At 43.7% G+C, this 69,240-nt stretch overlaps 4 protein-coding genes across 8 annotated transcripts in view; 2 read left to right on the forward strand and 2 right to left on the reverse strand.

The window, feature by feature from the left end:
- wnk3 (WNK lysine deficient protein kinase 3) overlaps positions 1-14,255 on the reverse strand; it is a 60,713-nt gene extending 46,458 nt beyond the window's left edge. For both annotated transcript variants that reach the window (XM_070448074.1, XM_070448073.1), the window contains exon 1: positions 13,002-14,255. In XM_070448074.1, coding sequence (XP_070304175.1) covers positions 13,002-13,754 — 753 coding nt within the window. In that variant the 5' untranslated portion in view covers positions 13,755-14,255. The remainder of the gene's footprint in view (positions 1-13,001) is intronic.
- A 21,324-nt stretch (positions 14,256-35,579) lies between these two features.
- Positions 35,580-40,917, reverse strand: fam3a (FAM3 metabolism regulating signaling molecule A). 4 transcript variants are annotated; one of them, XM_070448072.1, is made up of 10 exons: positions 40,546-40,917; positions 39,740-39,794; positions 39,489-39,596; positions 39,057-39,080; positions 38,744-38,867; positions 38,093-38,151; positions 37,895-37,945; positions 37,555-37,639; positions 36,958-37,084; positions 35,580-36,359 (listed from the first exon to the last, which is right to left on the reverse strand). In XM_070448072.1, the coding sequence occupies exons 2-10, from the start codon at positions 39,750-39,752 to the stop codon at positions 36,261-36,263; spliced, it is 690 nt and encodes a 229-aa protein (XP_070304173.1). In that variant the 5' UTR covers positions 39,753-39,794; positions 40,546-40,917; the 3' UTR covers positions 35,580-36,260. The 4 variants fall into 4 exon arrangements, with proteins under 4 accessions (XP_070304173.1, XP_023861646.1, XP_023861647.1 ...); XM_024005878.2 differs by having other exon boundaries at positions 39,045-39,080; positions 40,546-40,636; XM_024005879.3 differs by having other exon boundaries at positions 40,063-40,591.
- Positions 40,918-41,331: 414 nt separating this feature from the next.
- On the forward strand, positions 41,332-54,323 carry LOC111976766 (isocitrate dehydrogenase [NAD] subunit gamma, mitochondrial). The gene is made up of 12 exons (XM_024005876.2): positions 41,332-41,444; positions 47,170-47,214; positions 48,247-48,344; positions 49,950-50,059; positions 50,228-50,288; positions 50,754-50,886; positions 51,035-51,168; positions 51,495-51,597; positions 51,770-51,916; positions 52,181-52,275; positions 52,415-52,475; positions 53,501-54,323. Exons 1-12 carry the CDS (start codon positions 41,364-41,366, stop codon positions 53,600-53,602), a joined length of 1,170 nt encoding a protein of 389 aa, XP_023861644.1. The 5' UTR covers positions 41,332-41,363; the 3' UTR covers positions 53,603-54,323.
- A 1,166-nt stretch (positions 54,324-55,489) lies between these two features.
- Positions 55,490-59,796, forward strand: LOC111976768 (translocon-associated protein subunit delta). Its single transcript, XM_024005880.2, has 6 exons — positions 55,490-55,645; positions 57,471-57,589; positions 57,664-57,738; positions 57,881-57,970; positions 58,551-58,616; positions 59,081-59,796. The coding sequence occupies exons 1-6, from the start codon at positions 55,600-55,602 to the stop codon at positions 59,183-59,185; spliced, it is 501 nt and encodes a 166-aa protein (XP_023861648.1). The 5' UTR covers positions 55,490-55,599; the 3' UTR covers positions 59,186-59,796.
- The last annotated feature ends 9,444 nt before the right edge of the window (positions 59,797-69,240 follow it).

Here is a 69,240-nt window from a genome sequence, read left to right on the forward strand (position 1 = left end):
GTGTCTCCTTTGACAAGCCTGTAACACTTTGGCATCCTGAGTGGCGCAGCGGTCTAAGGCACTGCATTGCAGTGCTAGAAGCATCACCACAGACCCGGGTTAGGTCCCGGGCTGTATCACAACCGACCGTGATCGAGAGTCCCATAGCGCGGCTCACAATTGGCCCAGCGTCGTCTGGGTTAGGGGAGGGTTTGGCCGGGGTAGGCTGTCATTCTAGTTAAATAAAAGGTAAAAAAATACATTAAGACAGCCTGTTTGATAATGTGTTTTGGTAATATGCTGTGGCACTGCCTCTCCAGTCCCAGTTCCTGGCCCGTTACTCACAGGCCACAGTCACAAGCCAAAGGCTTGTAAACAGATTAAGACGTGACCCCAACCAAACCAGGAGACTGTTTTTGCCCAGACACCTGTTAAGCAGAAGGTCAGCCAATGAGGCTACGAGTCACAGTCAGTCAAACAGTGCTTGACTTGGACTGAAATAGGTTCCGGTACTCATTTTGTGTGCCGGTACGGTTTATATTTAGGTGCAGGAGCGCCACAATGCTTTTGAGCTATTATTTTATAAGAGGAACAGATGCTCAAGCAGTAGGACATTTGATGTGCAGGTACTCAGCTTCGGTGAGCTCCTGCCAAAGTCAAGCACAGCAGTCAGACAGTAAAACAAAAATCACCCACGTAATATACAGACGGCAAAACATTTAGCTAACATACAGCATTGCCTAGTCGGTAAAGTGGAAACAAATCGGCTATGTTACCAGTGAGGGGCCACAATCACATATGGTGCCTCCCCTTCTTACAATTTTTATTTTTTATTTTACCTTTATTTAACTAGGCAAGTCAGTTAAGAACAAATTCTTATTTACAATGACGGCCTAGGAACAGTGGGTTTACTGCCTTGTTCAGGGGCAGAACGACAGATGTTTACCTTGACATCTTGGGGATTCGATCTAGCAAACTTTCGGTTACCGGCCCAATCCTCTAACCACTAGGCTACCTGCCGCCCCAGGTATCCCTGCTTGCCTGACAGAAAATTATATTTCCCATATAACTCGTATTGATGGGCTTAAAAACTGTAACACCTCAGGTCTATGCAGGAGATTGAGGAGATTGTGACCTACTTTTTGTCTAGTTTTGGGGGAAAAAACAGGGGGGGGGGGTTAGAGGTACAAAATCAATCAAAGAAATGCATACAAAGATAACCCCAAGCCATTCTCCCTCTCAGTCCCCATCCACCTCAGCCCACATCTTCCCTCTCCACCAGGAAACCATGTTTCCCACTCCCACATCATATGAAGGAATGCGCCTACCTTATTCAGGGGACAATTTCATCGTCAAACATTTCCTTGGTGTTAAATACAGTCTGAACAAACTTAAAATGTATAAATTGATGGTTCAGATTACGGTACGCAAAGGTAACATTTTTCCATATTCTGTTCCAGTTAAAGGGTTGTTCAGATTCAATTAGATCTGTAGACAATACTTTTTTAATAGCTAGCTCGGAATATGAGCTTTACAAAAGTTGTTTATATATAATAGAGATCAGTCCTTTCGGGAGCCCAGATAATTTATTTATAAATCCCAAAAATTGGATGGTTAGGTTTCCCAAGGGACTCCATATGCCAGCATAGCTGACCTAAATTGTACATACAGAAAAAAGGAGTTGTCTGGTAATGTGTATCTTTCAAATCTTGGAATGTTGTCAATGAAAATATCTATACACACCATATACACCACCGTTCAAAAGTTTTTGAAAGAAAAGCAAATTTTTTGTCCATTAAAATAACATAAATTTGATCAGAAATACAGTGCAGACATTGTTAATTTTGTAAATGACTATTGTAGCTGGAAACGGCTGATTTTTTATGGAATATCTACATAGGCGCACAGAGGCCCATTATCAGCAACCATCACTCCTGTGTTCCAATGGCATGTTGTGTTAGCTAATCCAAGTTGATCATTTTAAAAGGAAAACCCCTTTGCAATTATGTTAGCACAGCTGAAAACTGTTGTTCTGATTAAAGAAGCAATACAACTGGACTTCTTTAGTCTAGTTGAATATCTGGAGCATCAGCATTTGTGGGTTCGATTACAGGCTCAAAATGGCCAGAAAATAACTTTCTTCTGAAACTCGTCAGTCTATTCTTGTTCTGAGAAATTAAGGTTATTCCATGTGAGCAATTGACAAGAAACGTAAGATCTGGTATAACGCTGTGTACTACTCCCTTCACAGAACAGCACAAACGGTCTCTAACCAGAATAGAAAGAGGAGTGGGAGGCCCCGGTGCACAACTGAGCAAGAGGACAAGTACATTAGAGTGTCTAGTTTGAGAAACAAAGGTCTCACAAGTCCTGAACTGGCAGCTTCATTAAATAGTAACTCAACAGTGAAGAGGCGACTCCGGGATGCTGGCCTTCTAGGCAGAGTTCCTCTGTCCAGTGTCTGTTCTTTTGCCCGTCTTAATCTTTTCTTTTTATTGGCCAGTCTGAGATATGTATTTTTCTTGCAACTCTGCCTAGAAGTCCAGCATCCCGGAGTCGCCTCTTCACTGTTGAGTTACTATTTAATGAAGCTGCCAGACTGGTGTTTTGCGTGTACTATTTTAAAAAACACCACTGTAGCTTGGTCACCTTCCACCGCAGATGCGGAAGGCCAACATAGGCGGATGCGCTGAATTGCCCAAGCAAAAAAATAAATAAAAACAGATCACATACATTTCGTTATGTAGTGTGACAGTACACCTGCTCGTCGAACATCTCATTCCAAAATTATGGGCATTAATATGCTGCTATAACAGCCTCTTCCCGGAAGGCTTTCCACTAGGTGTTGGAACATTCCTGTGGAGACTTGCTTCCATTCAGCCACAAGAGCATTAGTGAGGTCGGGCACTGATGTTGGGTGATAAGGCCTGGCTCGCAGTCGGCGTTTCAATTCATCCCAAAGGTGTCTGATGGGGTTGAGGTCCGGGCTCTGTGCAGGCCAGTCAAGTTCTTCCACACCGATCTCGACAGACCATTTCTGTATGGACCTTGCTTTGTGCACGGAGGCATTGTCATGCTGAAACAGGAAAGGGCCTTCCCCAAACTGTTGCCACAAAGTTGGAAGCACAGAATCGTCTAGAATGTCATTGTATGCTGTAGCGTTAAGATTTCCCTTCACTGGAACTAAGAGGCCTAGCCCGAAGCATGAAAAACATCCACAGAACATTATTCCTCCTCCACCAAACTTTACAGTTCGCTCTATGAATCGGGGTAGGTAGTGTTCTCCTGGCATTTGGCAAACCAAGATTAGTCCGTTGGACTGCCAGATGGTGAAGCGTGGTGCGGCTGCTCGGCAATGGAAACGCATTTCATGAAGCTCCAGACAAACAGTTATTGTGCTGACGTTGCTTCCAGCGGCAGTTTGGAACTCGGTAGTGAGTGTTGCAACCGAGGACAGACGATTTTTACGGGCTACGCACTTCAGCACAAGGCAGGCCCGTTCTGTGAGCTTGTGTGGCCTACCACTTCGCGGCTGAGCCGCTGTTGCTCCTAGATGTTTCCATTTCACAATAATGGCACTTACAGTTGATCGGGCCAGCTCTAACAAGGCAGAAATTTGAAATAGCCAAATCCACTAATTTGAAGGGGTGTCCACATACTCTATACATACACAAAAGTATCTCTAGCTTAAACTGATGAATTTTGATGATGATTTTATTATTATGTTACTTATATTGATTATTATGTTACTTATATTGGGTGAGTCAATAGACTTAAGGATTAATGACAAGGAGAGGTGATTCCCGTCTGAAGAGTTCAGAGTGCCTCTATGATCAATACTTAATTAACATCTAAAATCACACCCTGGGGTTTCGTTTCCAATTAACCAGCACCAGAAGATATTACGAGAGGACGTTGGATGCATATCAAGTTGATGTTGAGTCTATAGGCTAAGCAATGGTGATTCACGAAGGGTGTTAGGCCAAATATAGACATTTAGATATTGCTCTGGTGTTAGCTGAGAGAAAGTTCTTTACCATAATGATCCTTATATGTGCTGTAACTTCTATGCTTGGAGACATGTATTTTGCCCTCAGAACAGCCTCAATTTGTCTTGGCATGGACTCCACAAGATGTCGAAAGCGTTCCACAGGGATGCTGGCCTATGTTGACTCCAATGCTTCCCACAGTTGTGTCAAGTTGACTGGATGTCCCCTGGGTGGTGAACCATTCTTGATGCACACGGGAAGCTGATGAGTGTGAAAACCCCAGCAATGTGCCTGGCACCTACCTTCATACACCGTTCAAAGGCACTTAAATATTTTGTCTTGCCCATTCACCCTCTGAATGACACACAGACAATCCATGTCTCAATTGTCTCAAGGCTTAAAAATCCGTCTCCTCCCCTTCATCTACACTGATTGAAGTGGCTTTAACAAGTGAAACCAATAATGGATCTTTGCTTTCAGCTGGATTAACCTGGGTGAGTCTATGTCATGGAAAGAGAGTGTGGTTCTTAATGTTTTGTACAGTCCGTCTATGGCTGTCCAAGGAACGCTAGTTTACAAAGAGTGTTCTGTACAGGCCAGGGAGAAGACTGTCATTTATGATGATGAAGATCTATGTTGGTGACGTTTACATTTAACAAAAATAACCACAGATCCAGTTATTGCAAGTAGACTCCATCTTTGAAATAGCTGCTCTCAGCATAATCACTGCCAGAAAGAAAACAATAAGCGCAGGTGTGAGGGTGGCTACTTTGAAGAATCTCAAATATAATATATGTTGATTTGTTTTAACACCTTTTTGGTTACTACATGATTCCACATGTGTTATTTCATAGTTTTGATGTCTTCACTATTATTGTACAATGTAGAAAATAGTAAAAATAAAGACAAACCTTTGAAGGAGTAGGTGTGTCCAAACTTTTGACTGGCACTGTATATATATATATATGTTTTCTTGCACTCACACTTGCTCCTTATAACGCACGCTCTTGGTAGCATTAGCTAGCTGTACCGGAGCCAAAACGCCGGTATTTTTAATCCTATAGCTTGTTCTCCATTTTCTTTGAGTCATGAATCAACATGTTTTCTGCACTTTTATTCCCATGACTGATAAAAAAAATATTCTCATGAGCAATCAAATTGCTATACATAGAATCTTGAGAATCGCAATACATATTGTATTGGTACCTAAGTATCGCAATAATATCAAATTGTGAGGTCCCTGGCAATTCCCAGTCCAACCAACCATACGTCATAACAATCAATGATTCGTATAACATCATGCTTTGCTGTGAGCTCACAGTTCGATGAAAGGGGCCAAATGTCCATCGGGTCATGGTGCACCAGATATGGCCCCTGGGCCACAGTTTGACTATCACTAGCCTAGTTGAAAACGTCTGGCCAATCTGGTCAGATCGATTCTAATCTGGACAGATCGATTCTAATCTGGACTAATAAATAATTGCAGGCTGGTCTAATCAATTCCATTTGTACTATTTTAGTCATGAATCAATAGTATGGCTTGTACTTTTGCTGGTTCATTTCCTATCAACATAAATCTGAACTCTACTGGTGTGTAAACGTTGGACGGTTTTCCATCAGGCTTCAGACTGAGATGTAAAGTTGAAGACAAAGAGCCAGCCACTCCCTCACAACTGGCCTCTTCTTCTTGCAATACTGAAACACTATCAACCTACTCAACTACTGCACCACTAACAACAACAATTCATGTTTTTTTGTCAAAGATGAACAAAATTGACTGTATGTCTCTTTAGTGTAAACTACCAATGGTATCTGAACCAGTCGACACAATGAAATGGTAGTGCTATGGGATTATCATGATTATGACCTTTGACTCCTACAGCGTAATCCAGTATAATCCAATCGAGGGGCTGAGCTGACTGAAAACGCATGATACCACATGTAACTAACTGGTTCTCCATACTGTTTCTCCCCACTGGATTATAAAGAACACATTTATTTATTTTATCTTTATTTAATTAGGCAAGTCAGTTAAGAACAAATTCTTATTTACAATGATGGCCTACCCTGGCCAAACCCTGATACCACAAGGTCTCCAGACCTTGTTTCTCCCCACTGGACTATAAGGGCCCTTTAAGATCTGCCTTTCCTAAACTTTTCTGTGCTACGAGATTATCGTTGTGTGGTTGTTTGACCTTTGATCTTTGGCAGTAATCCAATAATAGAGGGTCTCCTCTTCCCTTCACAGGTTCTGAGCTGAGTAAACAAACACACATATACACACACACGAAAAAAACTGTATTAATTTGTATCTAACGAAGATTAAAGCACCCAGAACAAAATCTCGCTTCACTCAGGCTCCAAATGGTTGTTTGACCCCTCCTCTAGAAGGAAACAACAACTGTGTTTGAGGTGCTTTTGATATATAAGCATTAACTCTGTGAAAGTGTGTGTGTCTGTGTGCATGCGTTCATTAGTCAGTATGTTTGTGCGCGCGCGCGTGTGTGTGTGTGTGTGTGTGTGTGTGTGTGTGTGTGTGTGTGTGTGGTGTGTGTGTGTGTGTGTGAGCATTAGTCCCTCTGTCTGTGTCTGAGCAGGACATAAATACTAAGGAGAATCCCCAGGGGTCCAGTGCCTGCTGTTCTAAGAAGACACTTTAAATCACTCCGACATCCCTAACAATTGTCACATAGCAACCTTTTACTGCGGTAAAGTGGCCCTAAGCAACCTTTCACTGCTGTAAAGCGGACCTCAATGCGGTTCCATCCACTGACTGGTCGGAACCGGTCATTCCTGGACAGGTTACTTCTGCTACACTAGACTCTGTAGGCTAGACTAGCTCCATCCAGCCATCCCTCCCCTGGCTGGCTGGCTTATTCCAAACACGCATGCAACGCGCACACACACACACACACGCACAGATACCAACCAACTGCACACAGACACTCTCTGACACAAATACATTCCCAAAACACACACCGGGTGGATTTGGGCTGAGCTGATGTTGGTTAGGCCGGTCTGGGCTCAGTGGGCTGACAGGACTGGAGGAGGTTGGGGTGGGTTTGTGTGGGTTGCTGCCCCAGCCCAGACCACCCCAGACCAGTTAGTTGTGCTGTCGGTGCAGGATTTTTGTTCCCGCCTGACAGGCACCCACTGGAATTAACTCCTGGATCACTCTGTATACTCACTCTGACAGACAACGGAGAGAGACAAAGAGGTGGGGGGGGGGGGGGGGAGTGGCATACCACACACACACAATTGCACGCACACAGACACACCGAGACGTTCTTAGCTAATGAATGTGGTAAATTAGAGCTGAAAGCTGAAATGTTAGCCTGGGGGATATATAGAGTTGCCCTTTTAGCAGGGAATTTGTGAGGTGAAGGGAGAGGAAGGAGGAGTGAAATGAGGGAGAGGAAAGAAGAGACGCTGTGACTGAGACAGTGTCCGCACTGTGAACTTCCCTCACCCATTCTCTCTTTCAAGGTGCATTAGCAGAGCTAATCCCTGTTTCTGGAGTGATTCTCTGTGTGGGTGTGAGGACAGGTACTCACTTAGTGTGTGTCTCACGTACAACATGCATAATGTGTGTGTGTTTGCTGCTGTGTATACATGTTATTGTGTCAACTACCTCACAATTATCTTCATCATCAACACCTGTCCTTTACGTAACAGAGTTAACAGGACTAGGGAGCAGCAGGGAGGAAATGCAGGCCATGAGATATAGTGACTGTATTATCTGTGCCAGTGGATCCATCTGTGTGTGTGTGACCAGACAAGGATGTGTGTTTGTGCGTGTGTTAGGTTAGTATTAGCCACACGGCCACTCTCTGGGAGTGATGCCATGTTAATCCTCTTTTTGGCTCATCAGTCTCTAACTCCGTCATTCTACCTCTTATTATCCCTCTATCTCCAATGCTTTCTCCTTCCATACCCTTCTCCATCCCTCCCTCCCTCCCTCCCACCCATGCTCTCCTTCCATCCTGCTCTCCCTCTCTCTCCCTCCCTCTCTCAACAGTTTTCATAAATTGGAATAGGCCTACAGTGGGATTAAAAAAAACACTGCTTTCATTACTTGAGATAAGGGACAAAGCAGAATACGTACAATACTAGTTCCTTCTCTGGTGGTACAATAAACACGACCAGAGGACTTGCTGCGGGGACGTACTGCGTTCCAATTCATCCCAAAGGTGTCCGATGGGGTTGAGGTCAGGGGTCTGTGCAGGCCAGTCAAGTTCTTCCACACCGATCTCAACAAACCATTTCTGTATGGACCTTGCTTTGTGCACAGGGACATTGTCATGCTGAAACAGGAAAGGGCCTTCCCCAAACTCCATTGAATGCGTTTCCACTTCTCCAGAGTCCAATTGCAGCAAGCTTCACAACACTCCAGCCAACACTTGGCATTGCGCATGATGATCTTAGGCTTGTGTGCAGATGCTCGGAAATGGAAACCCATTTCATGAAGCTCCCGACGAACAGTTCTTGTGCTGACGTTGCTTTCAGAGGCCGTTTGGAACTCGGTAGTGAGTGTTGCAACTGAGGACAGACGGTTTTTACCCGCTACGCGCTTCAGCACTCGGCAGTCCCGCTCTGTGAGCTTGTGTGGCCTACCACTTCGCGGCTGAGCCGTTGTTGCTCCTAGACGTTTCCACTTCACAATAACAGCACTTAAAGTTGACTGGGGCAGCTCAAGCAGGGCAGAAATTTGACAAACTGACTTGTTGGAAAGATGGCATCCTATGATGGTGACACGTTGAAAGTTGCTGAGCTCTTCAGTAAGGGCATTCTACTTCCAATGTTTGTCTATGGCGACTGCATGGCTGTGTGCATGTCTTTATACACCTGCCAAATCCACTAATTTGAAGGGGTGTCCACAGAAGTTAGGGGCGATTTCATAACAATCGGTAATCTGCCTTTTTGGACTTCGATTATGACCGATTACATTGCAATCTACGAGAAAACAGCGTGGCAGCCACGAGTGCAGCGTCAAAAGGAGCCAAGGTAAGTTGCTAGCATTAAACTTATCTTGTAAAAAAAATAAAAAATACATCTTTACATAATCACTAGTTAACTACACATGGTTGATGATATTACTAGGTTAACTAGCTTGTCCTGAGCTGCATATAATCAATGCAGTGCCTGTTAATTTATCATCGAATCACAGCCTACTTCAACTTTGCCAAACGGGTGATGTTTTTACATAAGCGCATTCGTGAAAAAAAGCAAATTCGTTGCACAAATGTACCTAACCATAAACATCAATGCATTTAAAAAAAAATCAATACACAGAAGTATATATTTTTTAAACCTGCATATTTAGTTAAAATAAATGCATGTTAGCAGGCAATATTAACTAGGGAAATTGTGTCACTTCTCTTGCGTTCAGTGCAAGCAGAGTCATGGTATATGCAACAGTTTGGGCCGCCTGGCTCATTGCGAACTGCGTTTCTTCCTAAGAATGACCGTAATTAATTTGCCAGAATTTTACATAATTATGACATAACATTGAAGGTTGTGTAATGTAACAGCAATATTTAGACTTAGGGTTGCCGCCCATTCGATAAAATACGGAATGGTTCCGTATTTCATTGAAAGAACAAACGTTTTGTTTTGTAAATGATAGTTTCCGGATTTGACCATATTAATGACCAAAGGCTCATATTTCTGTGTGTTTATTATAATTAAGTCTATGATTTGATATTTGATAGAGCAGTCTGACTGAGCTGTGGTAGGCAGCAGCAGGCTCGTAAGCATTCATTCAAACAGCACTTTGCCATTAATACAGGTAACGAGTGGAGGACAGAGGAGCCTCTTAAAGAAGAAGTTACAGGTCTGTGAGAGACAGAAATGTTGCTTGTTTGTAGGTGACCAAATACTTATTTTCCACCATAATTTGCAAATAAATTCATAAAAAATCCTACAATGTGATTTTCTGGAGAAAAAAAATCTCATTTTGTCTGTCATAGTTGAAGTGTACCTATGATGAAAATTACAGGCCTCTCTCATCTTTTTAAGTGGGAGAACTTGCACAATTGGTGGCTGACTAAATACTTTTTTGCCCCACTGTATATAAAAATCGGCCGATTAATCGGTATCGTCTTTTTTTGGTCCTCCAATAAATCGGTATTGGCGTTGAAAAATCATAATCAGTCAACCTCTAGTCCACATACCATGTCGTGTGTAGGCTATGCCATATGTATTAGCTAATATGCATATTCAGCTGTCGTTTTTAAACCTCCATTCTAGCATACATGACACACAAAAATCTTTCTAACTACATGCTTTGATTTGTGTTTCTATGCAAATAATATAATTTAACATTTCTTTAAGCCTGCAGCTAGTTACTTGAAATGAGACAATCATGCCAAAACATGATTCAGAATTGCAGGGGCACAACATTGGTTATAGAATTTGATGGGACATAATATTATTCTAATATTTTTTTATATAAAAGGACCAGGTGTCCGCTTGGTCCTAAAGCACGTTTTGTATCACCTTCCAATGATAATACTGGAGGAGACATGTCCACCCCATCCCCAGGGAAAGTTGCACCCCTGCAAAATTGAATTCGCTGAGACACAGCTAATGAAACATGTACAGTATTAGCTGGCTAGGATAGTCAACTAACATTTGCTAGCTTTCAATAAATTGGCTAAATGGTCAACGAAGTTACCTCTTCATATGATCAAGACCATTCGTATTGCATGCTGCATAATTCAAGTTCACTCAAAAACAGATATTTATCTTATTTCAGTCTTTGGGAGCTAATGTTATTTCCTCTTAACACACAGACAGCAGATCAGAGGCTGTTTACATCTTAGAAGCAGGCCATTGGCTGCCTTTATCACGAGGGGTATGTACGGAAGTTCTGATTGGTTCCAAGTTCAGCAGTTTGCAAATTTGCTTGAGCTAGACAGTGTTGAAATATACTTTTTCTGAAGGTGAATTAAAGGTGCCAACATATTTTACAGCAGAATATTTCAATGTCAATTTTAAATCAGCTCCTCGCTCGACATCGATCGATCCACTTCACTGTCTTCGGCGTCAGCCCACCACCTTATGGTAACACAACCAGCTAACACATATAATATGTGTATATTTTGCCCACGGAGACGGGAGATCTTACTTGTGCCCAACCTTCCTACTGTGTCTCCCCTTCTCATCTATCTTCATGTTAATTTCAAAACTGTCTGAATGAAGAAAAAAAAAATACGATTTTAAAAAGCGATGCTCTAAAACAGGGGGGCAGAGCTAAAAAGTAAAGGAGAACAATTGAGGTGGTTAGGCCTACAAGCAGTGCTCTAACACAGGGTTAGGGTCAATTCCATTTCAATTCAGGAAGTAAACAAAAAATGCCAATTCCAGCCAATTTGCCTCATTGCTTTTCAATGAAGAAAATGGAAATGGAATTGACCCCACCTACACCCTGGCTCTAAGACAGTGTATCCCAAATGACACCCTATCCCCTATGGACCCTGGTCAAAAGTAGTGCCCTACACAGGGAGCCATTTGGGATACACACTGGGATACATTTGGCAAGCAGACACAGAGATTGGACACGGCTGCTGTTTAGCATTAGCTACAAAAGATTAGCTCCAAAGCCAACACATGTCTGACCAGGGTAAACTAGCCTACTAGCCTTTTCACACAAAGACACCAAACAAGTCAGCTGCCGAATCACACAGCTTCTCTTTTGTGTCTGAGAACAGTAAGTAGTGAGACAAGTTTATTTTCTTGTGTCTCCCGCCAGTTGAGCCCACGACGTTTGACGTCGTTGGTTGTTGCTCCCTGTTGCTTGACAGCGTCATTAAATCACAAGCCACCCCGCCGTGTAAAGGGTTCAGCCTTGCTCAGGTGAGAGTATAATCCCACTTTTAGCTTGTCACGCCTTCACCCCTTCAGTGCCACTAAACGACAGTTAACAGAGTCTGAGTCCCCTACGGCAATGGTAATTCTCAAGGCTACAGTTCCTCTTTCGCTACATAGGCCTACTGTTACACATTCTTTCTATGTTCACCTTATCCTTCATCTCAATCTCTTGGTGAGGTTTGTTCTCATTAGGGCCACTGTTCCTCTTTCCCTACCTGTACACACACACACCTACTGTCAGTAAGTTACCGTGACAACAGGATTTCTTTTTACAGTGTAGGGCCCTGTTCAAAAGTAGTGCACTGTGTAGGGAATAGGGTGCCATTTTGGGATGTAGAGTGTACCTACTCTACTTAACCATTATTTATATGTTTCCTGGGTACACTTGCCCCATTTTTTCTCCCATTGCTTCTGTCATTCAAACCAACCTGAGTGCAACAAAAAGTTAATATTCTTTCTCTCTTGTATTTCCTTTCCCTCTTCACCCCTATCTTTGTCTATGTCTCCAGTGTGCTGCAGTGAGTCTCAAGCTTCATCCCAAATTGCACTCTATTCCCCATTTCACCAGGGCACACAGAGCTCTGCTCAAAAATAGGGCCCTAGTCAAAAGGAGTGGACTATGTAGGGAAAAGGGTGCCATTGGGGATGAACCGGTCTCCAATGTGCTGTAGTGAGTCAGTCTCACAGTCTGAATAGCAAACAGACAACAGGCTGAGATTTTCCCAGGGAGGAGAGAGAAGAGAAGCTCCAGGGAAGACTTCAAATGACTGTTGCATTATGTGAGTCAAGCAACTCTGTGTCAGTGTGTAACTCGATGCAAAACTAATAACTATATATTTTTCCAATAGCCCAGGGAAAACAACACAATATATTGTTACCATTATCGTCCCCAGGATGTTTGGCAAGGTGGGGGGATATGTCCCCCTTGGGAAGCTGGATCATTTTGTCTTTTTAAAACACCTGTAACAGCCATTTTCTGCAATCAAGAACCTATGATACAACTATAGAGATCCTATATATTATTATAATGGTTCTATATGTAATTCTATGGATAGAACTAGAGAATATGGCTTGTAAATTGTTCTCACCTGTACTGTAGTTCGCACCAGGCTACTACATACAGTACCATGACCTGCATAGAGTAATGCACAGTATTCTCACCTGTAGTTCGCACCAGGCCACCTCCACCCAGGTCTCAGTGTCCAGGCCTTTGTAAACGGTCTTGAAGGCACCTCTCCCCAGCTCAATGTCAAACTTCAGAAACCTCCCCGACGGCGAGGTGGCCACGGCCTTCATCTCTGCCTCCTCCTCCTGCTCCCTGTCTCTCTCCTTCCCCGTCTGGGGTGGGGCGGAAGAGGGGGGGTCCTTGGCCCCGGGGTCCTGGGTGGAGCTGAGGTTGGATGGGTCGTGGTCGGCCGTGTCATGTCCCAGGGCTGCAGAGGCGGCGGTAGCGACCTGGGTGCCACCGAGGGTGATGACTGAGTCCAGGTGGGGGGCGGAGTGCGAGACAACTGGGGGATCCGCTACCACATCGTCCTCCTCACAGATCTCCACACTCTTCCTGAAGAAACGCTTCTCTCTCCTCAGCCTCGGCCCGTGACCCCCTGACCTTGAAGCCGCCGCAGTCGCAGCTGGGGACGAGGGTGTGGAGAGAGACATGGGTCTAACCGCCAGGGGCTCCACTTCCTTACTGTCCCTGGTCTCTCCGGGCCCTCCACCCCTTCCGCCGCCTCCTCCTGTCTCCCCTCCCTCTGCGGTTCTCCTCTCCTGGGTCTGGGAGGAGGGGAAGTCTGAGGGGGTGCTGTGCGTCCTCTCCCTCCTGCTGCCCTCCTGGTCCGTCTCCTCCTCCCGTGCGCCAACAGGTTTCTCCGAAGAGTCCTCCGTCCCTGTGGGTTCCCCAGGGTCCGTCGCCATGGGGATGCGCCGCCTCCTCCTCCCCGTCCTCTCCTCCGACCTTTTGGTTCTCCTTCAGTCCCAGTCTCTCCTCTCTTTTTGTGGTCCTCTTCTTACCCACCTTCTAGGTTCTCTGGCTGCTGTTCTTCCAGTGTTGCTGGTGACTACGAGACTGGGCCCTGCCACTAGATTAGACTCCCTCCTTCTCTCTTCTCCTCCTCTCTCCTTTCTTTAGAGTCTTTACAGAGGTAACAGATAAGCAGTACAGTGCTTCTTTTCTCCACCCGACCGACAATAACTTTCGATCCTTACTTTCCTTCTCTCCATCTCCTAAAGTACATAGCCTTTCCCCTGCACCTTCTGAGGGTACCTCAATAAAGCTTCACCTCGGCCAACCTATATACACACAAACACACACAGGCCAAGGAAAGTCTTTCAATCTCTGGGAGAGAGGGAAGCGGGTGTCCCTTTCCTCCTTTTCTGGATAAATCCCTCCTTCAAAGTGTAAAAGGTGAATCTCAGGTAAATTCTGTGAAGAAAACAAACAAATAAAAACGCATTAATATTCAGCAGGCTAGTATAGTGAGATGCGAATAACTTTCCACTGTAAAAGTAATATTCGTGCATATTTAAAGCATTCCAAGAAGAACAACAGTTTGACGTTGACGTTTGAGAATGTTTTAGTTTGATGTTCTGGTCATTGGGGGAACAGAACAGTTTCAGAGGCACAGAGAGGGCAGGCCTGAGAGGATTCTGAAGAATCAAACATTGATTGGATTTTTTTTACTGGGACTCTATACTCATTTCCACAGTCAATACTGACAAAGGATGCTTGCTCGCAGTGTCTAAAATCATACCAAATCCGATGTTCTTCATTAAAAATGGGGAAATGTTCATACAATCCTCGGAGGAAATGGTTCCATCATTTTGAATGTAACCGATTCCTAATAGCACACTTTAAATACTGCCAGGCTAACACCAATTCATGGTGTTATTCCCAGGCATTTCCCCAGTGTCTATTCCACCTCAAGTGTTGATTGCCTTTTTTGCAAGGGACTGGAACAGGGCATTTTTTTTATTCCTGCAGTTTGTGTTGTATCCAGCCAAACTTGATCTTTTAAAATCACAGAAAGCCTTTATTTCGCAGCCAGCCGAAACCGACATAAAGGTCCACTCAGTTTCAACCATCATAAGCCTGCTGAAGAAATTCTCTAGTAATTGGATACTGGCTAATACTTCATGTTGGACGAAATAGTCAAAGATGGCATTATTCCCAGTGTTTGTGGGTAAATGATGAAGACCGTAAGGTGATTAATTGTGCTAATTAGATGGCGTAAGCACAGGCCATGCCACAAGTTTCCCAAGTATGGTCAGACTTGAGATGATTATGGCCTACTCTGAGAAAAACAACAAATCAAAAACCTTAATGACAGCCTAACCTTCGTTAAGGGCTAGAGTAGCATTGATGATTCAACTAAGGAAATGATTGCAGTTTCCTACAGCCCAGCACCACCTATAAAGTGTTGCGCATGACTCCGTAAACTATTTCAACTAAGGAATCTTTAATTGAAGACTATCTTGCCCAGCTTCGCTTTGAGTTTATCAGCTTGTCATCAATCAGAAGTTTATGAGTGTGTTGCAACTGTAGTTGTGTTCAGTGAAGACCATTAATCAATACAGTGGTGCTAGATCCTATTGTGATGATAAAAAAACAAATGGACGAGGCGGTATTATGGACCATTTCTGCATGATTCATTCATGAGCAGAGGGGGATAAACTGCATCACAAATGGCACCCTATTCCCTATATACAACCCTGGTCAAATGAGCTCTGGTCAAATGCAGTGCACTATTAAGGGAATAGGGTGCTACTTCAGACGCAGGCCTAGTCAAATTGAACTGGAGTGAACGCCACAGACCGGCACAATGGGGGTAATATATGTAGAGTACACACAGTCATCATAATCATTATCGTCAGCACAGCAACACTGCCCAGGCAGTTAGTAAGGCATGTCATTTGATGCCCGCCAATATACTTCATTCATTTATTCAATGACAGTCAGTAGGGCTGGCTAAGTGAATTTGAGTCGCCCATCAATGGTGTCCACTTCCACCAGACAGACAGTGAGTGAAACTGATCAGACAGAATCTCCACTACTAACACACAACCTTCTATAGAGGGGTAATAGATTACCATACACACACAGATGGAGGATCAGAATTTGATCTCTTTTATTGCTGAGAATTTTCCTGCAAAGCAAGAAATACAGATTCACTTTGTGATTTACATAAATTCACTTAAAACCCACCCTAACACAAATTATATTAACATGAATGCACTTTTCATGTAGCCTACTTTTGGCCAGCTAATAGCCTAACCACCAATCAAGCAACATTATGTACTAAATGTTCAAATGCTGTAGGATTTTATTTTGCTGTGACAATATAGGTCGAATTAAGATTAGGGTTGCACATTTTGGGGAATATTCAGAGGTGGGAACTTTCCGCGGGAATATATGGGAATTAACAGGAATATATGGGAATTAATGGAAATATATGCAAATTAATATTAATACCATTTAAATGTAGATGTTTTTGGCATTGGATATATTTACCATATCATATGGAGAAGGAAACATAAACCTTTTACCTTATCATAAGTAGACATAATTGCAAATTATTAAATCCTTCCAATAGAAATGTAAAAAAATTGTTACGAATTGAACTTTAATTAAATGAGTTCTCTTCACATGGGATGATTTCACTGAACAACAAAATAAAGGGAATATTGAATGATCCATCGCATCTCCCAAAAATGTTTTCAACATACATCTGTAAAATGATAGTCTAGAAACTAAAGCTTTGGTTGTCTTCCTCTCAGGCTTCCATGTCTTCTCCTTGGACCTCCTCAATGTCCACCTCTTGAACATAAGACTCTGAGGCCTCATCTTCACTGTCACTTTCCAACCTTGTTGAGGATGGCTCGTTGTCAGGCTCAAAAAGCCTCAAATTTGCCCAGATGGCCACCAATTTTTAAACCCTTGTATTGGTCAGCCTGTTGCGTGCTTTGATGTATGTGTTCCCAAACAAGGACCAGTTGCTCTGAGGCGGCGGCTGTTGGTGGGATTTGGAGGATGGAGGCAACAGGGGAAAGAGCCTCAGATCCACAAAGTCCCTTCCACCAGGTGGCTGATGAGATATGTTTGCACGACTGCCATATTGCATCTCCATCCCAAAGCCCTTGCTTGGAAGAGTACTTTGCCAGACTGCCAAGAACCTTTCCCTCATCCAGGCCAACGTGGCGAGACACTGTAGTGATGAGACTATAGGCCTTGTTGATCTCTGCACCAGACAGGATGCTCTTGCCAGCATACTTGGGGTCCAACATGTACGCCGCAGCGTGTATGGGCTTCAGGCAGAAGTCTTCATGCTTTTGATGTATTTCAGAACTGCAGTTTCCTCTGCTTGGAGCAACAGTGAAGTGGGCAGGGCAGTACAGATTTCTTCTCTTACATCTGCAAGCAGAGTCTGAACATCAGACAGGATAGCATTCTCTCCCTCAATCCGTGCAATGGCTACTGCTATAGGTTTCAGGAGTTTCAGGCTCCTGACGGGTGTTGCTGGGCAGCTTCAATGTGGTGCTCTTATTCTTCTAATTTTGCTTGGTGAGGTAGATTGCTGCTATAACTTTATGACCCTTCACATACCTAACCATTTCCTTGGCTCTCTTGTAGAGTGTATCCATTGTTTTCAGTGCCATGATGTCCTTGGGGAACAGATTCAGTGCATGAGCAGCACAGCCAATGGGTGTGATGTGAGGGTAGGACTCCTCCACTTTAGACCAAGCAGCCTTCATGTTCACAGCATTGTCTGCCACCAGTGCAAATACCTTCTGTGGTCAAAGGTCATTGATGACTGCCTTCAGCTCATCTGCAATGTAGAGACCGGTGTGTCTGTTGTCCCTTGTGTCTGTGCTCTTGTAGAATACTGGTTGAGATGATGTAGTTAATTATTCCTTGCCCACGAACATTCGACCACCCATCAGAGATGATTGCAATACAGTCTGCTTTCTCTATGATTTGCTTGACCTTCACTTGAACTCTGTTGAACTCTGCATCCCGCAAATGAGTAGATAAAGCATGTCTGGTTGGAGGGGTGTATGCTGGGTGAAGAACATTCAGAAATCACTTCCAATACACATTGCCTGTGAGCATTAGAGGAGAACCAGTTGCATACACAGATCGAGCAAGACATTCATCAGCATTTCTCTGACTACGTTGCTCCATTGATTCAAAACACTTGACCATGAGCTGTTTCTATCGATAAGGTGTCTGATTCATCATTTTCACCTTGAATAGAAGTAGAGGGACTTTTGTCAGAGGTTGCTTGTTGTGAGCGCTGAGGGAACTTTATGCACTTGGCCAGATGACTCTGCATCTTTGTTGCATTCTTCACATATGATTTGGCACAGTATTTACACAGCTTTTCCTTCTACATTAGTTGCAGTGAAATGTCTCCACACATCAGATAGTGCCCGTGTCATCTTCCTATAAAGATTAGGAAAACATTTGTAAAAAAACAAACAAATACAATTCCATGTACAGATAAATAGTTAAGCAGTTATCTCATTAGTGTGCAAGATCTTGAGAATCAGCTGTACATGTGATTGAAGAATGCACTGTGCATGCAGAGGGTTGCAATTCCATTGAATTGGGGATAGTTTAACCAAAATATGCCACAAGACCTAGAATTGCCTTATGTGTATCCCACAAAAAAAGGTTCACTGTTATGAGCTAACTTTTTTGATTAATTTAAGAAAAATTCCCCAAATTCCGGAAATGTAAAGGTAAGTTTCCGACCCTTTGTAACCCTAATTTAAGATCCTACATCTGTACGCACACACACACACATACATACAGTACACACCCACAACCATTTGAACGCTGTAATAATTCCCTCTGTGTGTGTGGGTGTGTGGTTTCCCCTGCAGTAAAATCTCTGTCACTCTCCGCCTGTCTCTAGGTGTCAGGTATTTTCCGACCCTGTCACAGCAGCCAATAATCTGTAAACTCTTAACGGTGTCTGTCAACTTGTTTTTGTAGATCCTCTATTACACAGTAATAGCCTAATACATTTCACAAATATACAGTACTGTACATAAAGAAAATTGTCAGGGCAAAACCTCAACTTTTTACATGATAAAAGGGCACTGTGCTAAGTAAGCCTAGTTATTGATCACTCGAGCTCTAAAATGTAGCTGAAATATCCTCAAAGAAAACAATAGACTTCCAGAATTTACACAGTTTGAAACTGAATTGAGCCCAACCCTGACACTAAAGAAGCGATCCAGTTAAATGAAGTTATCAATAACTAAAGAAATGTTCAGAGAAGTGAGGAAGTGAAGAGGTTTAAGACCTGTAGTAAATGAATGAGTCTGTCCAGGAGAGTGTGCAGGTGTCGGTACATGTAGGGAGGTAAGCGCTTCAGGACTACAGTTAGCCTACGATGATATTCATGCGCAACGGGACACCCAGTTACAGTATGGTGCTAAAGACTCTTGTCAACCACTATCCTTGTATAGTGTTACGTAACAGCTAGTTCAGAACAGTCAGTTGTGATGACTTGTTCATTTGAATAGCCTACATATGGCATTGGAAGGCTATCTATCTTGTTCAGAAAGAAAAGTATTTTAACAAGGTATCTAAGTAGTCACATCCACCCTGCAATTTGCCAGGGGACGAGGTTACAAAGTAAGTAAATAAAAACGTAATTGTAACGTTGTTATACCCCAACATTTAAAATGTCAACGTTTACTCTCCACAGGGGGACTAACAGAAGCTCATTACAACCATATGTCTCCTTCATATCCTATCACAATTACTCAACATCCAGTCAAGCATGTCCTCTCTGAGAATCAGAATCTCAGACCCACAATATCAATACCTGTCACTCAAATGAGTGATACAATAGTACAAAGGTGGGAGGAGATACTAGACTAACTGCTAGGATCATCATGAAGGGAGGGGAGACCCTAGACCAACTGCTAGGGACACCATGAAGGGAGGAGACCCTAGACTAACTGCTAGGGACACCATGAAGGGAAGGGAGACCCTAGACTAACTGCTAGGGACACCATGAAGGGAAGGGAGACCCTAGACTAACTGCTAGGGACACCATGAAGGGAGGGGAGACCCTAGACTAACTGCTAGGGACACCATGAAGGGAAGGAGACCCCTAGACTAACTGCTAGGGACACCATGAAGGGAGGAGACCCTAGACTAACTGCTAGGGACACCATGAAGGGAGGAGACGCCTAGACTAACTGCTAGGGACACCATGAGGGAGGAGACCCTAGACTAACTGCTAGGGACACCATGAAGGGAGGAGACCCTAGACTAACTGCTAGGACACCATGAAGGGAGGAGAGACCCTAGACTAACTGCTAGGGACACCATGAAGGGAGAGATACCTAGACTAACTGCTAGGGACACCAAATGAAGGAGGAGGACCTAGACTAACTGCTAGGGACACCATGAAGGGAGGAGAGACCCTAGACTAACTGCTAGGGAACCATGAAGGGAGGAGACCTAGACTAACTGCTAGGGACACCATGAAGGGAGGAGACCAGACTAACTGCTAGGGACACCATGAAGGGAGAAGATACTAGACTAACTGCTAGGGACACCATGAAGGGAGGAGAGACCCTAGACTAACTGCTAGGGACACCATGAAGGGAGGAGATACTAGACTAACTGCTAGGGACACAATGAAGGGAGGAGATACTAGACTAACTGCTAGGGACACCATGAAGGGAGGAGATCGAGAAAGAATTCCAGTTCAGTTACATTCCAGAAGCAGACATAAAGACATGTAGTAAGACCTATACGGTACAGTAATAAACACTACTGCAAGGCAAGAACCTCCATCTGACTAAAGAATATAACTCCAGTGTGCAGCATGAGGATTGAGACAAAGATGAAAGGTATATGCCCTTTTTCTATATACGGCACAAAAGCTATTATGGTTGTGGAAACATGCCATAGGACTACTCTGGGTCTAGTGGCTGTCTAGTCGAGTAAGTATCTACTAGCCTAATGGGAGCGAGACAGTAATATTCTTCCAAACCTCTCAGCTGACGTATTCCCCTTACATTACCGTTCTTACCCAAGCCGTATCGTCCTGGCTCTCATATGTCCTTTTCACATTGTCCTTATCAATTGACGTGACCACAAACTAGGGAAATGAACCACTGTGGTGAACACCAATGGGGATTCGGGGAAAGACATTTCTATAAGTCTGTGGGATAGACATACCAAGAGTCTTGCTGGCTGGAAAGGTAAGTCCAACATCTGATTGTGGTCTTCGTCTTTATCAATAGATATAAATATGACCATAAACTAGGAAACGGAACCAATGTGGTTGTGGTGAACCCCAGACATATTATGTAAGTCTACGGGACATACATTAGCCTTGTCCTAGTTCTGTTTGTTCTCTCCTGCCAACTGCTATGGTAATTTGCAAGACAGCACAAACAGAACTAGGACCAGGTTAGACAGACATACCAAGAGACCACAGACAGTGGGGACAAACATACTATATAAAGTGAGTCTATGAATCAGACAGACATGGATAAATAGGTAAGGCCTCAGCATGAAATGGGCGGCGCAGGAGACAAAACAACAGAAAGGGAAGTTCTCCTTTAAGCAGCTTCTTTCCCAGTGTCCCGTAAGGCAAGGAGTTCCTATGTAATGACCACCACATCCACATACCAGACAGTTATCACAGTGCATCAAACACATTCACACAGCCCATCCCTCTTTCTCTCACACACACACGCAAACACACACACCCACAAATATGCACGTACACATACAGATGTGTGTAACGTACACTCACGCACACACAAACATGTCCCCTTAAAAAAATGTTTTTTAAAAATAATGCCAAAAGGAATTTCCTGACACCAGGCAAATGACCGCCCATGTAGGCAGAAAATATGTTAAACCACCACGGTACTGTCCCCAAAATCACCCTATTCCCTATATAGTGTACTACTTTTGACCAGAGCCCTGACAAGAACTAGTGTTTGGCACCCTAATCCCTATAAAGTGCAAAAGTTTTGACCAGATCCCTGGTCAAAATTATTGAACTATATAGGGAATAGTGTGCCTAGGCATCTGGTCAAAAGTAGTGCACTATATAGGGAATAGGTGCCATTTGAGACGCAACTCCTGTGCTTTTGTGTGAAGGCACATGTTCACAATCACATGTCAATACTGGTCTGAATCCCATCCATTCAGCCTTGCAGTAATGCAGTTACATCAAGTAGGCTTACGTGTAATGAGATGTGAACATTCAATACATGCTGTATTCTGCCTCCCTGTCCCTCCAGGCCCTTTACGGAGCATATCGGTATGTACACCTGCAGTCGGGCTAATAACAAGGCCTAATAGTTTTTTGAAATGCACAGCAAATATCACCATGGCACATTCAGTTGGTTATTGCTTCCTTTCATTTAACCCGCAACTCCTCTAAAGAAACTGGAACTCAAAGTTTGAACATTTTACAGGCCAATTCAAACATGGGAAACTAAATCACACAATTTAGGCTACCACACTATCAATCACATAGTTAGATATGGAGAATAGACTGAGGGTCTCTCTCTCACTCTCTCCCGTCAGACTAAACTGCAAACAAACACTGTGGTATATCGCTCCCTCCCTCTCTCTTTTCATCCCTCCCTCCCTGGCTCTTTTCATCCCTCCCTCCCTGCCTCTTTTCATCCCTCCCTTCGTGGGCATACACACATTAATCCCCTAGGACTGAACGGCCTCTGTAGATTTAGTCAGGCAGACAAAGGAGGAGCCAGGGGAATGGGGGTGCATGCCAGTGTGTGTGTGTGTGTGTGTGTGTGTGTGTTGGATTGTTGTGAGTGTGTTTGTGTAAATGTTTATTGGACTTGCGCACGATTTCTACAAATCGAGTCGATCTTTTGTTTGAACACTCTTTTTTACTGACTCGAGAGTCATGATTTGTTTCTGAGTGACTCGTTAATTTTAGTCGTTGTTTTTACCTGCTAGTCCTACACAGGATAATACACCGCACCGCCGACTCAGTGGCTTCAGAGACGTGCTACGACAACAACCGTCTATCATATGTTCACAGGAAAATAGATCACACTGCAGGCAGCACAAGAGAAGAAAAAATGTTAAGAACTGATAATTGATCGCATGGTGCAATATTCAATTAATGATTATTGAATGCTATGATGGACACAGCTTTATAGAACCAAAGCATACACAGACTCCACTTAAACTCGAACTTGAGAACAGATTGTTTGGCAGGGCTGCAGTTCGCAAAACAATTGTGCTTATCACCCCACAGCAGTCAAGCAGATACATTCCGCAAAGTTGTTCACAATCTAGTCCGGTTGCGGCCACAACTAGACCTCGTTTCAAATGTATCAAGAAAGAATCTTATTTATGCCTAGAAATCAACAAACATGTAATTATTAAAGAGCACACTTTACAAGTCTCAGTCACACAATGACAGCTCCAATAAGTCCCTATGTGAATACATATGATCGAGAGGCTTGTAGAATCATGACTCATGAGTTTTAGTTAATCGTTCGCTGTACGGGGCCCTGCGTGCCCCTTGGTAAACGAGAGGCTTATAGAATCATGACTCTTGAGTTTTAGTTCAGCGCCTTGGGCATTACTGATAAAATGAATGAAATGAGTCGAAAGAGTTGTTCTTTTGACTGAACGAGTCAAAGAATCTGAGTCAGCAAAAAGAGCCGAACTCCCATTACTAGTGCGTGTTCCTGCATGTAATTGGGGGGGGGGGGGGGGGGGCTGTGTGTGTTGTGAGTGGGAGGCAGACAGATGTTTGGGGGGGGGGGGTAAGTTGGGACATGAGTTTGATGAAAGTGTGAATAAAGGGGGACAAGAGAGAGAGAGGAGGAGAGAGGATGCTACCCTCTACACATAACCTTCACTTCAAATCAAAACTCAAAACCTACAACCTGATTTTGGACGGAATTACGGAATCACCTGAAAAGTTCACAACAACCAAGGTTTATAATTCTTTACAGCATATTCTCTGGAAAAACAACAAGAACCTACAAACACCACCAACCTGGAACTGTACATAGTCAATGGTAGGCTTCGAGGGGACTCCTATGGTAGGTACACCTATAGCTATCTCTTGGCAGTAGCACTGTAGACTACTTTATCACTGACCTCAACCCAGAGTCTCTCAGAGCGTTCACAGTCAGCCCACTGACACCCCTATCAGACCACAGCAAAATCACAGTCTACTTGAACAGAGCAATACTCAATCATGAGGCATCAAAGCCAAAGAACTGATAACATTAAGAAATGCTATAGATGGAAGGAATGCAGTTTGGAAACCTACCAAAAAACAATTAGGCAACGCAAATTAAACCCTTTTAGAAAAACTTCCTGGGTAAAACGTTCCACTGCATATAGTGAAGGTGTAAACTTGGCAGTAGAAAATCTTAACAGTATATTTGACCTCTCAGCTTCCCTATCAAATCTAAAAATCTCAAATAGAAAACCGAAGAAAATGAACAACAATGACAAATGGTTTGATAAAGAATGCAAAAATCTAAGAAAGAAATTGAGAAACCTGTCCAACCAAAAACATAGAGACCCGGAAAACCTGAGTCTACGCTTCACTATGGTAATCACTAAACATACAGAAATACACTACGGAAAAGAAGGAACAGCACGTCAGAAATCAGCTCAATGTAATTGAAGAATCCATAGACTTCTAACCAATTCTGGGAAATTGGAAAACACTAAACAAACAACACACACGAAGAATTATCTATCCAAAATGGAGATGTATGGGTAAACCACTTCTCCAATCGTTTTGGCTCCATAATAAAAATGAAAAGAGCAAAAACATATACATGATCAAATACAAATCCTAGAATCAACTATTAAAGACTACCAGAACCACTTGGATTTCTCAATTACCTTGAATAGGTTACAGGACAAAATAAAACCCTCCAACCCAAAAGGCCTGTGGTGTTGATGGTATCCTTATTGAAATGATCAAATAACTACGACAACAAATTCCAATTGGCTATATTAAAACTCTTTAACATCGTCCTTAGCTCTGGCATCTTCCCCAATATTTGGAACCAAGGACTGATCACCCCAATCCACAAAATTGGAGACAAATTTGACCCCAATAACTACCGTGGAATATGCGTCAACAGTAACCTTGGGAAAAATACTCTGCATTATCATTAACAGCAGACTCGTACATTTCCTCAATGAAACAATGTACTGAGCAAATGTCAAATTGGCTTTTTACCAAATTACCGTACAACAGACCATGTATTCACCCTACACACCCTAATTGACAACAAACAAACCAAAACAAAGGCAAAGTCTTCTCATGCTTTGTTGATTTCAAAAAAGCCTTCGACTCAATTTGGCATGAGGGTCTGCTATACAAATTGATGGAAAGTGTGTTGGGGTAAAACATACGACATTATAAAATCCATGTACACAAACAACAAGTGTGCGGTTAAAATTGGCAAAAAACACACACATTTCTTCTCACAGGGTCGTGGGGTGAGACAGGGATGCAGCTTAAGCCCCACCCTCTCAACATATATATCAACGAATTGGCGCGGGCACTAGAACAGTCTGCAGCACCCGGTCTCACCCTACTAGAATCCGAAGTCAAATGTCTACTGTTTGCTGATGATCTGGTGCTTCTGTCACCAACACAAGGAGGCCTACAACAGCACCTAGATCTTCTGCACAGATTCTGTCAGACCTGGGCCCTGACAGTAAATCTCAGTAAGACCAAAATAATGGTGTTAGGTCGCCAGGACCACAAATTCCATCTAGACACCGTTGCCTAGAGCACACAAAAACTATACATACCTCGGCCTAAACATCAGCACCAACTCTTCCACAGAGCTGTGAACGATCTGAGAGACAAGGCAAGAAGGGCATTCTATGCCATCAAAAGGTAAATCAATTTCAACATACCAATTAGATCGCTAAAAATACTTGAATCAGCATAGAGCCCATTGCCCTTATGGTTGTGAGGTCTGGGGTCCGCTCACCAACCAAGATTTCACAAAATGGGACAAACACCAAATTGAGACTCTGCATGCAGAATTCTGCAAATATCCTCCGTGTACAACGTAGAACACCAAATAATGCATGCAGAGCAGAATTAGGCCGATACCCACCTAATTATCAAAATCCAGAAAAGAGACGTTAAATTCTACAACCACCTAAAGGAAGCGATTCCCAAACCTTCCATAACAAAGCCATCACCTACAGAGAGATGAACCTGGAGAAGAGTCCCCTAAGCAAGCTGGTCCTAGGGCTCTGTTCACAACACAAACACACCCCACAGAGCCCCAGGACAACAGCCACAATTAGACCCAACCAATCATGAGAAAACAAAAAGATAATTACTTGACACATTGGAAGAATTAACAAAAAAGAGCAAACTAGAATGCTATTTGGCCCTAAACAGAGAGTACACAGTGGCAGAATACCTGACCACTGTGACTGACCCAAACTTAAGGAAAGCTTTGACTATGTACAGACTCAGTGAGCATAGCCTTGCTATTGAGAAAGGCCGCCGTAGGCAGACATGCCTTCAAGAGAAGACAGGCTATGTGCTCACTGCCACAAAATGAGGTGGAAACTGAGCTGCACTTCCTAACCTCCTGCCCAATGTATGACCATAGAGAGAACATATTTCCCTCAGATTACACAGATCCACAAAGAATTTGAAAACAAATCCAATTTTGATAAACTCCCATATCTACTGGGTGAAATTCACAGTGTGCCATCACAGCAGCAAGATTTGTGACCTGTTGCCACAAGAAAAGGGCAACCAGTGAAGAACACCATTGTAAATACAACAACCCAATTTATGCTTATTTATTTTAACTTGTGTGCTTTAACCATTTGTACATTGTTACAACACTGTATATATATATATATAATATGACATTTGTAATGTCTTTCTTGTTTTGAAACTTCTGTATGTGTAATGTTTACTGTTAATTTGTATTGTTTATTTCACTTTTGTGTATTATCTACCTCACTTGCTTTGGCAATGTTAACACATGTTTCCCATGCCAATAAAGCCCCTTGAATTGAATTGAGAGAAACTGCAGGCAGGAGGGGGGCTGGATGGTTTGAAGGGGTGGGAAAAATGTGTGTGTGTGAAAGAGAACAAGAGCAAGAGAAAGAGAGGGGGGTGACAGACAAAAAGGGGGTTGGAGGGGATTTTCCCTGATAAAATATGTACCAGTGTGTGTGAATGAAAGCAGTGACTATAGCTACATTTCTGCTTGAACAAAAACAACCACAGTTTGCGCAGGGAGGAGTGGGACAGAGAAAAATACAATTACAAAGACAAATGAGAGTCAGATAGGAATGAGAGAGGTTGGAATGGGCGTAGAGAAAAATGAGTGGAGAGATTGGAATCCATTAACATAGAAATATTACTACAGGCTGAGTGACTTGACTGTGTGACTGGGAGCATAAGGAGTAGAAGCTCTGCAAGTTTTGCCCTGAGATGATTTGCTCTGTCCAGGGCACAGCAGTCATAGAAATAGAATCACTGCACAAAATCAATGCCGGTCCACCCATTATGGCATCATTGACTTGAATGGAGATGCCGTTCTAGTGGTTGTATTTCTTTGCGTTTGGTGCCCAGATGCCACCGCCACGCTGCCCTATCACTCCTTGCTATTGGTGGGTTCAAACCCTTCTGGGGGGCACGGCGGACAGACAGGGATGGATGGGGACATGGGGAGTGGGGGACACGGATAGAGGAACCCTCATAAGTTTGCTATTGGTTCAAACCCTTCTGGGTTGGAGGGGAGACATGCATGGAGCATGGATATGAATGGAGGGGGAAGACAGGGGACAAGGCACGGGTGAGGGCGGGGGCGGGGGGGACACGGGTGATTATGGGGACAGGGGGGAGACACGGACAGAGGAATTCTCATAAGCTCGTTTAGGGCTCATGACATTTTGTCGGCCGGTGATTGTCAAGCAAATAACTGCCGGTCATACTGTAATTGACCGTTAATTAGCATAAACACGTTTAGCATAGGGCATAGCCTACAAGCCACTGATGCAGACCTTTGGAACATCTACATTTTTAAAAGTCTAATAAATCCATGTAATATAGCCTACACCATCACAATAAATCCATTATTTATTCTAAAGTAACATGATAAAGAAAATGTAGTCCATTTCAGAAGAACAGAATAGCACACTCTTAACTTGTCCTTATGTTAGGCCCTGATCTGGCTATGCCATATGGCTGTGGGCTACACTAGTTCATTTAGCAGACAATATTTGCTTTTGAATTCCATGCCATTATTTTATAGTATGAAGAATAAAATTGAGCACAGCTGAAAATGGCAAGGATATTTTCTCCAAACTATTTCAAAGGAAGTGCGCACATGCAGCTATTCTGTGTTGAGCGGTTAACAAAGAAACAGGTCCTCTTATATGCTTAATTTAGAGTTATTTATGCCACTTTAGTAGTGATACAAATGTTGGGTTATATGTTTTGATGTTTAATACATTCTAAGGCAGCATGAAGGGACTAATGATCTGAAAAAAAGTCACAAGCTGCACACACTTCATCAGTCTCTCATTCCCAATTTGACAAACACTTGATAATTTCCCGGCAGCATGTGGCTGTAATGCCCCCTAAAAATCCATGCCTTATGTGGCCGTCGTGCCCTTGGGCTGAATATAATAGGCTAATTATACATTTCCATCTCCCGGCTGCCGTGTTCCGAAGCACCTCTCACTCACATGGTTCTCTCAGATGTAGCCAATGACCGTCACATGATCAGGTCCTTCTCACAGGAATTTCAGCTAAGAAATAGGCTACAAGTGAATGAAGACAGACACATCCGGGATGCAACTCCCCGAATCACTCTAAAACGAATTCTGAGGCACATACTTAAGATGTTAGAACTGTGCAAGAAATATATATTCCAAACATACTCTGAGACAGTTGTGGGATGCGATAGATCCCAAATTAATACAAACACTCACATCAAAAAACATTTTAAAAGCAATGAGGCTGATCGTTTAGTTTACATTTTTTAAATAAACTATTAGGCTATTTTTTCACATTATAAGCCCAGCAATGTGCACATTGTAGGCTATAAGAGCGAATGTTCCAAAATGCAATGAATTAGCAGGAAAAGTTACGGCCAATGTGATTATGCATGTAATGCTTTATTATAAAGATGCATTTTTATGGTGGAAAATTAAGCGCTGCTTATGTATGCCAGTTAGGCTCTACACAAGTTATAAAGCGGATTAATGTGCTTAATTATAAGAAGTTATTTGTCCACTTTAGTTGTGATACAAACCTTATCAAAACATATAGGCCTATGGGCTAGGATACATGAGGTGTGCGACTATGATTTGGAAAAGTATGGGATGTTTCTTGCCTTAATGCACAAGCAGGGCATCATTCACAAGTGATAAGCTAATATTGTCACCCATCAGACTATTCTTAATTTAATGTTTATTAAATTAAATTCTTAATTAAAATTATATATGTGTGTGATTTTAGTTTTGATTTAGTCTATAGAAATGTTGCGCAACATGAGCCCTCATGAAGTGTTTGATTAGATTTTTGATTACATTTGCAATGATGTCAGAGTGATTAGAGGGACAATAGAGTGCTGAGTACCAGGCAGTTAGCAAGTTTGGTAGGCTACTAAATGACCACCAGCAGCATCAGAGCTTGGAGAAACCTAATTACCGTGGTCACGTGGAATTTGACTGTGGTCATAACTCGTGACCGCCGGTATGGCGGTAATATGGCCACCGACCGCTAGGGAGGTGTGCGTTTTGGAAAGAAAAGTTTAAATAAGAGTCGTTGCTACATTGTACTCTGACAGCAGGCAAAATAAGGCCATAAAATGTATCTCAGCCTGACGAAGACCTTGGGGTGGAAACTTTGCACAATAAAACTGCAGGAGCATTTCTACAGTGTCAGGGTATCTTTCATACATCTGAATTCACATTTCAATCTTTATTTTTTATTTATTTAACTAGGCAAGTCAGTTAAGAACAAATTCTTATATACAATGACGGCCTACCCCGGCCAAATCCGGACGACGCTGGGCCAATTGTGCGCCGCCCTATGGGAAATCCCAATCATGGCCGGTTGTGATACAGCCTGGAATCGAACCAGGGCCTGTTGTGACGCCTCTAGCACCGAGATGCAGTGCCTTAGACCGCTGCGCCACTCGGGAGCTAATCTAAGGAGGACCAGTAAGAATATAGTACTTTGATGATGAGATGAAAGCATGTGTTCTATTGGTCAAAGTAACAAGTACCAGGAATCTGGTATTCAATCACAGGCTACTGGTCAAATCCTAACTTGAAAGGCATGCACGTAAACTGGAACTGTCCTGATATCAATACATGATTAACGTAACAGCGTCATTAATTTCACTGGTTAGACTTTGGCCCAGAGGTGGGATGGATACTGCGATGAACAGAGAGACACTGGTAAATAGCCCACCTGAGACAGTTAGGCTAACTTACAGTATATCAAAGACCAAAACACTGATCTTCAGCTAACAGGTCTACACTAGAGCAACTTACCATGAAGTGAAACATTTTGTATTTAAATAGAAGCTGAATGAAAATGTGCACTTGTACACAAACAGACTGTCCAACAACCACCACCACCACGGTATACAAAAATCATCTTTCTTGAGAAGAGAGGATCAAACGGACATAAAACACCTTATCTGACTTTGAAAATATAAAACCATGAAAGTTAAACTTCCTTCCTCTCATAATAAATCGACATCACAGTATCCGACTCTTTGACATGTTGCTCCTGTCCTGCATCTACAGATAGACTGGGAGTTGGAAATGTGTTGAAAAACAAAAAACTGAACTTTGATTCTTGTATCGAACACAATGATTGTTCTCTACCCATTAGGGAAAGCCAGGGCTGAAAAACACAGCAACTACTTTAGTCAAATCCAGGTCAAGCATGTGAGACGGAGAGTAGTGAAGGTATCAAGCACACAGTGGACCGTTCACTACCAGATCCCTCAGAGAGAGAGAGAGAGAGAGCAGAATAATAGATGGTTCGATAATTCTGACTCTTTCACACCCTCTCCTGTCCTCTCTCCTTCCCCACTGAACAGTCTAATCCAGGTGAGAGGGCCATAATCAGCAGATGGCTACATGATGAGTCAGGATTACAACATGTTACTAAAGTGGCTTAGGCCGACTACTGGAGTGGAGCTCTCATCACAATGGATGGATCAACTGGTTTTATTGTATTACTACGCATCAAACTCTTATCTACTCAAGCTTCAATCACAATGGATGAATGAGCCCTTTTATTACTATTACTAGGCCCACTACACATGACTAGTGGCTTGCTATTCCTGGAGCTTCTTCCTATCCATGGATGAAATCAGCCCTTTGTCTTATTACACATCATTACAACTGACCGAGGATAAGCTGATCACGTTTGAACTGAATTGTTTCAGACAAACAAAAAGAGTACTAAAGTGGCTTAAAGGACACAACTATTGGAGCGCTCTCCCATGCGTGGATGGATGAGCCTGATAGCGTACTGCAGATAGAAATAGAATGATTAGAATGGCCAAAGCCTCTCAGATCATAGCAATTTGATAGGGTACCTATTATATTTCTATGCTACAGAGAGCATCACGTCTGAAGCAAACGGTTTCACTGGAGTTCATTTTGGTATTGCGATTTATTAAGAATATGGATGCTGTACTCATTATGGCTTTCAGTGGTTGTGTTCAGGGGTTTAACATGAAGTCGTCAGCATTTCTACTAAGGAGGAATGGTCTGATAATGAATTGAGTACATCACTATTATAGACCATGGCAGCATCCAAAATGGCACCCCATTCCTAGTGGACTACAAATAGGGAATAGGGTACCATTTCAGACACAACCCATGTGCTTTACTCCCTGTGGGCTAATCCAGTTCCAACTCATAACCAGTGCTTTGACTCTACCGTTTTACAAAAAATGAAATATATTTTCATTAAATGCATTATATGAAGGTCCACTATCCCAAGTGATTATTATTCATTTTCATCAAACCTCAAAAAGTTGTTTGCTCATCAAATAGTCTACCTAAAGCGAATAACCAAAAATAGGTGTCAGGAAAGAATATTGCTCTTTGTTTAAAAAGCAAAAAAAGGACAATAATTTTGCATAGCCAATTTTGACTTACAAATGCACAAGTCATTTACAGCCAATAATTTTTATAGACAGTCACTTCTATAGACCGTCTGTGGTATAGGGGTTGGTGTGGCAATCGTCAGACAATAAACACACTGACTGATTGATCATAACCTAGAAAGCAAATGGCAATGTTAGAGCGTTTGCAGCCGATAGCCGGACATTGTTTACAATAAACACAGCAAGGGCAAGTCCATCCTCAAAAGGCTTCTTTCTTGCTTTTCACTGGCTGCTGCAACTGAATGTTTCGAAGCAGTAGCAGGAAAAACGCTGTAGTCTAAAATAGGCTCCAGCGAGCGAGGGTTTGATATAATTTATAATTATAGCAAAGTTATTTAATCCCCCCCAAAAAAACATAAATGGATACGTTATAATGACAAAATATATTCGTTGTTTAAGCAGGGGATACTAAGCTACCGTATAAATCAATTGGCAAATAATACATTTGATGGCATTATACTAGGCTATCCCCGCCCGCGCTACTAAATGTAAGAATGGCAGAATGTAAACAACGTACCGGTAGCCTTGGAAATAATTTATGAACATTTGTAGCCTACCATGTGCTGAATGTAAAATATGACAATTTGACGCGATATCACCGGCTGCAAGAATGTTAAACCCCAATCAGATATCACGGTAGTTTGCGTACAAATGACACATTGTAACAGCTAAACTACCCCGGTGAATAGAAATATACACTATATTCGAAGCGGTCAAGTAGGGTTGGAAATGTGTTACATTGCAATAGAAATGTCGAAAGCAAACTGCACTTACCTAAATGTATCATCTCGTTGACGTCCGTTCGGATTTATTATAGGCAAGCTGGTACCAGACAGCTAGCAAGCTAGCTAAAGCCCTATAATGTATATTCCTGTTATGTAGCTCTATAGCTAACCAACATATTTCAAACGTTGCTCAAGCGACCTTTAAATTGCACTTCGTTGCCATTAATTGTTTAAAAACAATATTCCCTCAAAATAGGCAAGATACACGTTTTCAAATTATTTCCTTTTAAAAATTGTAGCTGCCTGTTGGTAAATCCAAACTTGAAAATCCACACTCGAGTCGTCGAGTCTCAGTCTATACCGGAGCAGGCGGTTTGGTATGTCTACGTGCTGCCATAAAGATGCTTGTCTTTCGTTGGTTTGATTACATATTTCCCCGTCAGCTTTCGTTGTGGCGAGATATTCAAGTACACCTACCTATACGTGCAAATACCTTCAGACGTTCCTTTATGTACGTATTAGACAAGATACGAGTCACACGGCCATCTCTGTACAAGGTGTAACTGCATACGCTTGCTGGCTTCTCCTTTCCTCACTACAATCCGTGGAGGCACTTGCCACAGGCTCGTCCGATGTGCGCACGCCACCGCTACCCAACAGGGCCACAAGAGGGCGGCACGCAGCTCGACGGTGGCAGAAGTCCGCGAGTTGTTGTGATTCTGGATGGACAGATAGCTATCAACAAATGCAAGAAATTGCCATGTGTTGAATCGTAAGTGACTCGTTTCATTTTGTTGTTGATAGCATGTCTTGTTTTGACTGATTTCATGTCAATGCTAATATGGCAAAGAAAATCGCCAGCTATTCAACCAACTGTAACGATTTATCTGAGAGACAAGTGCAAATTAATTTCAAACATTGGAGACGAAATATAGTTTACATATATATCTAAGCCAACCGTCCTTTGTCCCATAGTTGCGCACGCGTTGGTTTTGTTGCTAAACAACCAACCCATGTATAAAGAGGCTCAAGTGCAAAATTAACACGTATTTTGGCGCCCCCTGGTGGATTAGTGAAATTACCGCTGTCGCTGCACAGTGCATGACTGAAGCATGATGCGGCATTATACATGAACAATTTCCCACAGGTCTAGGGCTGCTGCATGCATTAAGCGTCTGAGTCCTGACTCCTGATCGATTTATTTTTTAATCATAATTCATAAGATTACATGGACAGGAGGGACCAGGGGCTGTACTGTATGTGTTATGTGTCCAAAGAGTATGAGTGCTGCTCTAGGATCAGTTTTACCCAACATAGACCAGGGGAACCTGATCCTAGATCAGCACTCCTACTCGGCAACACTTGATACATACGATCTGATCTTCTTTAAGTTCAGTTGACATGAGCTTATTCAATCTTTCACATCGTCTTACATCAACCCATAAGGCATGACAATAATTGCCAAATACATACTTTACATGCACTCATACTTCACAAAAGGATAGCCTATAAAATACACCCAAGGTAGTATTTTCATTTACTGACCCACACCTAACCTGGTCCCAGATCTGTATGTGCTCTTGCCAACTCCATTGGCAAGCCATGACAATCATTGACAAGGATTTGGCATGATAGCACAAACAGACTGGCACTCAGGCTAAACCACACAGCACACAGAGAATATTGAGATCTTTTAATAACTTACAAAATAGTTTGTCACAAAAATTAATATTAAGAATTCTACAGTACACTTGGTTTCATAGCACTGTGTCTATTTCTGGACCAAAACATTATGCTATGCTTGTTTTCAGTGTATTCTAAATGCAACAAATCATGTATATTTTACTATCAAATTCAAAGTGGAGGAAACTGAGATAAATATCTAACTTTTTCCACAGGGAAAGAGATTCTGTCTTTGAAAATGCAAATAAAGTTACACAAATAACCAAATAAAGACAAGGCCTGAGACACATGGATAGTGTTGTTACCTAACAGTACAATTTCAAAAGATAATGTTTATCTTAGGCACTAACGTCGTCACTCTAGTGTACAATTCATGAATATAGCCTACGAGGTGTAAAAATAAGTTTCTCTAGGATTCTAGACTAGGCTAGTTCTATTCCACGTCAAATACACAAGATTACTCAAAGTCACCGTATACATTTGCCAAACAAACAATGATTGCTACACAGCAAGTTATCTATAAAAGGTGGGAATTTTCAGCACTTTAGCCTGGTCCCAGATATGTTTGTGCTCCTTGCAACTCAATTGCACTTGCCCATTGTCAAGCCAAATGTTTGACATGACAATGAATGACAAGGAGTTGGCACTATAGCAGACAGCCACAACTTAATTGAAATCGTTAATTTTCTATATTAAACCTAGGGTACAAAATATGAATTAATCTTAATTTAGCACAAAACAGATCTTAGATCAGCCAGCAATAACATATTGCTCATGAACTACTTACTTTCTATTATACCTAAATTGTATTCTGGGCAATGTCCATTCAGATAGGCAGTGTTCTCTGGCCTCTTCTTTTTTATTTATTTTTAAAACAGACATTACTTGTTTCAGTTATTAATTTCTATCAAGCATTTACATAAAAATAAAAAAAACGTTTTTCCACTTCTATGCATTTGGTCATCAAACATTTGGTCTCTGAAATATCCCTTTCCTCTACTTGTGGTCGGTCACCTGTTAATTCTTTCAGCAAAGTTATTAGGCCTCAAATGATTAAATAAATGCCAAGTTCAGATGTCAAGTGCAAATGTTTGCTTCAACCATCAGTCAAGCTAGCCTATTGAGCTCCAGCATTGTCACAGTGAGATTCCAATCAATCAAGGGATGTCCTTTGCAGCATGTGTTACTTGACCAAAAACAAAAAAGTATTGTAGGAGCCTCTAGTTCCATGATTTTGTAACAGAGCATTATTTGTCCAACTTAACTGTCGTCTTACATTACCAATACCATACTCCTAAGTCTCATCAGGGACAGAGGGCAGTTCTGACAAATGCCAGATGGGCTGGTCCATCTTAAGATCAGTTGGCCTGTTTTAAATTGTTTTTGCACAAAATGATCATTGTTTGGCTAATAACAGGGGCCTCAATGGAAAAAAAAGATTTCTGGTCCCAGTCCATCCCAAGTCTCACTAATCAGAATGAACGTGACGAAGCCTGGAAATCGAGGAAGTCAAACGATCATAGTCCATGCTTCTGCTGCAACAGTTTCTCAAATAGATATGTGCTGCTAACCTTAGAACCAGAGAAAAATTGGGTCTCAAAAGGTGCTACTCCTTAGAAACTGTCTGCATTCCAACACTCCACCCGTCTCCCAAAATGTGCACTTGTCTTGCACACTCCCCGTTATTAAAAGCATTGGATCGGTGTAGGGCCTAAGCATTGGCTGGAGGGGTCCCACCATCGTTAAATCCATGATGATGAGTGTGCACTCATTAGGAGAGAGTGGAGGAAGGGATACATGTACCTGCAGAGAGTGTTTAATTCTCTAAGGGGGCACGGAGGGGGATACAGCCGTCCATTTCGAGAGACTCAGGCCAGCCTTCATACTTGTTACTGCTCTTACTGTTCTTCATACGCTGGGGGAGATGGAGAGCATGAACATTAGGCTTTACAGCAGGTGTTCTCAAAGTGCGTCCGTGCAAAAGTATATAATTGGGGGAAAAATGTAAACATAAATGCACTGTAATGTAGGCTTTAAAACTGCCAAGTTCCCTCTGCCTAGTGGCAAACTGTGTAGAATTGCAGGAAATTAGCTTAAACTGCAAAATCTCTCCGATGCCTTGTAAATTCTCTTTCCCCGGGCCCAAGACTCGTCCAGCCATGTACTGCAGACGTCATAGTAAAACTTCTTGTAATCGTTTTTTAAAATCACAAACAAGTTGAGTTCTCATTATGAATTCTGATGAATTTGCAAACACAAAAGGGGTCCCCGAACCCACAAAGATTGAGAACCCCTGCTTTACAGAACAAACACACTGACAGAGACATACATATATTACCTATGGACAGAGCTACAAGGAAGAGAACGGTGAGTGTACAGGTGCCTCATGTGTCAGAGGTCATGTCTCCTCATCTCACGCATACACATGTTCAAGCACACCCAATTCTAAGTATGCAGGATCACCGTTTGAGTTGCGTACTGTATAAATTTGGCTTAAGGTAAAGATAGTCTACCTGTTCGAAAGGACTCTTGTTCTCGATTCCCTTGGCTCCTACAAACACCCAGCTGTCTCTGAAGGTGAGCTCCTTCACTGCTGTGCTACCCAGCTCCTCAAACAGACGACGTGCCTCATCATTCAACCTGACAGAGACACATTAGGTTACAGTCAAGTAGGCTATAATGTCCATAATATCCATTAAGAGACAGTTTCCTGGACAAATATTAAGCCTGGTCTTGGAAACTTTCAGTGGAGATTCTCCATTAAGTGTGCTTTTTAGTCAGAGTAGTGTTAATCTGTGTCCCTTAGTGTTGTGTTTTTCGTGACATGCAGAAATGCATTAAAAGTTGTCAGGATGCAAATGTACATTTTTAGATGTAGTTGTACTGTAATGGTGTACTTCATTGTTAATCTGGTTTTGCTAAGCAAAACTAAACAACTCGCCCCTCCAGAATTATGTCTGTGTGCCACAGGGCGTAATAACCAGTGTTAAAAGCTTTGCATGTGACTGGAACTCACTTAGCAGTGCCAGGGGGGCAGAAACTACACTATAACAACTCTCTGGGGGGAGGGCTTCATGTGTGTGTGTGGAGAGAATATTCTGGACTCTTACTTTGTGGCAGGATCATCAAAGGAAGCTACAAACACAAGTGTTCCCTCATGTAGGGGCCGGAGATACTTCAACAGGTCAGTTACATCTGAGAATGTAGTACAGAGACGATGTCTTAAAGGGGAACGGTTAAACACCTGGATTTATCAGAACAACATGGGTTGGTTTCCTGCACACAGATTGATTCTAGTTCTGGATTTAACAGCATGTTCAATGGAGATTCTCTACTGATAGTGCTTCTTAGTCCAGGACTAGACTTAATCTCTGTCCGGGAAACCGGCCCCATTTGTACCCCTTATTTCACAGAACAGCACATTAATATTAGCTAGTTTAATCCTCTCACCTCCTGCCCACATATCAAAAGATTTAGTTTCTAAGAGCTCTCCCGATACCCCTGAAGAGTAGAAACATGAAGTAGTGGTGTAAGTAATTAGTACACACATAATTCAACAGTTAATCAAGCATCACTATTCGGAAATCAATTGGAAAATGTTACTTTATCAAGATTTGTAGGAGTATGAGTGAGATTCTAATTTCTTACCATTTACTAAAGCAATGTTTAGTCCTCTGCCAACATTGTTCTTGACACTGCTCACAAGGCTGAGGGGGATAAATAGGAGAGGTTGGGAGGCGAGAAGGGTACGAGAGCACAATTATTGTCTGGAGGGGTTAACATACTGTTCAGGGGCCGGTTTTCCCAAAAGCTTTGTAGCACTAAGACCATCCTAAACCCACTGTAGGCAATAGACAAAAGATGAGAGATGAGCTTAGAGCTACTAAGCTTTCAGGAAACTCGCCACAAACAGAATGAAAGGCAGAAAGAAGGGATGATGCTACAGACAAAACCACCAGATTGATGGACTAGCCTGGTCCCAGATCTGTTTGTGTTGTCTTGCTAACTCATATGGTCATTGATCATAGGAGTTGGCAAGACTGCACAAAGATCTGGGACAAGGCTAGAAGGACAGCAAGACAGACAAAGAAATAAAATGGCATTTATTATTATTAAATACTTGCATTCAGCTCTTCAGGCAAATTTGAAGGCCTGGTTGAAATGGGATTATGGCAGAGAGAGAGATGGGAGAAATAACAAGAACAAAGAGGGGGTAGAGAGAGTGAGATGGATGGAGAGAGAGATGGATGGAGAGAGAGTTGGCGAGAGAGAGTGTGATTGATAGACAAAAATTCTCACATCTTATCCTCCAGGCAGATTTTGGGCCCAATGACGTTGGCGGCTCCAGAGACAAGACGGAAGGCCAGATGTTTCTGAGGACATGGAGCCGACAGACCACACTTGTACCTGCGTGGTTTGGTCTCTGGAAGAGGGCAAGAGAGGAGACATGAATTAGCACAATAGAATGAAAGTGTACCCAGGGGGGGGAATATGGTTTTCTACTAAGGGACATAAATTAGCACTGTCCCACTGACATTGAAAGGTTCCAAAATACAACACTTCAAACTAAGTGATTGCCACTGTAAATAATGGTCTTAACCTTGCCACATACCAGCTGTTGGCGCCTCGTTTGTCCCTGTAGAAAAGATAAACATAAACGTTGACCCAGTCTGTATACTCCAATGGATTCTGCTTACGTTTTCTTATGATGTGTCTAATGGTTAACTCTTTGTTTATCCAGCTCTGTCCATTCACCTGAGCTCAGCCTTTATTCTGCCTACACATGTCTATTAATTAACCCTATGTTTTATGTCTCAATACTTCTGGGAGAACAGTCTAGATACTGAAAAAAAATCAACCATTGTCATGAAATTTCACCTACACTGTTTGATCAAAGTTCAGTTTAGTTCAATATTATTTCAGCACACAGAACCAAATCTCACATGCACACTGGTCAGCTATGTTTCATCAAGACTGGGTTCAATCCAAAACATGTAGATTATACTACACACATACAGAGAACAGTAGTGGGGTTGTCTCTTACCACTGAAGAAGTGTTTGACCAAAGATCTGCTGTCCCCTCCGAGTATGGAGCTGGCTAACACCCATGTGAGGCCCAGCAATAGCAGCACAGCCACAACTCGCATTGGCCCTGGCACACAAACACAAACCATTACATTAGAATGATCAACAACAATACATTACATTCATTAGATAGATGGGCACACACACACACACACACACACACACACACTTTCTGACACAGACAGTTTTGGTAAGCATATCAATTCTTACCTGCCAATCTCATTATTGATTTCTTTCAGAAGCAAGGGCAGACAGGCAAGTAGTCCTAGGGATAGAAAAACAAACAATGAGACAGAGACGAGACTAATAGTAACGTCAGTAAGCATATGGGCTTTTCACTGGAGAACAATGATGTTTGAAATCTTACAATTATACATTTTAATCAAATTACAGTAATCTCTACCAACGACATGGATTCGATAAGACATGGGGGTGAAGAGAAGGTGCCCACTGCAAGAAGGGCAAAGTGGCAACACCCACCCACCGTACAATATATATAAACTTTCATTAAAATGTGCATATCGAGTTCCTACCTATTGTCTAAAAGAGGATGAATAATCGATTGTCCCAGCTGGTAAATCACCAGCTCGTCGCCTGGGACTTTTATTTTTTCCAAGGAAACCTCAATACTTTCCCCTCGTGAAAATACACCTTTGCTGGGAAACCACACTTGGAAGCAAAAAAAGGAAGCCAATGAAATATGATTTGGACGACTTAGTTGACCATCTGTAAGGTTTGATTCGTTCCAGTTTTGACAAGTACGCAGGATTTATGTTTATTTCATCAAGCTTGCGATTTTCCGGATTCGTTTTTGAGCCTTGAATTTTTCGGTGACGTCGGTCACGGGTATGCGCAATATGGGCTCGCTTATCATCCGCGCGTTCATTTTTCTACGCTACATAAAAACATGTTGACGATATGATGGAATATCATCACCCAAATGCATTACATAAACTAATACGAAGCGAGAATGGATTAGAAAAACTCAATAAAAGTATGACTTGAAATACACTTACCCCTTAGTCTAAACCGGTCTAAAAACGGACTTTAGAAGAGCATCAGCTCTAACGTAAATTCTGGCAACATTGATCGAGTTCGTTTTGCATGGCCCGGTGCCCCGGGTAAGCAGAGTTTGATTTGTTAGATCATGCCATCACAGAGTTTCTAAACACAGAGATGCAATATCGCGAGACTTTCGGGAACGCTTGCTCGACCGAACAAGCTGAACAGGCCGGGTTTGGGTTTTCAGAAGGCAATGAGAGAAGTAAAAAGTTATTCCTTAGTTGTTAATTTTCTCAAAATCGAAAGGCATAACCTAGATTCGAGGCAACGTCTTAAATAGTTGAACATGGTATTACTCCAACCTCCTGAAAGTGACAGACTGACACGTTTTCATTTTTGTCAAAAACAACTTTATATCGAAGGAGTGCCTTTGAATTGAAGGACTGCTCATGCGCAGTTCTGTGCGATACGACGGTTAGACCCGATGACGTGTTTCTCCGTATAGATGCGGTCTCCTCAACCGCCCTTTCACCCACGTGTTTCCATGGCAATTCCATTGTTTTGGTCAAGTTCATTAACCTTTTTACGGCATCTATGAGCTTAGCTAGCCAACGTCGCCATGACATCGCCTACAAGCGTTATCGGAAATTTCTATTGGAGAAGCAGTTCCTGCCTATCTTCATACTGAATTGTCTTTGATTCCATTGGTCCTTAAGAGAAAACTCTACTCACCCGGTGCAACGGGCCATGCAAAACGAACTCCCCCAATATTCTCTCTGCTGTGTGGGCACGAGCAAATGTGCGTGCACGCTGTCAGTCAAATTGCATCAAGATGGCCGCCTCCAGTGCAGTGCTCTCAATGTCCAAAATCATCAAACCCATTTGGGGTGGACGGTTGGCAGCGACGGCAAAAGTAAGACCGTTTTTATGATTCACAGTTATGATGATAAAGGAACTACATAAAACTAGGCTTGAAAGAAATAGTGTTTCTAGACTAAAACACAAGGTCATATCTGGTTAGCTTGCTAGCTTCCTGGGGTGCAGTCAATACTCCAAACAGTTATAAAACGTTTTTTTTTCAACAGAATGTAGCGTTTCTATTGGACATATTCAGGTAGGTCCCGCCCTCTTTGCCGTACCTGGACAATAAATCGAAGGTTAGGTATGTAACCAAGATTATGTGAGCTATATGGATCACTCCAATATATTTTATCACTCTGTGGTGGAGAGATACATCCGAGGTGAAGATTTACTCCCGTGTACACCTGTGTCACGGCTGGGGTCCGCCCCTATATATAGACCCCATGTCCGCGACACGTTCTCTCATCCTTTTTGAGACACCTCTAGCACTGTAGAGGATTGGATTGATCCATATAGCTCACATAACTGAGGTTACATACATAACCTTCATTATGTTTCACTATATTGGATCACTCCAATATATTGGTATACCCATACCAGATTTAGTCAGTGCTAGAGGGACCTGGTGCAGGTGCTGTCAATGTGGAAGGGGGGTCCCGGCACAGTCCCCGGAAGGGGAGGCGATGCCCAGGATGGCTGAACCAACCGCAGAGGGAGGTGGCATATTTACCCGATAGTACCTAGCAAAGGTGCAAGATGAAGCCCAGCTGGCCGCAGCACAGATATCAGCGAGGGGCACTCTTCTCAGTAGAGCTCAGGACACAGCCACACCTCGTGTTGAATGTGCCACCACAGATCCCAGCACTGGCCTGCCAGCCAGGCGGTATTCTGTCATAATCGTGTCTACTATCCAGTGAGAGAGCCTCTGCTTTGATAACCCAGCCCCCAGGACCCTCTAACCATAGCAGACAAAGAGCTAGTCTGTTGTTCTCACTGACCATGTACGCTCCACATAGGCAGCCAGTGCCCTCACAGGGCACAGCATGCTGGAGGGAGGCCCATCACTCCCCAGCCACTGCCGGGGGGTCGTAAGCAGACAGGATAAAAGGGATGTTCACATGCCTGTCTGACAGAACCGGCTTTGCCAAAGCTGCCAAGACCAGATCCCAGCTCGCCATTGAGCGGATCCTAGTTGGACGCAGGCGACGAACTCCCTTCATAAACCTGGAGACCAAGGGATGGCGCCCCACTGGCCTGTCCATCCACCCCACATGGCAGGCAGATATAGCGTGCCAAATTCCCTCTCAGTGTAGAGGCTGCCAAGCCCTCATCCAAGCGAGTCTGCAGGTATTGGAGGACATACTGCACCCAGCATGACTCGGGCACAATCTCAATACCAGTGCACCAAGAGCAGAACAACCGCCAGCACAACTGGTATGCTGCGATTGTTGCCGGTGACCTTGCGCTCTGCATGGTGTACATTACACCCTCCTGTAGTCCTAACATGGACCATTGGTGCCGTTCAGAGGCCAAGCCCACAGACTGAGGCAGTGCGACCTCAGATTCCACAGAGTTCCCCCGGTTTGAGACAGCAGGTCTGGTCTCATGGGAAGTTGCCAAGGTGTCCCAGACAACAGGGACAGGAGAAGGCTGAACCAGGGTCGACTGGGTCATTATTTGGCCACCAGAAGCAGACAATGCTCTGCCATCCTGGTCCTGTCCAGCACAGCCTGGATCAGGGGAAAAGGGAGGAATGCGTAAAGCTTCATCCCTGGCCAGTCGTAAGCCAGAGCATCCAAGCCCAGAGGCCCTGGTGGCTCCGACATGCAGTACCACAGGGGGTAGTGTGCGTTGTCCAGGGAGGCAAACAAGTCCACTTGCGCCCTCCCAAACTTGTCCCACAGGTGCTGCACCACCTGGGGATGTAGGCTCCAGTCCCAAGGTGGCTGGCCCTCTCGCGAGAGCATATTTGCTGCCACATTCAGGATGCCAGGTACGTGCGCGTAGAGATAATAGACGTCCCTGAGCCCAGAGAAGGAGCTCCCGTGCCATAAGATGGAGGCGGTGGGACCTCAGTCCACCCTGATGGTTGATGTAAGCCACCACTGTGGTGTTGTCCGTTTTCACCAGGACATGTCTTCCTTTCAGATGTGGAAGGAAAGACTGCAGGGCCAGCAGTACAGCTCGGCGCTCTAGTGTGTTGATGTGCCTGCCACTCCAAGGGGGTAGCCAACAGCCGCTGGCCGACCTGCCCTTGGTTCAACCCCCCCCTAGCCGATCTGGGAGGCGTCTGTGCTGACCAGCTCCCGGCAGCACATCCTCAGCATCTCCACCCCATCCGAGAGAAAGGAGTGACAGCGCCACCTCAACAATGCCCTGATGCACTGTGCGGTCACCCGCAGCTGACGGTGGCGCTTCAGGTGCAGCCGGTGGGAGTTGAACCACCGTTGAAGAGGCCGGAGATGGAGCAGGCCCAGGGGAATCAACAATGAGGCCGCCATCAGCAAGCCCGACGGGCGTTGGCAGGTTAGGGCGGATACCACCTGCACCTGCCGAAAGTGGTCGAGGCAAGATAAGATCGTCGGAATCCTTATGGTGGGCAGGCGTGCTCTCATGAGGACTGAGTCCAGTTCCATGCCAATGAAGGCCACCCTCTGGGTGGGCGTCAGATGACTCTTCTTGTCGTTTACAGTAATGCTCAGCCCGCCGATGTGGGTCAGGAGCATGTCTCTGTCTGACAGGACCTGGGTCCTGGTCGGGGCACAAATCAGCCAATCCAGGTAATTGAGGATCAACAACCCTAGGGACGTGAGAGGTGCCAGGACAGCATCCATGCACTTTGTGAAAGTGCGAGGTGTCAAGGAGAGGCCGAAGGAAAGAACCATGAATTCGTAAGCCCTCGCATCGAAAGCGAATTGGAGGTACTTTTAATGAGCTGGGTGAACAGGAACATGGAAGTATGCATCCCTCAGGTCCAGCGTCACAAACCACTGGTCCGTGGACACACCCTGCAAGATGCAGGCTGGGGACAGCATGTGGAACCTCAGTACCTTCAAGTACCCATTGAGGTTGCGGAGGTCCAGAATCAGTCTAAACCCTCCTTCTCTTTTTGGGACCACAAAATAAGTGGCGTAGAACCCACCTAGCTGTTCTGATGTCTCGATCCTGCGGATGGCACCCTTGTCCAGGAGCACCGGAATTGGAGTCGGTACCGCTTGAGCATTGTGGACAACACCCATGGGGACTCCACACACTCCTCCTACTTTGCCCTTTGAGACCGGGAGAATTGGCCGGGGAAGGTTGTGTCAGGGGTCCTTCCGGGGCCCGCCTCTCCTCTGGCGCCCCGAGCTCCTGGGTCCCCCAGGCACGTCCCTACGGCGGTGAGGTTGAGAGGTTGTAGCTCCACCGCACGCTGTGCCCCTCCCCGATGTCGTCCCTCAGCACGAGGCAATGGGGCAGAAGATGGACCCCACCGTAGTTCGGGTGCAGGTGGGTGGTGACGGTCCGTCTGCCTTAACCCTAACCCTAACCCGGGGACTGAGGAGGCGGCATGAACTGTCTCAGGGTCTCCCAGTTCCTACGAACCTTATCGGTCTGCTCCAGAATGTCATTAACCCCTGGGCCAAACGTCAGCCCTGGGGTGATGGGGAGAGTGGCAAATGTGTTCTGGAGAGCAGCTGGCAGACGGGATTAGGCCAGCCAGAAATGGCGCCGGGAGGTAACCACCTGCGCCATGTTCCATCCGTTGGAGCGGGCCACATCCCTCTGGAGCAGGGAAAGCAGGCGAGACAACTCCATCGCAGCATGGCCGCGTTGGAGGCCACGAGAGCAGAGGGAGAGCGTATGTGGCTTTCAAGTCCCAGCTTCAGTGGCGGGTTCCACCCTATAATCTCCCAGTCCGGGAAGACCATGGCAGCTATCATGGTGTCCGTGGTCGGGCACTCCCAGAGGCCGAGTGACTCTGCGCCTGCAACACAACTCCGTGGTCAAGTCTCTGCACGACCACTCTGCCTGGGCAGCTCTCCTGCAAGGCCTTGCAGAACTCAGCAGAGATGGGAACAGATGGAGAGTCATCACTGTCCACCAGTTTGATGTCCAGTGCAGTGGCTACCCGAGTGAGTAGGCCTCTCGAGCTGCTGGGGGGCGATGAAGCCCCACTGCCGGCTTCTGATGGCCTGTCAGCCTGGTAGCCCCGCTCACGGTGGCGAACAGTGCCAGCATCGTCCCCCAGGAACAGCCTATCACTGGCCAACAGGGATCAGCTGTCGTCGCCATCGACGCTATCAACCTCCTGACGCAGGGCATGCGCCCTCCGTTCAAGGTGGTCCCAGCGGTCCGACTCCTGCCCCCGTCCAGGACTGGCAGTAGATTGGCTCTGCCTGCGGTGGCTCTTGCCATGCTTCCTGGGAGGGGTACTTGGCCCAGTACAGGGAATAACTGCTCGCTGGCGCACCACTCCTGAGGGAGGGAGCTTGTCCTCAGTCCGAGTCTGGCCAACCCACTCGCGAATGGCCTCCAGGCGCAGGCGTTCTGAGAACACCACACAAAACAGGCATCCAGTAGGGCGCTCCACCGCCCTCTCCGCGTGGCTCAAACCCAGGCAGTGCATACACGAGGTATACGGATCTCCAGGGGGATGCCACCATCACACCTGTCCCAAAGGGATGCCATAAGCTCAGCCAAGCCAGCGAGGCCACGGAGCAGGGGTCCGGCATGACCCGCTTGGAGGAAAAGGAACCCGGTGAGGAATACCTCTGCAAAACACAGGGGTAGACCCATGTGGGAAAAACCGTCAGACAAAAAAAAACAGCAACCAGGTAATGGATTTGATTTGTTTTTTTTGTTTTTCTCCAACTGCAATATTACCTAGCCGGTTTAATATCCAAGCAGGAAACAAAAAACAGAACCATATGATGGAGTAACTCCGTTTTAAGGAACTCCAAAGTTAATGTCTCAACGTAGTGGAAGCCCACCACGATACTCTTACATTCTGCAGGGGAAAGAACAAGAAAAAAAACCCTGCAGGGTAATTAAAGCGATTCACAACACACAGAACAAGCCAGTCCGCAAGTTGTGTAAAGTAAATACATTCTGTGGCAGCAAGAGCCACCAATATATTAATGGATGCACACGGAGTCGTAGTGTAACGCTAACGAAACACAAGCACGACAAACCACGGGCGGAAGATACAGATCAACCGCGCGCAGCGAGTGGAGCAGATGATGGGCTGGCCATGTGGCCAGGTGCTCCAGGCTGCAAACAGCCAGTGAGTATACTTCCACGCAAGGTATTACACTCACCAGTGACTTACCAAGCGAACTTCAGAAAGTTTGTACCTCAAACCATACGGACATCCGCCGAGAAAATAAAAGAGAACGCGTGTCGCGGCCATGGGGTCTATATATATATATAAGGGCGGACCCCAGCCGTGACACAGGTGTACACAGGAGTAAATCCTCACCTCGGATGTATCCCTCCGCCGCGGAGTGATCCAATATAGTGAAACATAAACGCTAGTTTTTGTTGCAAAACGTTTGGAGTAATGATTACACCCCTGGTTAGCATCAGTAATGATTACACCCCTGCTATCTCCTCATCATTTTTGTTTCCAGAATTTGTTCTTAACTGGCTTGCCTAGTTAAATAAAGGTAAAATAAATTAAAATACATTCATACTGTACTGTTGAATGTGTATCACTACTAGAAAGCCTCACAGGTCCTTAATAACCCACATAATCCACAAATTGAGTTAGCTAACGCCCTGTTCTGTTTCCTCAGGTTTTTGGAGCCACAGTGAGCAGTCGCAGAGAGAAGTCAACAGTAGTGAGTGCCTATCTCGGAATCAGTATCAAATAGATTATCTGTGGTGTTATGAGTAGGCCTGAATCTTGTGAATGCTGGCTGGTAGAGTTTGACTTCTTCTAGCCAAGTTTTTCCTTAACTCCACAATGTACATCACATCACTGGAGTTGAGCGGAGACCACTGTTGGCGTACTGAACCTCCGACTTCGAATCGCTGTCAGTCGATACTTGTAAAAATGTACATTCTTAAACTCTTACCGTGTACCTTTCTTTGTTTGCTGAAATCCGTACTTTTTAATAAAACCTTCAACCTTCAAATACAACCAGTTGATTGTTTCCTCAAATCGACTGACAGCGACTCAATGTAGTCGCTGCAACTCAGCTAGGCCTCTTAACACTTGACATTTTATCTACACGAGTTGCCTGGTACACTTGATTGTCAGAAATCATACGGGTTTCTGTCAACTATGTCTATTTGAAGCATCATACTAACAAGGTAGTGTAAGTTGTGTGATGTAGCTAGCCTACCCAGGTATTTTACTATGACCAGAACGAGCTTCACACTGCCACTCTGTCAGATGAAAATGTTTCTGAAGGACATTCAGACGGAACTCTAAATACTTCTGCTTGGTATTGATTATTGTTGTGTTGATTTGGTGTGACAAAGCTAACTCTGCTAATGAACCCAATTGTCAGCATCCAGCTGAGCCTGTGTAACCTGATCAAGCCCCTTTACAAATTTTTGGGACCACATTGGGGAGAGGGAATCAGGGATGAGCTACCAATCTAAGGGGGGAAGGTGCAACTGTTGGATTTCAGGTGCTTTGCTAATCTCTCACTGTATTGTTCCGCTTTTCCGGCTGTGTTTCTACAACTAACAGGGACAAATCATTGTAAGTACCAGATTGCATCCCATCACATCATGTTACAGGCCTCCACATACCCATGTTACACATAACAAACAACACACCTTATTCACACAATTGCCACACAAACATAGCATGGTAACTCTGGCAGAACAATACACAAAGATGACAAATGTGTACATTTCAGCCCCCTCCTGCAAAGTATGGTGGCAGACACACTGTAACTCTCATACCTGGAGATGGTATTGGACCAGAACTTCTCAATCACGTCAGGGAGCTCTTCAGGTCAGTCAAGTGTGTATTATAACAGTCGATAACATGTTTATGAGCTGTTATTCACAGGTAATAAACGGCTTAAACACACAGCCACTAATATGTCCCTGGGAGCTCTGAACATCTGTTAAAGGAACAAGCCACTCTAAAACTATCCTTTGGTATTTGTTGCATTAGTCCACTGTTGATACAGTTCCACAATGTTTTTAAAATATTTAACATTCAAAACGCTCTGTGACAATTAGCATTTTGAAAGTTCTATATCATGAGTGGATTACCAAAATATAGTTTGAGTGAATTTATTCCTTTAAGTTTATTATAACTGGTTATAACATTCATGGCTTATAAACACCTATACCAGTTCATTAATTAAACCGTTTTTATTAAATGTACATTACTGTTCAAAAGTTTGGGGTCACTTAGACATTTCATTTCTTTTGTCCATTTAAAATAGCATAAAATTGACCAGAAATACAGTGTAGACATTGTTAACGTTGTTAATGACTATTGTAGCTGAAAACAGCAAATGTTTTATGGAATATCTACATAGGCATACAGAGGTCCATTATCAGCAACCATCACTCAGGTGTTCCAATGGCACGATGTGTTAGTTAATCCAAGTTTATCATTTTAAAAGGCCTATTGATCATTAGAAAACCCCTTTGCAATTATGTTAGCACAGCTGAAAACTGTTGTTCTGATTAAGGAAGAAATAAAACTGGCCTTCTTTAGACTAGTTGAGTATCTGGAGCATCAGCATTTGTGGGTTCGATTACAGGCTCAAAATGGCCAGAAACAAATAACTGTCTTATGAAACTTGTCAGTCTATTCTTGTTCTGAGAAATGAAGGCTATTCCATGTGAGAAATTGCCAAGAAACTGAAGATCTCGGACAACGCTGTGTACTACTCCCTTCACAGAACAGTGCAAACTGGCTCTAACTAGAAAAGAAAGAGGAGTGGGAGGCACCGGTGCCCAACTGAGCAAGATGACAAGTATATTAGAGTGTCTAGTTTGAGAAACTGACGCCTCACAAGTCCTCAACTGGCAGCTTCATTAAACAGTACCCGCAAAACACCCGTCTCAACGTCAACAGTGAAGAGGCGACTCCGGGATGCTGGCCTTCTAGGTAGAGTTGCAAAGAAAAATACATATCTCAAACTGGCCAATTAAATTTAAAAAAGATTAAGATGTGCAAAAGAACACAGGCACTGGACAGAGGATCAATTAGCCTTTCAAAATGTTAAACTTGGATTAGCAAACACAACGTGCCATTGGAACACAGGAGTGATGGTTGCTGATAATGGGCCTCTGTATGCCTATGTAGATATTCCATAAAAAATCAGCCGTTTCCAGCTACAATAGTCATTTGCCACATTAACAATGTCTACACTGTATTTCTGATCAATTTATATATATATTTAAAAAACAAGGACATTTCTAAGTGATCCCAAACTTTTGAACGGTAGTGTATATTGGATTAAAGCAGTAGTGAGTGGCTACCAAGTTCCTAAAATGTTATTCACAGCTTATAAACACATCGACATATGTCTCATATATACGTAGTGGTACAACCAATGAGTTGAGGTAGAACGGCTGAGTCTGTTGAGTTCTGTAGGTTCAGCTGTGTGCCTGTGGACTTTGAGGTAGTGAACGTTTGCTCAGCTACTGAGGATGACATCAACAACGCCATCACTGCCATCCGCCGTAATGGAGTGGCCCTCAAAGGTAGGAGAAACACTGTAATGCTCATAGCACCATGCTCTTGTACTCACATTGTAGGCAGGTTCCAGCTATAGAACCAATTATCCATAACTGCAACGTATGATCAATTGTCTGTATTCTATAGAATGCCTATAACACTGTCACCATGTTTATGCATTTGTTTGTTTGTAGGTAACATTGAAACCCTCCACACCCTGCCTGCTTCCCACAAGTCCAGAAACAACCTCCTCCGGTAAGTAAAACTTAATATCCAACGTTTTATTTCAAAAAGACAGAGGACATCTTCCTCGAGTGCTCCGTTTCTGCTCACAGTTTTCCTATCTCTAGCCCAAATGGTCGTCTGTTGCTCTGTGGCTCTCTGTCCAGCCCTGTCAGCTTACAATGTCTCCACCCGTCTCTCTGTCCAGCCCTGTCAGCTTACAATGTCTCCACCCGTCTCTCTGTACAGCCCTGTCAGCTTACAATGTCTCCACCCGTCTCTCTGTCCAGCCCTGTCAGCTTACAATGTCTCCACCCGTCTCTCTGTCCAGCCCTGTCAGCTTACAATGTCTCCACCCGTCTCTCTGTCCAGCCCTGTCAGCTTACAATGTCTCCACCCGTCTCTCTGTCCAGCCCTGTCAGCTTACAATGTCTCCACTCGTCTCTCTGTCCAGCCCTGTCAGCTTACAATGTCTCCACCCGTCTCTCTGTCCCCCAGTACCACTTTGGACCTGTATGCCAACGTCATGCACTGTAAGTCCCTCCCTGGAGTCCAGACTCGTCACAACAACATTGACATCATGATCATCAGGGAGAACACTGAGGGAGAGTACAGCAGTCTGGAGCATGAGGTTACACACACACACACACACACGCGAACGCACGCACACACTCACACACTTTCACTCCCCTCAACTTATCCCTTTCTTTTTTTAATACACACTCTTTGCTTTATAAAACCTGTGTTAGCATCCCTCTCTCCTTCCCTTCCTCCTGTAGAGTGTATCAGGGGTGGTGGAGTGTCTCAAGATCATCACCCGGACTAACTCCCTAAGAATCGCTGAGTATGCCTTTAAATTGGCCCGGGAGAAAGGTCGCAAGAGGGTCACTGCCGTCCATAAGGCCAACATCATGTAAGTCAAGTCAGCCGAGGTGTAGATGTGTATTCCACCCGTTGTCTGTTATAATGACTCACACTCTGAGCACTTTGGGACTGCGGTCCAATTGTGTACCCTTCTCCCCAAAGTGTGCACTCGTTCACTCCCTCTCATAAATTTAAATGACCCAGAGTTGTGTAAGAAATATGGTGGTAACTGCACCCGCCCCCTAGCCCATGCGTACACTTTCAATGCTTTGAAAAGCACGAGGTGAAGTGAACAAGTCAAGTGGACACTTCAAGAAGAAGGGTAGAGAGTCGGAATGCAACCAAGGGGTTGAACGTTGAACGTCCCCTTCACAGGAAGCTGGGAGATGGTCTGTTCCTGCAGTGCTGTAGAGAGGTGGCTGCTGGGTACCCTGACATTGCCTTTGACGCCATGATAGTCGACAACACCACCATGCAGGTATGAAAACCAATGCTATCTTTATTATACAGGCACACCTGTTTGTGCTGTCCCGCCAACTCATATGGCCGTTGATATTGCCAACAGGCACTTGGCAATACAAACACATCTCTTTAGTCCATATTACTCATGCTTATTATTGTCGTTTACCCATTCCCCTCTGATTCCCTAGCTGGTGTCCAAACCCCAGCAGTTTGATGTGATGGTGATGCCCAACCTGTATGGGAACGTGGTCAGCAACGTGTGTGCTGGCCTGGTGGGAGGGCCAGGGCTGGTGCCAGGGGCTAACTACGGCCGCGACTATGCTGTCTTCGAAACGGTCAGTCCACTGGGCTCCTGTAATGTCTGCAACTCTGATAATGTAATGCGATGCTCCTACAGTGGTTTATTGAGACGCAACTACAACAGACAACGTTTCGATCCCATTGGGATCTTACTCCAAATAGGGCTTAGCGTTTGTAAATTGAGGAGTGAATGCTGGACTTAAACAGTAGTCAGTTGACTTGGCCAAGTATGTCAATGATCTCTCGATATGCTCACTCTCTGTCTCTCTCTCTCTGTCTTTTCTCTATGTGACTTTCAGGCCACCAGGAACACAGGGAAGAGTATTGCTGACAGGAACATTGCTAACCCCACTGCCATGCTACTGGCCAGCTGCATGATGCTGGACCACCTCAAGTAAGTTCACCTCGCATCGTCTAATGAAGGGGCTGTTTCTAAACCATGACGATGTGTATGTGTTATCTGAGCTGCTGTCAACTTGTTGAACAGAACAGATGGCGTGAAAGTCAACTCATTGTATTTCTGTGCGTCTCAGGCTCCATGATTATGCCACTATGATCAGGAATGCAGTCCTGACAACCATGAACGAGACTCAGGTAAGTCAGGTTCTCTCACCTCACTGCACAATACACTCACCAGGGGTGTATTCACTAAGAACTCCCGAGTGGCGCAGTAGTCTAAGGCACTGAAATGTGAAAGGGATGAAATGTGGAGGGACCTAACTGAATTTGTCATTGTAAAATGTTTTCCGTTTGGAGTAAACTGTTTGTGTTGCAAAATGTTTTGCAACTGTTTGCTACGATCTAATGAATACACCCCACGTCACTGCTCTGTATATACACACACACCTCACTGCCGACTGACCTGCTGAGGGTCTGGACAGTTATCAATGGAGCGCATGCAAATGAAGAGCTATTCACATTTATTCTTTCTTTTTTTTAAGTATTTGAATTGTCTGCCATTCTAGCTAGAAATGTATCAAATTCCTCCTTTACACTCTGGGCCACGGGTAGGCAACTAGATTCAGCCGCGGCCTGGTCAGAGCGGATGGGCGGGGGGCCGGAACATAATTCTAATAATTTGTACATTGCAAATTAACCACAACAAAATAAAAATCACTCACTTGGCCTAGCGCAGGATCGGCAACAGGCTGCCCATGGGCCAAACCCGTCCCGCAGGCAGCCTGTTGCCGACTCTGCTCTATGCCAACTTGTCCATCCTGTAATCAAATGTATGCTGCTCTATAGAGCCTCTTCATCGTACAAAATGTTGCCATTGTACCCACTGATTTATTATCGGTGTAGAATTCCTCTGAGCAGGGTGTGATTGATAGAAATTCTGGGGCCTGGGGAGAGCAATATTACAGAATATTCAGAAATAAATGAATTGTGTAGAGTAGATATGATTGTCTGTCACGGAGAATATGGAATGGTGTTCGGTCTATTTGCTATATTTATATCTGTTTCACCTATATTGTTTTTTTGAGTAGAATGTGATTTGTGACTAGTTATATGTCTGTTATCTTGCAGTTGCACACAGCTGAGGGGGATATAATGGCGATGTTGACAATTGTCTCAAGTATCATCCTGCCTATCATAATAATATTATTCTTCTCCTGCAGTTGCACACAGCTGACATTGGTGGGCAGGGCACCACCTCTGAGGTGGTCCAGGCTATCATGAGGAACATCCAGAGCAAGGGGCCTCTCACCAGCGAGCTCTGAACACACACACTTTGTGGATGTGTCTCGTATGTTTAAAACAGCTGTAATGTACTGTATGTGTGTGCTGAGTGAGTGGGGGAGTCTTTGTGCATGTTTGTTTCTATAGTGATACTCCTCAGTGTTGTTGACGTGTGGGAGCGGTTCAGTCCTGTCTTTACACACACACACACACACACACACACACACACACACACACACACACACACACACACACCTCTTTCAGACTAGCAGAGTGTATTCATCAGTTGTCTTCTCCTTTGTATTCATGTCTGTATCAATGATTACGTTTAATTTCACACCAGTCTGTCTTTCCATAACCATTCCCTGGCCGGTTCACGCACATTAACCTTTGTGCATAAACAAAGGAAGTAGTAGGCCCAAACTCTACATCAGTAATAGCATGCTGTAGTGAAGAAGTAAAAGCAAGGATCTATCTCTTAGGTTTAACTCCAGGACATGATAGCTACTCTCTGCATCCTACAAGCCAGCACATAATAGCTAGATTGCAACACATTCAGCTCCACTTGAGACATTGGCTTTGTTTGATTGTATTTAAGCAACCGTTCTTGGGTACATGGGATCACTGTAGTCATTTGTGAGAGTTGAACCGGTTTTAGTATTTTCTCACAGTACAAATTACAAAGAAAGAGTGTAAACAGTTATGTTTCTCACAGTACTGCAATCTTGATAATAAATGTTTTGATGTTCTTCTCACAGTCCAGCAGTGCTTAGCCTTGGGTCTCTGTCTTTCTGTTATCATCTTTATCAGATGCTGCTCGTCTTTCCCAAAATCAAATCAAATGATTTACCAATGTCTTTTCTGTGGTCTTTAGATCAATTCACCCCCTTTTATTGATAAGGTTTTTGTTTTACTGTTCTATTTCACTTTTATCTGTTACATATGTTCTATAACAACGGTGTCTTCATTCGAACAACTCAGAACTGTACACTGAAATGCCATTATTATATACTTTGTCAAACATACTGTTTTTCACTTGATCCTTTGAAAAAACTAAACCAGACTCTGTGTTGTACTCAAAAGCAACCAATGTGTTTGTACCTCAAATACCTATATACTGTCTATCATTAACGCACAGTGGTTGAAATCTAGAGTGAACTCAAGCACATTTACCTGCTAAATGAAATTGTGTTTATTTTGGTTTCATGTACTATGTAAAAAGGTTATCTAAGCCTACTTTTGTTGGGTAATACTTTTTCCGGATCCAACACATTGCGTGGTAAATTTCAGTGCAATAGATGCTGCAACAAGGGAACGGTATTGGCATCAAAGCAGGCAAATTGAAGGGTAACTTCCCAAATGGCACCCTATTCCTTGTATAGTGTACAATTAGTCAAAAAGTAGTGCACTATATAGAGTGCCATTCGGGACTTTTCCAGGCAGTTATTTTGGAACTAGTAAACATACCTATAGACACAAAATGAGTTATGAAAGGTAGGGTGCAAATACTGGTTGTCAGTAGAAGTATGATTTAGGTTATGATTAGGAATGAAATACGCAAAGGAGGGTTAGTCAAACAGGAATTCGATTTTATTTAATCCAACTTGGATGTGATAAACAACTCCCTCTCTCTAGAAACACGTTTAGGCTATGCTACCTGGAATTAAATAACCCAGAAATGCGCATCTGCTATTGTTACATCCATATTTTAATGGTACTTTTATATTGAATATACTTTTACCACCATGAAGTATGTTTTAGACTTATTTACTTAAGTGAGACACCGTGAAATGTGTAGTTTATTCTAACTGGCCTATAAAATACATTTCATAGTCTCCGTGAGGTGACGTGTTAACACAGCCACGTTCCCATAGTGCATTGCGCTGTAAGTGCATTGCGCTGATATGGTGCGTTACAGTGCAACCGTCTAAAAGCTGACGTAGACTTTTTGAAGGAAGAAGTGTCTGCAACAACTGCTGAAATAACTAGCTGCACAAGTCTTTTGTCGTGTTAAAGACTTTTTGAGAAATCAGCCACGATGATCAGAATAGCCGCGTTTCTTGCTCTTGTCTGCTTGTGCACAGGTGAGTAATTTCAGAGAGATTGCAACAGTAACTAGCTAGCGTCAATGAAATCTACAGTGGATTTGGAAAGTATTCAGACCCCTTGACTTTTTCCAAGTTGTTACGTTACAATCTTATTCTAAAATGGATGAAATGATTTCCCCCCCACAATCTACACACAATACTCCATAATGACAGTTTTTAGAAATGTTTGCAAATTTATATAAAAAATGTAAAAAAACGTAATCACATTTACATAAGTATTCAGAACCTTGACTCAGTACTTTTTTGAAGAACCTTTAGCAGCGATTACAGCCTCGAGTCTTGGGGATGATGCTACAAACTTTGCACACCTGTACTTGGGGAGTTTCTCTCCTTCTTTGCATATCCTCTCATGCTCTGTCAAGTTGGATGCTATTTTCAAGTCTCCAGATATGTTCGATCGGGTTCCAGGCCGGGCTCTGGCTGAACCACTCAAGGACATTGAGACTTGTCCCGAAGCCACTCCTGTGTTGTCTTGGCTGTGTGCTTAGGGTCGTTGTCCTGTTGGAAGGTGAACATTCGCCCCAGTCTGAGGCCCTGAGTGCTCTGGAGCAGGTTTTCGTCAAGGATATCTGTACTTTTCTCCGTTAATCTTTCCATCGATCCTGACTAGTCTCCCTGCCGCTGAAAAACAACCCCAAAGCATGATGGTGCCAGGTTTCCTCCAGATGTGACATTTGGCATTCAGGCCAAAGAGTTATATTTTGGCTTCATCAGACCAGAGAATCTTGTTTCTCGTGCCTTTTGGCAAATTCCAAGCTGGCTGTCATGTCCCTTTTTACTGAGTAGTGGCTTCCTTCTGGCCACTCTACCATAAAGGCGTGATTGGTGGAGTGCTGCATAGATGGTTGTCCTTCTGGAAGGTTCTCCCATCTCCACAGAGGAACTCTGGAGTTCTGTCCGAGTGACCATCGGGTTCTTGATCACCTCCCTGACCAAGGCCCTTCTCCCCCGATTGCTCAGTTTTGCCGGGTGGCCAGCTCTAGAAAGAGTCTTGGTGTTTCCACATTTCTTCCATTTAAGGATGATGGAGGCCACTGTGTTCTTGGGGACCTTCAATGCTGCAGAAATGTTTTGGTACCATTCCCCAAAGCTGTGCCTCGACACAATCCTGTCTCAGAGCTCTACAGACAATTCCTTCGACCTCGTGGCTTGGTTTTTGCTCTGACATGCGCTGTCAACTGTGGGACCTTATATAAACAGGTGTGTGCCTTTCCAAATCATGTCCAATCAATTGAATTGACTACAGGTGGACTCCAATCAAGTTCTAGAAACAGGATGATCAATGGAAACAGGATGCACCTGAGCTCATTTTCAAGTCTCATAACAAAGGGTCTGAATACTTATATACTTATTTGTTTTTATTTGTAATACATTTGCTAACATTTCTAAAAATCTGTTTTTACTTTGTCATTGTGGGGTATTGTGTGTAGATTGATGAGGAAAAACATTTATTTAATCAATTTTAGAATAAGGCTGTAACGTAACAAAATGTGGAAAAAGGCAAGTGGTCTGAGTACTTTCCAAATGCACTGTATTAGCTAGCTAGCTATGTATTTGGATAGCTGGATAAGAAGGTGAATGTTAGCTAACAAGGTTGGATAGCTAGGTGGCTAGCTACAGTAGCCATTCTATTCAACCCAATTTTGCAGATTTTATCAATCTGCACCACCAGATAGTTGGCTAGCTAAGTCAATTATTTTGTTATGCACTAGCTAGGCTCTGAGAGTAGAAATTAACAGTACCTTCACATTAAGGTAGCTAGCAAAGACTGCTTGATGTCATTTCTGCCCATGTTGTTTAGGTGAGAGCTGTTCAGAACCTGTGATCACCCCCTCTGCCTACACCACCTCTGATGCCGTCATCTCCTCTGAGTCTGTTTTTATCGTGGAGCTCAGCCTGGCCTGCGCCAATGGAGCCCAGGTACTGTAGTTAGACACGACAGACACACCTCTCTTTTTCTCATCACGCTCTAAATGTGTATCTTTCTTCAACAGAGTGTGGCTCTGTATGCTGACGTCAATGGCAGACAGTTCCCCGTGACCAGAGGCCAGGATGTTGGCAAGTACCAGGTAAGAGATGGGTATGATGTGGACATACACTATGGATGTCCAATATACACTTAACAAGAGTCACTTGAGCCTCCGTGCACATGCTGTGGGTTTATGACTTAGTTTGTCATGTCTTCGCTCTGTCTCTCTCTGTGTTTCTCAGGTGTCTTGGAGCATGCCCCACAAACAGGCTAGCTCCGGTACATACCAGGTCAAATTCTTCGATGAGGAGTCCTATAGCTCTTTGCGCAAGGTAGGTTCTTCATTCCTATTCATCTAGCTATGAGTGTAACTGGGGACTTTTGCCACGTTCAAGACAACCCTGAAATTTGGAAACTCGTAGAAAGATGAGTTTCCTGCTTGGAAAGTATCAGAATCAACGAATACGAAGCTCTACGCAAAAAAAAGTTTCCACGTTTTTACTCAGAGGTTCCTAGTGGTCATGAATGCGGCATCACTCACACTTGGCAAGATAATCAGCGATCTACCTACCAGTCATTTTCAATGGAAGGAGGAGACAGCGGCTTACCGGTTGGTGATTAGACAGCAAGAGAGTTCCACATTTTCCGAAGTTTATGCAAATTTATTTGACGTGACCACCCGATAGCCAATCGTGAGAGCGCAGCTCTTGCTAGCAAGCTTTGGCATTGCCTAAAAATAACTGGTTATGCATGCTGTTTGAAAGATACAACCACCAGGGGAGATCTCAATGTCTTGATTGTTGATTATCTCTGCAAGTGTAAGTCCAGAGTAAAATATTTGTGCATACTGTCAGATAGGATCTATAGCCTTATGCAATTGTGTGTGTTTATATTTGTTTGTTTGTTTTTTAGGCCCAGAGGAACAATGAGGGTAGTGACTCCATCCAGCCTCTCTTCTCTGTCAACGTGGATCACAGGGTGAGTCAGCATAGACAGAATAACAAATGAATATTCGATGAAAGACAATCATGTCTATAGTATACGCATTACGCTTAGAAAATGGAGACGTCACAAACGGCAGAAGAGTAAACACTACTGGAGGCACCTTGTCGTTTTTGGAGACGGTGTTGTATTTGGTAGCAAACAGCAGTGGGCCGCAAACTTACGGGAAATACGTGAATTGTTTCCACAGTTAGCTGAGATGTTTATCTAGCTAGCAAATGTTAGTTACACAAAACTCAGACACATTTTTGCTAGTTAAAGTAGCACTGTTCTGTCAAACACATCAGTCTTCAAAAATGGTGTCACCAGTTGTTTACATTTATCAATTGTGTTGCACCTTCCATGTGTCTTCACACATGATGGAACACTTGTATTTAGTGTTTTTCATTCTCATCTGAGATTCCTTCCTAACTGGTGCTGCGTTGTCTTGTTGTTTCTAGGGTGCATGGAACGGCCCGTGGGTGGCTACTGAGGTTATGGCTGCTCTCATCGGTATCCTGCTCTACTACCTGGCCTTCAACGCTAAAAGCACCATCCAGACATAAAGGACTGCAAGTCCCACAATTCTCTGCAACTGGAACTCTAAAAGACTGTTGAATTTTCTACCAATCCAGAACAACAATTTGCCACCATCCATTTCGAGATGCGGAACTAGTTGTTTTATATTTTTTATTTAAAAAAATTGAAGCAGAAGAAGCCATTGCATTTTCTCAAGTTGTGGTAAAAATTGGACACCTCAATCAAACCCGATGTACCCCACTAACTAAATTGAGCACAGTAATTTTGTGTTCAAACGCAAACCCAGGTCCTGAAAGTTAAAGGATTGTTTCTATATGCCAACACTGACTTCCTTTCACAGCCTCAGGCTTATTGTTTACCTACTGGTGGACTTGGCATCCGAGAGACAAGAATATGTGTTCATCATTCTGTGGTCTTTCTTGTGAAGGACCTTCATTGGTACTGACACTACACAGTCTAAAATGACTGGTTCTGTATCTACAAGAGTCTGAGTAGGAGTGCTGATCTAAGATCAGTTCCCCCATCTTCTATTCATTATGATCTGAATAGCAATACTGATCCTAGATCAGCACTCATACGATGAGATACTGTGAATATGGACACTGGTGTTTAAGAGTCTGATGCCACTGTGGACTTGGGAGTTGCTGACTGGCTGTGTCTTACCTACAGTACATGGAACTGTTGCACTGGCTGGCTGAAGAGGCCAAATATTCAAGAATTGATGATTATTTGTGCTTGGTGGTCAAATGAATAAATGGTTTGCTTTTCTCATACTGTGTCTCAATTATGCTGCACACATCTACGTTTAGGGGCAAAACATTATCCAATGCCACACTACGATGCATCAAACTAAAATGAGTTACTACTAGAGTATAAAGTAGAGCAGGGGTCCCCAACTACATTCAGCTGCGGGACAATTTTTTTCTTGAGCATATGGTCGAGGAGCCTGATCATAACTATATATAATTTGTAAACTGCAAATTGATCGCAAGAACCCCAGAGTTTTCAAAAACCCACATTTATGAATAAAAGTACTGTATACTAATATAGTATTTGAAAAACATAAATTCCCACGGCCTGCCTGTTGAAGACCCCTGAAGTAGAGCATGACCTTAGCGGTGAGGAAATTGAGGGATGTGTTGCCTGCTACATTACATAGGATGCCTGTTAAACTGTACAGGCTTTTATCATAGCTGTGTCCCAAATGGCACTCTATAGGGCTCTGGTCAAAAGTATTGCACTGCACTATATACAGGTATCTGCCAAAATAATGGAAACACTTATATGAGAGATACAAATATATATTGAAAGCAGGTGCTTTCACATGTGTGGTTCCTGAGTTAATTAACACCCCATCATTCTTAGGGTGTTGAACAAAAATGCTGGGCAGGCCATTATTTTGGCTAACATGGCTATGCCCCCATAGGATGACAATGCCCCCATCCACACGTCACTGAATGGTTTGACGTGCATGAAAACGATGTAAAAAATGTCTGTCTCAGTCACCAGATCTCAACCCAATTGAACACGTATGGGAGATTCTGGAGCGAAGCCTGAGACAGGGTTTTCCATAAACAAAACATCAAAGGATGGAATTTCTCGTGGAAGAATGGTGTTGCATCCCTCCAATACAGTTTCAGACACTTGTAGAATCTATGCCAAGGTGCATTGAAGCTGATCTGGCTCATGGTGGCCCAACGCCCTAAAGACACTTTATGTTGGTGTTTCCTTTATTTTGTCAGTTACCTGTAGGTAATAAGGTGTGCCATATATATAGCGTATATACCCCTTGACTCAACACCATCCCTTCAATGTATACCACAAATTCTGTAAAGGAATTCTCATAAATAGTTTTTCCTTAATGATGTCTTCTTTAGCAACCTATTCTTCTCCATACTCAGCATCTCCTCGCTCCTTTGTGTGGTATTATGTGGTAAACATATCCATAAATTCCTGCATCATCTAGGCCTTCCTATTGCTGTAAACAGGTTCACATGCATGCATATAAGGAGGCTGAAAACCCTGGTTGTGTCCCAAAAGGTGTATTATGTCCTGTATAGTGCACTACCTGGTCAAACGTAGTACACTAAAAAGAGAAAAGAGTGTTGTTTAGGACACAACCCCTTAATGGAACCAGTGGTTATTTTAGTATTGCAGGGGAAAGCTCAGGGGAATAACTGTCACACCGGGGTATGCCTTGATAGTGGAGGAGAGAGCATGCTCTACATTTCAAGACTGGCTGAGGAAGGAGTCTGATTTTAAGTGGCTGTTGCAATCTGGATCTCTCTTTATCTCTCTCTTTCTACTGTCAAATCTGTCTGGCTGGTTTGTTCTCAACTGTCTTCTAAGAAAGTAATGTAGTTATTTTAGGTCAACCTTTAAGTGGAGGCTGCTGAGGGGAGGACGTCTCATATTAATGGCTGGAATGGAGTCAATGGGAATGGTATCATACACATCAAAGACGTGGTTTCCATGTAGTTTATACCACTCAATTTATTCCATTCCAGCCATTATTATGAGTCGTCCTCCCCTCAGCAGCCTCCACTGATTCACTGTAGAGTCGGGTTCATTAAAAGTTGTTTTTCATCAGTTATTTGCAGTACTCCCGACTGGACAGCGTGTGGCAGCTGTGTGCTGCAGGTCTGTGGTTCACTACCATCATAATTGAACCGTGTTGCTACATACACTCCCTCTCTCTCCAGCTGAAACACCATCATCTCATAGGTTGGTCTGCGGATTACTTGTAGATGAAACCCTCATTTTTAACTTTGTGTGTTATCTTTTATGCTACTCAACTTTTTCCTTCATTCATGACACATTGTGAATGATTCATATGCCTCTATGGCAGAGTCTGGTCTCTATACAGTAGCAGTGTCTAGTCTAAGCTTATCTATGGATTTCAAGGAAGCATTTCTAAATAAGTGATTTCTTTGCTGTGAACCAGACAGTGTGACAGTGAGTATTATATTGTATATATACTGTATATATGATTTATCGCATGGGATAGGCCTATTGTTGAAACTTCACTGGTTTATGAGAACACAGTAACTGTAACTCCCTCTGTCTATCCAAGCGAATTATGTAAACTCTGTACTTAGTCCAGGTAACACGATATACAGTACACTCTCCTGTATACCTAAACAATGTACAAAGTACACATGAGCTTTCTCATATCTATCTTTTCTTTAACTGCTTTAACAACACAATAGTTCAGAAACATCTGAAATAACACGTGGTGTGTGTGTGTTTGTGGGCATGCGCTTGTGTGCGTGTGTGTATGCCTCTGTGCACATGCATGTATGTGAGACAGTATGCATGAAAGACACTCCCTTATCACCAAGCTTGTTCCTGTGCTATGGTGTGACTAGGAAGGGAAACGTCAAAGCCTTGGACTGATGCATACATACTGACATGGCTAACCCTTCATTTCTGCCTCCCTGCTCTCTATCTAATGCCCCTCAGCTGCGTTGCTAGGACCTCTTGGACTAACACCATCAACCTATAGATGTTGTCCAGAATTGCACTTCTATTCTCTATTTAGTGCACTACTTTTGACCAGAGCCATATGGGCCCTGGTCAAAAGTAGTGCATTATATAGGGAATAGAAATGCCTTATATTGTGAATAGGGTTACATTTGGGACTAACACATTGGACTAATACCACCTATATTTGTCCTCTGCAGTCAGTTGACCTACCTACAGTACTGTATATCAATAGGTCACTTTAACACGTGAACAACCCAGTGGGAATAGTTGGTTGAAATAACGTCATCACTGGTTGAATTATGGCAAAAATTATGTCATTACAACCATGGGCGCCTGCCTTTGTCTGAAAGTGGGGGTACTAAAGCTTAGGAGGGCGGGGGGGAGGTGCTGGGGGACCTCGCCCAGAATTCTTTTGCGTTTATTAAGTCTACACTTTCTTAACAGGGGGAATCCATATTTATGAAAAGAACACAGCTATTTTGCTTATGCTTTGATGCAATAAATTATATTGAAAAAGGGTTTTAATGACTAGATTACTAATCTACTCCCTTCCCTGAAAATCCCACCAATAGTGATCGATTGACAGGCCAAACTATTAAGAATGTGGCCAGGATAACGCATGACAATGAGGAAATGAAATCGAAAATGGGAGGAATATTATAGTTTTACTCAATAAGGATTTGAATTTGAGTTTGGACTTGGTAGGTTAAGAAAAAGCATAGTTAAATTGCACATTAAGTTTTCATCTTCTTTTTGTCACAAATAATGTGATCACAATAATGTAGTACAGTTACAAATGTGAACTTTTATTTGTATTTTAACAATTGTTTTTCTTAATATGGCAGTGTTCTCTGTTAGAGCATTGAACAAGAACTGTCAACTTGAAAATCCACACTGGAATTTTGCATTTCAATTTGGTAATTATGTTCACATAAAAATAATATTGCTAACATATTATTAATTCATCAATATCATTATCAAATTAGCATTTTTTGGGGCAGCTATATATACCCGTAAATTAAGACCTGAATCTACAATAGAAAGAATAAAAGGTAGCTCCAGTAATATGGCTCATATTTGAATGTTTGGGCTAGAGCGGGGATATCCAACCTTTTTATTTCATAAAGGCTACTTCATACTAAAAATTGTTTGTGGAAGCTACTCATATACAGCCTGCATATTTGAGAATCTTGTCTTTTTATGATGAAAGAAAATAAAAGGGTTTTACATTTGAACAAATCTTGTCATAAATTGTCATTCTGTCCAATAGTGACCTTTTGAACAACAACCGCAGTTAGTAAGCTGCATATTTGACAACAAATCATGAAGAAACTGAATTATCATGCAAAGTATGAGGAATAACAAAAGTGTGATCTCATCAAGTACATTAGTTGACATTCCGCTTTTCCTCTGACATTGTTTGAAGCACTGTCGCCATGACATTTTTTTTTAAATTAAGCAGCATACACATTTGATGCAATAACGTTATAAATTGTGAGATACAAATAGCCTGTGCTTTTTCTTTTATAAAATAGGAGCATACAGATAAAACTTTGGCTGAATTGTAACTGTGAAGTGGCCGTGGTGCACTTACATACGGGTCTCAGCCAGGACTGTTACTTTTGTAACTTAATTAAAACATTTGAACAATGTGATTTAACTGATTGAAGTTGGGAAAATAGGTGGCAAAAAAAAACCTGAATGGTGTTAAATGCATGTAAACAGCTTGCGGTGTTACGTATTACCCGGCAGTCAGGTGCAGAAGGTGAGTATAATAATGATAAATGATAAACAAAACACGAGAAGCGTACAGAACGTGGATAAAAACAAGACTATCTAGTGACTGATGGCTACTGAGGGCTAAATAAAGGGAGAGTAATCAAGAAAATAATGATATCCAGGTGTGCGTAATGACAGGGAGCATGTGAGCGTAATGATTGTTGCCAGCGACATCGAATGCCGTAGCGGGATTAGGTGTGACAGTACCCGCGATCACAAGGAGGGAACACGAGAGCCTCACTGCGGTGGCGGTCCACCTGATACTTCTGATGGTGGACGGAGCGCTGGAGCCTCGGTCTGGCTCGGAGTCCACGGAGCTGATATCCCAGGACACACTGTAAGGGAGTCAGCCCGGTGGAGGAGTGACTAAGTGAGTTCTGGGCGTACTCCCCCCAGGGAAGGAACCGGACTCTCTCCCCCTGTCGGTCCTGGCTGTGACTCCTAAGGAACCTCTCCAGCTCCTGGTTGATCCTCTCCACTGGCCTGCCCATTGGACTGAGGCTGGTATCCAGATGCGAGGCTGACTGTGGCCCCCAGCTTCTTCATAAAGGCTCTCCATACCCGCAATGTGAATTGAGGACCACGTTTGGAAACAATGTGCTCCAGAAAGATTTGGTTTGGGCACATACGGAGCAGGAGTTGACATAGCGGGCGACCTCCCCCACCAATGTGGGCCACCATTACTTAGCAGGGAGAGATTGAATGGTGCGGGTGATACCTGGGTGTCCAGCGGCGAGGGTTGTATGTGCCCAGATCAACAGCCGATTCCTTACCCCCATAGGGACGTAGGTGCGCTCCGGAGGGCAGGTAGCAGGTGCAGGTTCCCTCTCCAGAGCCTGGCGGATGACTACGTCTACGTCCCAAAGCATAGGAGCAACGATTCGAGATGGTGTAATGATAGTCGCACTCAGGATCGGAACCTCTCCCGAATCGTAGAGATGGGACAGGGCATCGGTTTTGATGTTCTTACAACCTGGGTGATATGACAGGGTGAAGTTGAATCTAGTGAAGAAAAGGGCCCACCTTGCTTGGCGCGGTTTAGCCACCACGCCGTCCGTATGTACTCCAGGTTCCTATGGTCGGTGAGGATGAGGAATGGCTCCTTGGTGCCCTCCAGCCAGTGTCTTCACTCCTCTAATGCCAACTTCACCGCCAGGAGCTCCCGGTCGCCGATGTCATACTTCCTGTCTGCAGGAGACAATTTCTTTGAGTAGTATGCACATGGATACAATTTCTGTTGGTTACCTTGGCGTTGGGACAAGATGGCTCCCTCGCCCACTTCTGAGGCATCCACCTCCACCACGAAGGGCAGCATGGGATCTGGGTGTTTCAGCAACAGGGCGGAGGTGAAACTCCCCTTCAATACACGAAAGGCCTCATCGGCTGCAGGACTCCACACCAGCTTACGAGGACCACCCTTGAAGAGAGAGGTGAGACGAGAGGCAATGGAGCTGAAGTTCTTAATGAAGTGGCGGTAGAAGTTGGCAAACCCCAGAAACCATTGGAGTCCCTTTATGGTGGTTGGGACTGGCCATGAACTCATCCATACTCACCCTCTGCGGGCTGATCTGGTATCCCAAGAAGGAAGCATCGACCTGATGGAACTGGAACTTCTCCACTTTAACATAAAGGCGGTTATCCAGGAGGTGTTTTAGGACTACTTGGACATTAGCGATGTGATCCTCCAAGGTGGCCGAGTAGACCAGGATGTTGTCGATATACACAACCATCTGGTGTCTGATCATGTCCCGGAACACATTGAACACGAACGCCGGAAAAACTGACAGAGCATTGGCTAGTCCATAAGGCATCACCAACTACTCGTAGTGCCCAGACGTCATGCTGAAGGCTGTTTCCCACTCATCCCCCTCTCGGATGCGGATAAGATTGTAGGTGCTCTGTAGGTCGAGCTTCCTAAAAAAACGGGCCCTGCGGAGCTGGCCCCTGTTCGATGGCGGCCGGTACCAACGGGAGAGGGTAATGATACTTATTGGTGATGGAATTGAGACCTCTGTAATCGATGCGGGGATGCAGACCCCATCCTTCTTGGTCGCGAAGAAGAATCCTGCCAACGCAGGATGAGCAGACAAAACCCTGTTGGAGAGCCTCCTGGATGTACTCCTCCATGGCCTCGGTCTCAGCCACTGACAGAGGGTAGACGTGGCTACGTGGTGGCGCAGAGCCTTTTAGCAGGTCAATGGCATAGTCCCAGGGGCAATGAGGAGGGAGACAGGTGGCTTGGGTCTTGGAGAACACCTCCCAGAGATCCTGGTAAACCTCCGCGATGTCGGGCTGGAGGGCAACCACAGGACTCTCAACCGATGTGGAACCACAGGGCAAGGGAAAGCAGGTCTTCCGGCATCCGGGTGCCCAGTCGGTAACTTCCATCCTCGAGCAGGAGATGGTGGGGTCATGACGTTGAAGCCACGGGAGGCCGAGGATGATGAGGAAGGGAAGGTTCTCCTGGTGCATGATGATGAGGGAAGGAAGGCCCTCCTGGTGCATATATCCCACGGTGAAGTTGAGTGGTGCTGTGACGTGTGATAATGCCAGATCCCACTTGTCGATTATCCAGGGCGTGGTCCGGAAGAGGAGAGGAGAACGCAGAGGACCTCCTCCATAGCCACACCCAGTTGCACCAGCTGGTCGTGGTGTTGGTGGAGTAGAAGACCTTGTTCGTTGACCGTTTGGGAGATGGTTTTATCTTCTGCTGCTTCCATATGTCGAGGTAGTATTCTGTAACGTATACGCCGGGAGTCAGGAAGCAGGTGCAGAAGGTGAGTTTAATAATGATAAACGCAGATAAACAAAACATGAGAAGTGTACAGAACGTGAATAAAAACAATACTACATTGTGACTGATGGCTACTGAGGGCTAAATAAGAGAGAGAGAGTAATCAAGGAAATAATGATGCCCAGGTGTGCGTAATGATAGGGAGCAGGCGTGTGGATTCATGGTTGCCAGGGCTGGTGGTTAGTTAACCAGTGAGGTCGAGCGCCAGAGTGACATGGGGAGAAAAACCCTTTCACAGATGTAATAATGTAATATTAGGCCTACTGATTATTTCTAACTATTTTGCGAGCTACTCATTAACAGCCCGCACACTACTGGACATGCAGTTTTCTGCTAAGGTGCAACCTTTGGTAGGCTGATGGAAGGCTGTTCAGAATCGGAGTCTGCGCTACATCAAAAATAAATCATGTTTTATTGTCACATACACCAGATAGGAGCAGTGAAATGTGTTGTTTTACAGGGTCCGCCACAGTAGTATGGTGCCCTTGGAGCGAATTAGGGTTAAGTGCCTTGCTCAAGGGCACATCGACAGATTTTTCTCCTTGTCGGCTTGGGTATTTGAACCAGCAACCTTTCTGTTACTGGTCCAACCCTCTTACCCCTAGTCTCCCTGCAAATCTCATGGACAGATAAAGAGGAAATGACAAACATTCGAGACAGAATTGAACTTCTGCGTCACCAAGATTACAGATAAGCCTAATCAGACATGCCCATGCGCGTCATGGTTCTTACAGGCAAAGTGAAATGACACAATACATTTGCTTGTGGTGCATGCAAATGATATGTAAACACCATTGGACCAACACCATCAGACATGAAACAACAGATACAAATGTAACAACAGTGCAACAAAATAGATTTTGCAGGTGCCTTTTGATTTTACATTTTACACACCAGTGGTGCAACTGTTGCTTTCCAACTGCACTGAACCAAAACTTTAGAGTGGTCGACAAAACCATTCATCTTGAGGTGACGGGGGTGCTAAGTAGCCTACAATCTGTTCATTGTTATGTAATATTTCAAAGGGAGATCTATTTTAATACAGACTAGCTCAAAACATTACTAATCATTGAAAATGACAAATTACCCAATGGATCTTGACAGTTTTCTAGTAAAAAAGCATACGTTTGCACCCTTTGAAAGTGGGGTTGCAGCTGCTCTGTTTGCTCCATTGCTCAGGCGCCTATGATTATAACATGTTTACAAGCAGAACTGGTTTGAAATATGGTTGAAATTGTCATTACAACCTGTTTTGCTCACTTGGAAAGATTTAGAGTACAGCATTTTTGTTTTTGTTTCTTTCTTTGTTAAATTAATACAGTACTTCCGTGAGGCTAGATGTGTTGATCAATTGAGTTATTCTTTTTCTTGTTGAAAATTATAGCCTACCTAAACAAATAATGTGTGGTTATAATTTCTTCACATGAGGGATCACTTCACTGCGCTGATAGTTGTTGAAAATTCAAATCCCATCTCTCGTTCAGTCTTTGAGTGGGTTTAATGTACTGTAGTAGTGAGTCTGTGTGATGTCAGGCACATATATTCCTTTACAGCAATGAGAGATAATGATACATCCTAGACACTGAGCCAGAGATGGACTAGCAAACAGACCCACAGAGTCAGAGGCTGGCATTTTCTTTTCAACAACTATCAGTGGACTGAAGATGTTGATACTCATGTTTCTTTTATTCAAACTCATCTTTTATTCTGACTTGGGTATCAACATCGCTTCAGTGCACTTATAATTGTTGAAAAGGAAATGGCAGTTTGCTAGTCCATCTCTGGCTCAGTGTCTAGGATTTGGACTGGAGTGTGGGGTTAGGATTAAGAGTGTGTTAATGGAGTTGTAGTGTACTGTAGGGTACTGTAGCTGTGTGTCTGCTCCATCAGGCAGAGGAAAACTCATTTGTCAGAGGTGTGAAACAGGCTCTGCTCTGGGGGCCTTTGTGCCAACACACACACACACACACACACACACACACACACACACACACACACACACACACACACACACACACACAC

The sequence above is a fragment of the Salvelinus sp. IW2-2015 genome, linkage group LG17 (genome assembly GCF_002910315.2).
Source record: "Salvelinus sp. IW2-2015 linkage group LG17, ASM291031v2, whole genome shotgun sequence".
Lineage (NCBI taxonomy): Eukaryota > Metazoa > Chordata > Actinopteri > Salmoniformes > Salmonidae > Salvelinus > Salvelinus sp. IW2-2015.

Coding starts and splice junctions, on each gene's coding strand:
- fam3a (XM_024005878.2), bottom strand. Junction 38,868..39,044: donor AACAGCTGGTATGTGGCAAG/GTTAAGACCATT, acceptor GCCCTCTTCCAG/AGACCAAACCACGCAGGTAC. Junction 38,152..38,743: donor ATCTGCCTGGAGGATAAGAT/GTGAGAATTTTT, acceptor TATCCCCCTCAG/CCTTGTGAGCAGTGTCAAGA.
- LOC111976766 (XM_024005876.2), top strand. CDS start 41,364: ATGGCCGCCTCCAGTGCAGTGCTCTCAATGTCCAAAATCATCAAACCC. Junction 50,887..51,034: donor ACAGCAGTCTGGAGCATGAG/GTTACACACACA, acceptor TTCCTCCTGTAG/AGTGTATCAGGGGTGGTGGA. Junction 52,476..53,500: donor CAACCATGAACGAGACTCAG/GTAAGTCAGGTT, acceptor CTTCTCCTGCAG/TTGCACACAGCTGACATTGG.
- LOC111976768 (XM_024005880.2), top strand. CDS start 55,600: ATGATCAGAATAGCCGCGTTTCTTGCTCTTGTCTGCTTGTGCACAG. Junction 57,590..57,663: donor CCTGCGCCAATGGAGCCCAG/GTACTGTAGTTA, acceptor TTTCTTCAACAG/AGTGTGGCTCTGTATGCTGA. Junction 57,739..57,880: donor AGGATGTTGGCAAGTACCAG/GTAAGAGATGGG, acceptor TGTGTTTCTCAG/GTGTCTTGGAGCATGCCCCA.